The sequence below is a fragment of the Lathyrus oleraceus genome, chromosome 2 (assembly GCF_024323335.1).
Source record: "Lathyrus oleraceus cultivar Zhongwan6 chromosome 2, CAAS_Psat_ZW6_1.0, whole genome shotgun sequence".
In the NCBI taxonomy this organism is placed as follows: Eukaryota; Viridiplantae; Streptophyta; class Magnoliopsida; order Fabales; family Fabaceae; genus Lathyrus; species Lathyrus oleraceus.
The window spans coordinates 72576145-72648233 of record NC_066580.1 but is presented as its reverse complement, the minus strand read 5'-3'; the positions used below and the strand labels follow the sequence as shown (position 1 = coordinate 72648233).

The 72089-nt window shown below is 36.8% G+C and overlaps 1 protein-coding gene and 1 long non-coding RNA gene across 2 annotated transcripts; both read left to right on the top strand.

The window, feature by feature from the left end:
• Window positions 1-9536: 9536 nt before the first annotated feature.
• LOC127118170 (probable LRR receptor-like serine/threonine-protein kinase At3g47570) lies at window positions 9537-12978 on the top strand. The gene is made up of 2 exons (XM_051048326.1): window positions 9537-12239; window positions 12338-12978. Exons 1-2 carry the CDS (start codon window positions 9590-9592, stop codon window positions 12691-12693), a joined length of 3006 nt encoding a protein of 1001 aa, XP_050904283.1. The 5' UTR covers window positions 9537-9589; the 3' UTR covers window positions 12694-12978.
• Window positions 12979-22587: 9609 nt separating this feature from the next.
• LOC127118169 (uncharacterized) lies at window positions 22588-36273 on the top strand. Its single transcript, XR_007802112.1, has 2 exons — window positions 22588-23883; window positions 36208-36273. It is a non-coding gene; the product is annotated as an uncharacterized LOC127118169 (long non-coding RNA).
• Window positions 36274-72089: the final 35816 nt, after the last annotated feature.

The following is a 72089-nucleotide window of genomic DNA, read 5'->3' as shown; positions in this document are numbered from 1 at the left end:
ATGTTCTTGGCCTTTGATAACAAACCCTTCAGGTTGTTTCATATACACCTCTTCATCCAATTTTCCATTTAGGAAAGCAGTTTTAACATCCATTTGATGAATGACAAATTTATAGATGGAAGCGAGTGCCATAAGCACTCTAATTGATGCAATTCTTGCAACAGGTGCATAAGTATCAAAATAATCAATTCCTTCTTTTTGTGTAAATCCTTTAGCGACAAGTCTAGCTTTGAATTTTTCAATGGTACCATCAACTTTCATTTTCCTTTTAAAGATCCATTTACAACCTATGGGTTTTGACCCTGGTGGGAGATCTACTAATTTCCAGGTTTTATTACCCATAATCGAGTCCATTTCCTCTTGGATGGCTTCTTTCCAAAAGGATGAATCTTGAGATTTTATTGCCTCTTCAAATGTTTCTGGATCATTCTCTAGGTTATAGCAAATTGATCCATAACGATTTATAGAATCATTATTTCCTTCTACAAGGAACATGAAGAAGTCTGATCCATAATTTTTTACTTTTCGGATTCTTTTACTTTTTCTAGGTTCTGAACATCCCAACATATCATTATTTGATACATTATTTTCTAGACTTTGAACATCATAATGAACATTGTCTTTGCAATTTTAAATTGAGGTAAATCTACTTTCTTAAAAAATTGCATCTCGTGACTCAATCACGGTATTAATAGGATATGAGTCATTGGATTCAATAACCATGAATCTATATGCTTTGCTGTTTTCAGCATAGCCCAGAAATACACATTCAATTCCTCTTTCTCCCAATTTCTTTCCTTTTGGTTCAGGCACCTTAACAATTGCTCTACAACCCCAAACTTTTAAATATTTAAGATTTGGTTTTCTTTTCTTCCAGAGTTCATATGGGGTTATCTTGTTCCTTTTATTAGGAACTCTATTCAGTATATAACATGCAGTTAGCATGGCTTCACCCCAATATCCTTTGGATAAACCAGAATATGATAACATGGCATTCACCATTTCTTCCAACACCCTATTTTTCCTTTCTGCTATCCCATTTTATTGTGGGGAATAGGGTGCAGTTATTTGATGTATAATACCAGTGGACTCAAAATAATTAGGATGATAGAATTCTCCCCCTCTATCACTCCTAAAACATTTAATAAAAGTTTCATGTTGGAGTTCTACTTGAGCTTTAAAATTTTTGAATTTTTCTAAAACTTCATCTTTAGAGTGCATTAAATAAACATAACAAAATCTAGTGCAATCATCAATGAAAGTGACAAAATATTTTTTACCACCAATAGTAGGCCAACCATGTAAATCACATACATCAGAATGAATTAAATCTAATACTTTAGAATTTCTTTCAACTCTCTTAAAAGGTTGTCTTGTAATTTTAGTTAACATGCATGTGGTACAAGAATTTAAGTTTATATCAAAATTAGGAATTAAACTTGATTTCATCATGTCTTTTAATTTACTAAAATTAACATGTCCTAGTCGCATATGCCATAAATCACAAGACTCAACAGTATAAGCAGAAATCACATTATTATTATTATTAACAATATTACACATGAACATATTCTCACAAAGAAAACCTTTCCCCACAAACATTCCCCCTTTGGAGAGAATAAATTTATCTCCCTCAAATACAGATTTGAAACCATACTTATTAAGTAAAGGTACAGAAATCAAGTTTTTCCTAACTTCAGGAACATATAATACATCTTTAAGAGTGAGTATTTTTCCAGATGTGAATTCAATCTCTACCGATCCTTTTCCTTTGACTTGGACAGTAGAAGCATTTCCCATGTACAAAACACTACCATCTTCTTCATTAATGGTCTTGAATAGTTCTTTATTTTTGCACACATGACGGGTAGCACCAGAGTCTATCCACCAAGAATTAACATCTTCTATCATGTTGATTTCAGAAATAACAGCAACAAGATTTTCTTTTATTGCACTTGAATTCTTATCTTTGTTCTTTTTCTTTAAGAACCTGCACTCATGTTTAAAGTGTCTTGGATTTCCACAATGATAACAATTTCCTTTCTTTTTCTTTAGGTTGTTATAACCTTTGTGGTTTTCATGAGAATTTTTGAAATCTCGTTTTCTTTTATTGGAATGTTTGCTTGAATTTCCTTCCTCCATCACATGGACCTTCTCTTGAGTAAATTGACTTTTAGTATCATCTTGTTTTCGATACTCTTCTTCTAAAAGAAGGTGATTACCCAATTGTTCAAGAGAAATATCCTCCTTCTTATGCTTCATGGTTCTTTTAAAACCTTTCCAAGAAGGAGGAAGTTTATCTATTATGGAGGATACAATTATAGTTTCATCCATGTGCATATTATGTTGTTTGTAATTATTGAGAATACGTTCAATTTCATGCATTTGTTCCATAACAGACCTACCATCTATCATTTTATAATTATTAAATTGAGAAACAAGAAACTTCTTACTTGTAGCATCCTCTTGCATGTATCTTGATTCCAATTTCTCCCATAACTCTTTTGCGGAGTTACTGCTCTGATAAATGTCGAACAACGAATCGCACATACCGTTGAGGATGTGTCCCATGCATATATAATCATCATTGTCCCACTTTTGTCTCTCTCTAGTTTCAGCCATTGTTTCATCTTTTTTTTCTTCCGGTTTTGGAATGTTAAGGACATACACCACCTTCAGTGTTGTGAGAACACTACGCCAAATAAGGGAAAAGAGGGCGCTTATTTTGGCCTATAACAGCGCTTTTAAGCGCCCTCTAAAGTGGCGCTGGCATAGGTAAAGACAACGCTTTGTTTTCCTGGAGAAAGCGCTGTCTAAAGTGGCCACATTATAGTGCGCTTTCAGAAAAAAGCGCCCTCTGGAGTGGTCCATAAAGGGACACCTTAGAGGGCGCTTTCTGGAAAAAGCGCCCTCTAAAGTTGTCAATGTAAAGTGTTTAGAGGGCGCTTTCAGGAAAAAGCACCCTCTAAAGTTGTCAATGTAAAGTGTTTAGAGGGCGCTTTCAGGAAAAAACGCCCTCTAAAGTTGTCAATGTAAAGTGTTTAGAGGGCGCTTTCTGGACAAAGCGCCCTCTAAAGTGTTAGTTATTTTAAAAAAATTTGTTTGAAAAACAGTGGATATTTAATTGGTAACCTGTTCGCATGCTGCAAAAGTGTAAAATTCATATTGATTTCATCCTTTAATCCAATGTTATACACCATTAATCCATTGATATATACAACATGAATCCATTTATATACAACATTAATCCTCCATATATACAACATTAATATATGATTCTTTGATCAACAATATACAACAACATATTCATGATTTAGTAAAAGTACAACAACAATATACAACATATATACAACAACAGCATACAACAACAACATTCCATACATATATGTACAACAATATACAACCTAGCTATATGATTCTTTGATCAACAATGAATTGACACAATTCATCCTTCATTTCATCCAAATGAGCTCTTGAGTAAGATTTGTATTCCTCAAAGTACTACAATTAAGAGAATAAAACATATTCATGATTTAGTAACAAATTAGATGAAATATCCGATAATATTAAAATAAACCCTAAGTTATTATTCCATACCATTTTTGGGATGTCTATACGATTCAACGCAATGATATCTCTCATAAATCTCAATACAAAAAATCCGCAATCGACCGAATTATTTTGCTGAGGACACTACACAGAAAAACAAACAATATATATATAGTTAATTTCTTACAAACACTATTATAAGCAAAAAAACAAACACTATTATAAGCAAAAATAAGATACTTAATATATACCTGAACTCTGACCCAGGTAATGTCCTTCCTATTACGATAATTCTTTTTCGATCTAAATTTTATTATTGCCCTAACAAAATAAAAACGTATATTGAGATCAATCTGACAGACATAATTAAATATACAAATACACACGAATATTTAGGGGAATTTCACTTACGCGTCAACCGTCTTCTTCATATTCGGATATTTACTCCAATCACCCGATAACGAATCGAGATAATACACTATTAGTCTCGAAAGATCCATAGCAACCAACACCCAGTGACCATTGTAAAATAAAACAAAAATTTAGATGAATGAAAATTTTCTACGTAAAAGATATACATAGATTAGAATGAAATTATTAGAAAGAAAATCTAACCCGTTGCCAGAATTAAACGGTAAAAAATACAAACTGGGTGTAGTATTATCGTCGGCCGCCATGAATCTATCGACTAGATCATTCTTTACGGATGTTGGATTTTTCGTTATTAACGTTGCGTTGATACGGGAAGCAGCAATAAAATTGAAACGGTTACACAATTCAGTTCCCCGCATCAATGTTACATACATATACCTTAAATAGAAACATAATAAACATTAGACTACTCATTGAAATGTGTAAATAAATTGTTCAACTAAGTAAATTATAGATTGATCGGAGTACCATATGTATGTATGAATGACAGCGATGCCCAATTCGTCGTGTTCAAAAAGTTGTTGCATGTCCTCCTTTGCAATTATTTCGAAATGAGCAGCTCCGAAAACACCTTCATCAAAATCTATACTACGAATGGCCCCGTGCATAATATCGGACTCATCCACCATTTTCTCAAGACGCATCATAATTTGAGATTTTGTCCCGGACGTCGTTGGAATATCCTTAGCAGCGCTTTTCAACTTTCGACCGGGAACCTAAAAATTCATATAAAATAAATCATGACTTTTTGTGATGCAACAGAATCGTTGCGTATATAATTCAATGGGTATACATATTTGTACCTCTTTTTGAGATGCAACCGACTCGATGCGTCTTGAAATCCCTTTACCAACTTTATGTGTGGGTCTTGTAGGAGTCTAACATTACCATGTAATAAGGATTGATTAAATATCATAATTGTAGCTGAATTGAAATTTGAATACTAAATATTCATAATCATTTAGAACATATATACCTCGGCATCTGGGAAAATTAGATCTGACGGCCATCCAACAAAGGATCCGACTGCTTCTCGCATCAACGTTGTCTCTGAAACAACGTCAGGTAATGGTAGAAGCGCGTCGGTATCTAATACAAGGTCAACCGAAACTTTCATATATCCCACCGGGAGGGGATTATGGTGAAGTAATTCACCCGAAGTGTTGTGCACTTTTCCCTTGCCAACCATGCGATAAGTTGGTGACGATAGATACAGCTGACAAGGTGAAATGCCCTAAACCAATAATAAATGTTATTGTTAACGTGTATATGTGTCAAGTAAAAAAGTGCTATTTTAATTTCATAATAACATATATAATTACCTCGGGAAATTTCGGTTGACAATTGATACTAGCTCGGTCACTAGTATCTTTTGCCTCGGAGGCGCACCTTTCCTCTCTATACCTTGCATTCTCGTTTTGCAGTTGGAGTACTTGTGCCCTTAACTCCGCCAAGGTCTCCATCACCTCTTTGTTGGTAGGATTTTTTGTTTTTGGTTTTTTATAAAATGACGACGGAGTCACACCAAAACCCTTACCCCTCACACGACCGGAATACTCAGGAACATTTAGTACTCGACTAAGTACGCTCCTGCAATCCTGGACCTCGGTTGAAGGTAAGGTTTGGGATAAAGTCTCCTGAAATATTATTAGAGGAGATTAAAAATGAATTATATGTCTAACAAAATTTTCGATATAATTAAAGAAATAATGTTACATATACTTACACATTCTTCATAAACATTTTGGACCGCTTCAACGACAGCCCCATCCTTCCCAACCCGAGCAGCCTTCCATAATACGTGCTCCGGAAGAGATGTTGCGTCACTTTTCTCCTCGGCTAGCTACACATTGAATTAGATTATAAGATCATCAATTATAACATATTGTGACAATGTATAAGCTCATAGCATTTGAATATACTCACAATTCTTTGTTGTAACCGTGCATATCCCGTACGCCCTTTTTTGTACGGATACGCGGGTTTTGATGCCCTTTTCCGATTTTTGTCGCTTACTTCCTGGATAAAAAAGTTTAAGGCATATTAGAACCAAGTAACTTAACAATTGTATAATACCATAATTAATAGACATTACATGGAATTTTTCGTTTCTTCGTTTGGCGACAAAGTTATCCCATTCATCGGCTGAAATAATCTCGGCATACTTCATTGGCCGTTCTGCTTCAACAAATTTTCCTTCCTCATCCTTGAGAAATTTGTTGGACAAAAAGGATCGAAATCCTCGGAGTCTTTTTTCGGCCAATTGAATACAATATTTTTGCCGGCTTTCATCGATGTGAAAGGATCTCTAAAAAACATACACATGGAGTGTGTTATTATAAAGTAATATTATAACAATATATGGTCAACAAATAGTCAACAAAAAAAACATATAACAATATATGGTAAGTACCTGTATCTCCGACCATATTTTTTCTTTGCCAACCTTCAAGTCCGGACTTCTCCAATTATCACATGTAATCGGAATATGTTGTCGAACAAGGAAACCAATGTAACTTGCCAACATTGAACCGTTAGGCTCAATTAGTTGGTCTTCAGCACTCCAATGTACTTCAAATTTTACACCCTTGTCTCTTGCACGAATGATTGACTTCATAACAGTCAATCCTCGTTTGATTTCTTTTTCAACATTGTTACGTGATCCATTCGCGTCATGGGTATCGTCTTGGTTAGCCATTTTATCTGTAATATAGAAATGATTCAATAAGACCCAAGTAAGACAATGATTCAATACGTGAACACATTCATATACCTTCCATTTCTCTCATGTTACAACAATCTAAACTCTTTTTTTTTATCATTATTGAATACAAACTCACACACACCTACTGCATGCAAAAGACCAATGCAAACTTATGGTGTTTGGAACATGAACAAACTTGCATCCATAATCATCAAACTTCCAAGCACAAGCTCAAACACACTTCAAATGATATCAGTTTTCAATCAGAAATAAAAAACTCAGTTTGCCCTAAACAACATTAATCAACATAATGCACAAAATGTAAAACTAAGTTTAGAAAATGCCCTAATCAAACACATGAAGAAAGTGAACGGTAACGATGGAGAAGAGAAATACCTTCAAGGTGACGGTAACGATGGAGAAGAAAGTGAACAGTGACGGTGGATGCAGATAACTCAGTGAACGTGAACGCAGCAGCAGAAAAAGGCGACGGCGACGATGACGGTGAGGGAGGGAGAACGAACGGAGGACGAGAGTAATCGCAGTAGAGAGTAATCGCAGTAGAGAGAAAACCCAGTTACGTAAACGAAATAGCTTATAGAGAGGGAAAATAAAGAGACATGCAGTATATGTTACAATTTTAATGTTTACTAAAGGGGACCTTAGAGGGCGCTTTTGTAAAAAAAGCGCCCTCTAAAGGGGGCCTAAGAGGGCGCTTCTGAAAGCGCTCTCTAAGGCTTTCCAAAAGCGCCTTCTAAACTGGAAATGTACATGGACTTAGAGAGCGCTTTTTTAAAAGCGCCCTCTAAGGGTAACCTTAGAGGGCGCTTTCACTAAAGCGCCCTCTATTGTTGTCCCTCCATTTCCTCATTATTTTTTTTTGGCTTCACTTTAGAGGGCGCTTTGTTACAAAAGCGCCCTCTAAAGGGGGCCTAAGAGGGCGCTTCTAAAAGCGCTCTCTAAGGCTTTCCAAAAGCGCCTTATAAACTGGAAATGTACATGGACATAGAGAGCGCTTTTTAAAAAGCGCCCTCTAAGGTTACCCTTAGAGGGCGCTTTCAATAAAGCGTCCTCTATTGGTGTCCCTCCATTTCCTCATTATTTTTTCGCTTCACTTTAGAGTGCGCTTTGTTACAAAAGCGCCCTCTAAAGTGCGCTGTCTATTCCAATAGTATGCTCCTTATTTTTTCTCTTCACTTTAGAGTGCGCTTTTGTAATAAAGCGCCCTCTAAGGGGCGCTGTCTATTCCAGTTTTTGGCGTAGTGGAAGAAATTTCATTTTTTTCTGCCAACGAATAAAATTCCCTCCATCGAATTTCTCTAATTTCACAAAGTCAGAAGTCATCTCTTTTAGTGAAGCAGCAGCCATTGGATAGGAAGGGTTGTTCCTTAAGATTGTTATCGCCTTTGAATTTTTGGTGTTGCTGCAAAACTAAAAACAAATGGAGTTGAAACAGAGAAATTAATTTGCACGATAAACTTCCAAAGCGTGTAGTTTTACACTAAGCTTAAGGAACAATTCACCCCACCAATCTTTCTATGTTGGATGCAAAAGGAGTTACCGGCGAATTTCCTGCAGGATACTTTGGAATCCTTAAAGAGAATTGCACAATCTCTCTAAGCGTATCTGTTGATAATATTTTACAGAAGAATGTTTCTTTCAATTGCTCTCATGCATTAGAGAAGAGAAAGATGATTTAGAATGAGAAATTAATTGAGATTGGTTTTTTTGTGTGTTTTCCCACCGTGACCATAACCTGTAATTTATATTGAAAATCACGTCTGTTATGAAACAGTAGCAGCTCTTAGAAAAGGCATGACACTATTCCAATTGCAACTTAGTAACAACGTTTCGCATAAGAATAGCAAATATTTGTTTATACGTTGCAACTACTCCTAAAAGAAAGGAAACCAATTAAATGACACTTTAGACCAATAATAATTACTATAGACCATACAATTAAAATATGAAAACTTTGAATATAATATTTATATTTATATTATTAATTCAAATAATAATCATACAATTAATTATTATTTTGGAAATTTTCTCACAGTTTCGCCACTGATTAGAATATCATTTCACTATCTACCATTTTTCTTACCTTTCTCTTCCTATTGACTTGACTTCTTCTTATTAACTTGACTAACTAAAGAGTATATACACTTCCAATAAAGTTAATTCCACTCATTAAAGTTATGGAAAATCAATCCAACAATAAAGATCAATTATCTTCAACACACTGTTCTTATCATCACAGTAGTATGTTTTCTATCCCTTTATCTCACAAATAAATAAATGTGATGACTCACGTAAGAATTTGTTACTTTTTAGTTAGTAATAGTATGTTGATACAATATGATTGTTTTGGTATAAATTTAAGACATTGATCAATCATGTATCTCATTTCAAAAAAAAAATAATTAGTGTATGGTTGATTGAAAATTTGGACACTGCAATGAATTGATTGAATAAACATTTAATTAGGATCACATATTTCACTATAGGATAGGACTCATAGACTAAGATTTTCACGTGATTTCATTTGTCAAAGGAGTTGTCGATGTGCAGTCAAGTCTTTGTTTTCCTTCTTTTTGATTCAACACGTCTTTTTCAACAGAACAGAAGCTTTGTTGTTACTATTACTGTATGCTCTCTGCATTGGTTGATTGAAAGTCTCTATACACATGCTTATGAGTGTGTGAAATCTGGTTTTTAGTAGGCACTTTTAGAATAAAATATCATTAAGTAATAATTACCGGCGTGTTTTGTCAAAATATACTTTGAAATTTATTTACACTAAAAAATAGTATTTACTCTTTTAAGACAAGTAAAGCAGAATAGTATGACATGGTTTTCTCTTTATATACTAATCATATCTCAAACAGATTCTCAAGTAGCAAAATGAGGACATGTATGATGTTGGTTTATAGCATGACATTAGTATCGATTGCTGTTTCTTTGAGTTCAAACACTGATAAGTTAGCTTTACTTTCTTTGAAGGAAAAACTTACAAATGGCGTGCCTAATTCTCTACCATCATGGAATCATTCTTTGCATTTCTGTGAATGGGAGGGAGTCACATGTGGTCGTCGTCACAAGAGAGTCTCTGTCTTGCATTTGGAGAACCAAACATGGGGTGGCACTCTTGGTCCATCCTTAGGAAATCTAACCTTTCTTAGATTTCTCATACTTTTCAACATTGATTTGCATGGTGAAATTCCAAAACAAGTTGGTCGATTGACAAGGTTGCAAGGTCTTGACTTAAGCAACAACAATCTGCGGGGAGAGATTCCGATGGAGCTCACTAACTGCACTAATATCAAGGTAATTGTTTTGCAGTATAATAAACTCACAGGAAGAATTCCGACACGGTTTGGGTCAATCATTCAACTTAATGAATTGAGTCTCCAATCAAATAAACTAATCGGTACTATTCCATCTTCTCTAGGAAATATTTCCTCGCTCGTAGAAATATCTCTTATAGATAATTACTTGGAAGGAAGTATCCCTTATTCTTTGGGTAAATTGTCAAGTTTGAAAATGCTTTATCTAGCTTTAAATAATTTGTCAGGTGAAATTCCTCCTTCACTCTACAACCTATCAAATATTGAATTTTTCAGTCTTGGAGGAAACAAGTTATTGGGTAGTCTTCCATCAAATATAGATATTGTTTTTCCCAATATTAAAGATTTCTTAGTAGGAGGGAACCAAATTAGCGGAACTTTACCAGCTTCAATATCCAACCTCACTGAATTGCGACATTTTGAAATATCATGGAATCTTTTAAATGGGCCAATACCTCTTACTTTAGGTAGATTGAACAAACTTGAGAAGTTTCGCATTAGTGCTAATAATTTTGGGAGTGGAGGAGCTCATGATTTGGACTTCCTTGCTTCCTTAACCAATTGTACTAAATTGTCAAAGTTTGAAATTTTCAAAAACAGATTTGGTGGCAAATTGTCGGATCATATAGGAAACTTATCCATCCATCTGATTAGGTTTGATGCGAGGTATAACCAAATTAATGGAGTGATACCTGAGAGAATAGGACAACTAATCGGTTTAACTTACTTAAGCATCGGAAACAATTTCCTTGAGGGAACAATTCCAAATTCAGTTGGAAAACTTAAGAATCTTGTAATATTAGACTTGGAAAACAATAAAATATCTGGTAATATCTTTACTAGTATTGGCAATCTTACTATGTTGTCTGGATTATATTTGTCTAGCAATAAACTGAAAGGAAGAATTCCAGTTACCCTCAAACATTGCACCCAGTTGGAGACATTAAGTATTTCAGATAACAAATTGAGTGGTGATATACCAAATCAAACATTTGTCTATCTAACAAATTTAGTAAACCTTGACTTGTCTAACAACTCCCTCACCGGTCTCATTCCTTTAGAATTTGGTAAGTTGAAGCATATTTCTATTTTGTATTTATATCAAAACAACTTGTCTGGTGAAATCCCCAATCAACTTGGTGCTTGTGTTACTTTAACAGAGCTTAGTTTGTCGGAAAACTTTTTTCATGGAGATGTGACTTCCTTTTTGAGATCTTTAAGTTCTTTAAAATTCCTAGATATGTCTAATAACAATTTCTCAAGCACAATTCCCTTTGAACTAGAAAATTTCACACTTCTAAATACTTTGAATCTATCTTTCAATAACTTCTATGGCGAGGTTCCCATAGGTGGTGTCTTTAGCAATGTCACAGCAATTTCATTAATTGGAAACAAGAACCTTTGTGGAGGGATACCTCAATTGAAGCTTCCAAAATGCATTAAGGCTTCCTCCAAGAAACCTAAGATGTCTCTCAAAAAGAAACTTATCATCATCAGTGTAATTGGGGGTGTTTTGATCTCTTTCCTAGCTTTTATAACTGTCCATTTTCTAACGAGAAAGCCCAAAAAATTACCTTCTTCACCATCTCTACAAAATAGGTTATTTAGCGTGACTTATGGAGATCTACATGAAGCAACCAATGGATTTTCTTCATCCAATTTGGTAGGACAGGGAAGCTTTGGTTCGGTTTACCGAGGATCGCTTCTTAACTTTGAAGGACCTATTGCTGTAAAAGTGTTGAACCTTGAAACGCGTGGTGCAGCAAAGAGTTTTGTGGCAGAATGCAATGCTTTAGGAAAGATAAAACACCGGAATCTTGTTAAGATCTTAACTTGTTGTTCAAGTGTTGATTACAAGGGTGTAGATTTCAAGGCTATTGTTTTTGAGTTCATGCCTGAAGGGAGTCTTGAAAATGTGTTGCATAATAATGAAGGGTCTGAAAATGAAAAGCATAGTCTCATCCTCTCAAAAAGGGTAGACATTGCTCTTGATGTAGCTCATGCTTTGGATTATCTTCACCATGATGAAGACCAAGTTGTAGTTCACTGTGATATTAAACCAAGCAATGTTCTTCTTGATGAAGATATGGTAGCTCACTTAGGAGACTTTGGCTTAGCTAGGCTCATTCATGGATCAACAAGACATTCAAGTAAAGATCAAGTTGACTCCTCAACAATTAAAGGAACAATAGGATATCTTCCTCCTGGTAAAGTTCTCTTGTCCTTTGCTTGTTACTATATATCATTCGTATATTTGTTATATAAAATATATTTTTTTCTAAAGTTTTTGTTGTGGTTTGAAAAGAGTATGGAGCTGGTAGTCCGGTAACATCAGAGGGAGATATCTACAGCTATGGGATTCTGTTGTTGGAAATGCTTACCGGAAAGAGACCAACAGATAATATGTTTTATGAGAATCTTAGTCTACACAAATTGTGTAAGATGAAAAATCATGAAGAAATTCTTGACATTGTAGATTCAAGTATGGTTATGCCAACTGTTGAAGATCAGACATGGATTGTAGAAAATAACATAAAAGAGTGTCTAGTGATGTTTGCTACAATAGGAGTTGCATGTTCTGAAGAATTTCCTGCTCAGAGAATGCTCATAAAACATGTCATACTGAAGTTGCTTGAAATTAAACAGAAGTTGTCCCGCTAGACATTGTTACTACTATGATAAAATGAAATAATGGTGTTCAGCTGGATCAAGATTACCAAGTCTTGGATATCTCTAAGAATTTGTGTGTGTAGTTTATATATTTCTTTTTACTAAATCTGTGTTACAGAAAAGTTTAATACTTCAGCATCTCATCTACATGTTTTATTTGGTAGTTCCTCGTGCACTACTCAAATGATAATGTAACTTACAACACATTTCAAGACATTTGTATTGAGATATGCTACTGCTATGTTGTGAACCTAGTCTGTCGGTTCATTCTTTCCATTTGGATGTGTGTATTCTTTGATCATTGCTATTTGTTTGTCTATTTTTTTAACATGCTTTGGGAGTTTTGTGCTATAAACCATTTTATGAAGCTTAATTAGGTTGTAAATGGTTGGATAGAATGTTAATGGTTGAATAAGCTGACAAGGAAACTCTAAAATTCCAGAAGAAGCCAAAGAAGAAATAACTAAACTTGCTGATACAGTTGATTATATTTGTATAGATTTAAGTGTATGTGAACTATTTTTGCAACCGTTAATATCTTTGATTTAGTCTTTTTAATATTTTTAATTATGTCGCTCTCACAACGAGAGAATTCTATGCTTGGTGTATGGAAATTGGTTAGTCAAATTAAGAAGGTTCTCTCTTTTATGTTTGTTGTGATATAGTAAATAGGACTAGAATTTACATGTACAAAAGTACTTTGAAGAAACAAACTTAACATTAACAAAATTTACTAACCTATTTGTTAACAACTCTCGAACTATGTGTCTTAGATATGCTTGTGCTATATTGAATCTCCTTAATGAGATCATATTTTAGAGAGACTATATTGAGTCTCCTTAATGAGATCATATATGTTGAATCTCTCGGGAGAGACTATATTAAATCTTTCTGACGAGACAATGTAGAATCCCTTTAACGAGACAGTGTTGGGTCCCTCTAACGAGACTATGTTAATGACCACATACAAGACTATATTGAGTCCCTCAAGAGAGGCTATATTGAGTCTTCCGGACAAGACAATGTTGAGTCCCTCTGACGAGCCTATATTGAGTCCCTCGGGAGAGTCTATGTTGAGTCTCTCAGACATGACTATATTGAGTCTTCCCGACGAGACAATGTGGAATAACTCTAACGAGACTATGTTGAGTTCCTCAATCGAAACTATGTTGAGTCCCTCAGGTGAGACTGTATTGAATCTTCATGACGAGACAATGTTGAGTCCATCTGAAGGTACTATGTTGGGTTCAATTTCCTATGTGTATTCATGAGGTGGTTCTAATTTTGTTTTTTAAAGAGTTATGTTCCTTCTGGGAATCCTAAACTTCCCTCTTTTAAGAACATTTTGCTATGTGTTACGCCTCGACGATTCGTATATATCAGTTTGAGCGTCGAGGATCTTTCTGAGAGAGCTTAGCAGCATGGTTACCCGTAGGACATAATGGATTTTCTCGTGAAAGTACAACAATAAGATTATCCCCTAGGACAAAAAGGATCTTCCTGTGGAAGTCCAATATGATTACCTCGTAGGGCGGCAAGGATTTTCATGTGGAAGCCAGCAATATAATCACCTCGTAGGTAGGCATGTCAACGAGGCAGGTCAGGGACAATTTTTACATCCCCTAAACCCAAACCCGAATCCCCATACAATCCTCGTTCCCCGCCCCAAACCCAAACGGGGATGGAGAATCAAAATCTAATCCCCGACCCAAACGGGTTCAGGTTGGGTTCGGGTATCCCCGCCCCGCCACCATTCATTTAGAAATCAATTTTTTAATAGAAAATATTTATTTTTTCCAAAATAAAACTACATTACAAATAATAAAATAAAACAATCTAAAAAAATTCCATACATACATTTCAAATATTTTAAATAATAAATTAAAATTAAAATATCAAAACATTGACCATATATTTAATATTCTTAATTATCAAAAATAAATAATAATGTACATAATGAAATAAATAGTACGGGTTCGGGGTGAGTACTAGTGTCCCCATTACCCGACCCGTCCCCATATTTTATAATCGGGGAAAACCCAAACCCGAACCCAAACCCAGTCAAAGTGGGTTTTCTCCGTCAACTTCGGGGCGGATTCAGGTGGGTACCCGCGAATACGGGTTATGTTGTCATGCGTACTCGTAGGAAATCAAGGATATTCCTTTGGAATCCCAATAATATGATCACCCCATAGGGTGACAAGGATCTTCTTGTGGAAGTCTAACAATATTATTACCACGTAGGACGACAAGGATCTTCGTGTGGAAATCTAACAATATAAATACCCCATAGGGTAGCAAGGATCTTTATGTGGAAGTCCAGCAATATGATTCCTCATAGGGCAGCAAAGATTTTCCTATTGAAGTCCATCAATATGATCTAGTAAGGTAAATATAATAACTTTTTGCAAATACCATCATCCATTATAAGAACTTTCTTACATGAGTGGTTCGTCTTTTGCCAATTAACTATAATATTACCTTAGGTTAGTTTAATTCCCTGTTTTTAGAATGAGTCATCCATCCAACTCACCAAGCTTAGAAGCCCCTTAGGCATCTTCTAATAGGCAAGATATAACCCCTCCTAGTTAGGCTATAACTTTCCCTATTGGACGGATACCACGACATGTCATAGTACTAAATTGCATTTCGAAATTTCTCTTCGTATTATCCTGGAATTATATCTTCTATTCGTCATTTGTTTAGTGGTGAATTCTCGGATGTGGATGGTATCCCTCGTTTCACCCACTAGGTCGGTGTTGCGTCTGAGCCCCTCATCATTACCCTTATTACTGATGTGAGAATATCGCCATGTTGGTGTGTCGATATCGAATGGTATCATGGCATCCTCCTTGTATACTAATGTGAAATGAGCTTCTTGTGTGGAAGGCTCCTTACAACCAGATAACTCTATATTTTTTCTACCTTCCTATCACAAAGGTTAGCTCTAGGGTGTTTGGGTAACAGGTGTCATACTCTAATTTTTTCCATAACTCGATAAATTAATTAATTCATAGGACAATTGAATCATATGCATATCAGGACATGCATTTCTTTAGGCATAATTCCTTAAAAGTCAACAAGAATAAAATTTTGGTTTTGAAGACAGACCGGTTGAAGCAATCTTCAATCGCACGTAAAATTAGCAGACGAAAAATTTCAAGATCGAGCCTGCAACTGCCTGTTTTATTGATCTACATTTTGTTTATGTCAGTTTGGCGTGCTCATTTAATTTTTCGCATCTACGTATTCTCCCATTTTAATTAGTGTGAGTCTTTTCATCAGAGTATTTTTAACTGTAAAACTTGATTCGCGACTGTCTGTTTTAATAAACTTTATTTCGTGTAGATTATTTTAGTGCATTCATTTTATTTTTCCACACACTTATACATTCAATTTTTATTCGTTTTATTTAATTTTTATTTCATTTTTTTACGAAAATAATCAAGGAAAGTAAATAGAGATAAATAAAAAACCAATTTGATTTTTATTAAAAATTATGTGAATTTTATTTCATTAATTTTGAAACTCATTTTGATCACCTAATAAATATCTAAAGACATTGTTGGCATTTAATTAAACTTTGCAACCTAAAAAATGATATATAAGCTAACTATTTGGCATTAGCAAAAGGACATATGCAATTGTCCCACACTTTCTTTTGATCTTCGATTCAACAAAATAAAAAATAAAAAAGAGGAAAAAGATAGAGGTAAAAACGAGACCTCTTCCTCTCAAAAATCTCACTGGATCCTTATGCTCCCTCTACTATTCATCACACACATGAAACTCTCTTTATCTCTCTCTCTCTCTCATTTAAAAATAAAAAAAAGGAACAAAAATGCATAGGGAAAACGCGGAAAGAGGACCCCCTCCCTCTTTATTTAAACATTATCTCTCTCTCTATCAATTTCATTACACCCTATACTTTATTTTTCTCACTTCAACCAGACACGTATTATCCTCCAAATGCAGCCACACCATCCAACACATATTCCCTATCCAAAACTCCAACCTCCAGCGAGCATACATAAACCTCTCCCTCTCATTTTTTTGGCCAACCACCTTCTTCTTTGCCACATACACAACAATATTCTTACTCTGGCCATTAAACTCACCACCAATCATGCCGAAAACTACAACAATATCGTCTCTCATTCTCATTTCAGCAAAGCACAACAACAACAACAACTCGCATTCAGCCACCGTGTAACCTTCAAATAATCTTATCTCCCCTTCCACACTCAAGCATCGGCGACACCTCCGTCAACTACCTCATTTTGGTGACATTCACTTTGTCACACCACGAAAATCACCATCCACGTGTGCTGCAACAGAACCACCACTACAACTCGGCTTCGTCACCACCACACGCTTCAATAGCCACCAACACACCATCTTTCTACAGTTGGTAACGATTCAGATCTAAAGTTATTTATGTTATCTGTTTGTTTATTGTGCGCTTTGATTCGAACCTCGAATGCATTCGTATATTTTGATGTAACTCTATGTTGAAATTTTGGTTTGTTTTGACTTTGTAACATTGTTGTAGTATTGTAAATAATATTGAGATTGTTCTGCACTGCTTTATTTCTCGTTGTTTCCATGTCGAAATTAGTCTGAACTTTGAAACTCTGTTTGATTGTTGGTTTTGTGCTTGCGTAGTTAATACGTTTGCATAGAAGTTGGCTGTTTGGTATTGTTTAAATTGAACTCGGTTTGTCAATAGCTTTACGTTATGACGTGTGATATATCGGTTGTATTTTAATTCAATCATGATATGTGTATTTGATATAAGTGGTAGGTTGGATTTTCGATTTCAGTTACAATGTTTTTTATGTTGTAATATTTGTTTCGTGTTGCTGCTGCTCTTGTTCTCGTTATGCCAAAATCAATTCCGAAAATATTGCACACGTTAGCATTAGTTTCGATTTGATTTCAATTATGATGAGCACGTTTTGCGTTAGCAATTTTCCAGCTGACTTTCTTTTATTTACATGTGACATTTCAATTCTATTATCGTCACGTTTAACTTGGATTTATATTGGTAGTTTTGCATATCTTCAATGAAGGAGAATAGCGATCCAAAACATAGCGGAATTTAAAATTTGTCCTTTAGTGATCATTACGAATGGGCATGATCAGTGATAGAATCGTTACCTCTTGTGGCGATTGAAACCTTTGATGCAGATCTAAGGAGTGATCATGAACGTTGAATGGTGACAACACCTCTACTCAGTCCATACGAACGCATTCCTTCAACCTCAGTGCTAGCTGCTACGAATGAAGGCTTTGAGTGAGAGATAGAGAGAGAGAAACAAAATTTCAACTGAACAAATGCTTCTGCATAAGGGTTCTATTTATAGAACCACTTGTGTGGGTTGCAAGCTACAAAACCCACTTAAATGTATGTGGCCCATATCTTATGATATGCCAAAATCACTTAAGCGCGTGGTACCTTACCATATTTCGTATTCTACTTAAGTACACCGTACCTTACGATGTTCTACAATTCACTTAAGTACACAGTACCTTACGGTGTTCCTTATTTACTCTATCTCTCATTAATCTATCCTTTGTGTGTGACCCTGTAGGTTTTCGCAACATTAGCAATTATATTAAATCACGTATTTAACATAATAAATAGTGAGTGGTATGTAGCAACACATCACTACTACGCAAGACACGAAAATGTCATGTTATCTGACAAATCCTTTTGTGATAATACTTATGTGTATAATTACCATTTTGCCCCTATGTCTATATTGAACACAAGGCATAGACCGTGTTATCCTTGTCCAGTTCAATATTGGGGCCATAGATATTTATCTTGTTACGAAGGATGGGAAAATTCCACCTAGGTCACTCATGTCCCTCAGCATGCTTCGTGGAGTACCCATCAACTATCTTTATGGTCATCCAGTTACGGATAACGTTTGATCAGCAACAAAGCACTTGACTCTACATCTAGGGTCCATAGTGGTTTCAGGTCGAAGGGTGGCATACACCACTATCACCATGAGAATAACTTATGACAATTTGCATAACATTCTATATGGTATTCTCATAGCGGGTCAATCCAGTATAAATATTACTCCTAATATTCATACCTATGTTTAAGACTTGATAACTCCTTATCCATGATCCATGAGATGTGATCATCAGTCTATATACATAATAGTCTTAATGCTTTAATGTTATCCCACTTCACAACAAAGATCGACTACGAATACTTTAAGAATAATGTCCTTATGTTTAATGGATCTCATGATTAAGTCACACTTGATACATTAAACGGACTATCTATTTTAGAGACTTTATTAAACAAACATAATAAAGAAAAATCATTTTATTATTAATAAATAATTCGATACAAGTACCAAATGTGTTGGCCTCTAGGGATTACACCAACAATCTTCCACTAACACTAGAGCCAATCAGGCATACCCCTAATGCTCATAGATCTAGTATGGCCATCATGCTTCTACTGTGCAAGAGGCTTTGTCAATGGGTCAGCAATATTGTCAAGTGTAGGTACTCTGCATATTTTCACATCTCCTCTGTCTATTATCTCTCGAATGAGGTGATAACGCTTAAGTATGTGTTTGGATTGTTGGTGAGATCTAGGCTCCTTAGCTTGTGCGATAGCACCATTGTTATCACAATAGAGACCAATGGGATTCATAATGCTAGGAACTATGCCAAGTTCACTAATGAACTTTTTGATCCAAGCAGCTTCCTTTGCTGGACTTGAGGCAGGAATATACTCGGCCTCAGTTGTAGAATCAGCAATTGTATCTTGCTTTGAACTTTTCCAGCTCACAGCGCCACCATTTAAGCAAATCACACAACAAGATTGTGACCTAAAGTCATCCTTATCTATCTAGAAGCTAGCATCGGTGTATCCAATTACAGCAAGCTCTTCCTGACCTCTATATATCAAGAATGAGTCCTTAGTTCTTCTCAAATACTTAAGGATATTCTTGACAGTTACCGAATGAGCATCATCGGGATCAGATTGGTACCTACTCGTTGTACTTAAAGCATAGGAGACATCTGGTCGAGTACATAACATGACATACATGATAAATTCTATTGCAGGTGCATATGGAATCTTATTCACGCGATCCCTTTCTTCCTTAGTTGAAGGGGATTGTGTTTTTTATAGACACAGGCCATGCCGCATAGGTATGAATCCTTTCTTGGAATCATGCATATTAAAGCGTCTCAACACTTTATCTATGTATGTACTCTGACTTAGACCAGACAGTTTTTGTGATCTATCTCTATAGATCCTGATTCCTAATATATAGGTTGCTTCACCCATGTCCTTAATAGAAAAGCATTTCCCCAACCAAGACTTTACTTGTTGTAGGGTAGTGACATCATTTCCAATGAGTAATATGTCATCTACATATAATACCAGGAAGACGATCATGCTCCCACTAACCATCTTGTAGACACAACGCTCATCTTCATTCTTGATGGATCCATATTATTTTACTGTTTCATCAAAATGAAGATTTCAGCTTCTAGAAGCTTGCTTCAATCCATAGATTGATCTTTGTAACTTACATATCTTTTGGGCTTCTTCTGGTATGTCAAATCCTTCAGGCTGTGTCATGTACACATCCTCAAGAAGATTCCCATTAAGGAAAGAAGTTTTGGCATCCATCTGCCATATTTCATAATCATGATATGCAGCGATAACAAGTAAAATCCTAACAGATTTAAGCATTGCAACTGGTGAAAAGGTTTCATCACAGTCAACCCCATGAATTTTTTTATATCCTTTTGCAACCAGTATTGCCTTATAGGTATGTACCTTACCATCCATGTCAGTCTTCTTTTTGAAGACCCACTTGCATCCTATAGGGTTAACTCCTACAGGAGGCTCTACCAAGGTCCAAACCTGGTTTGTGTACATGGAATCCATTTCAGATTTCATGGCTTCTAGCCACTTCTCAGACTCGGGACCAGTTATGGCCTCTTGGTAGGTCACAGGCTCATCTTGATCCATGAGTAATACATCACCTTGATTAGTTATGAGATATCCATATCTCTCAGGTAGGTGATGTATCCTACTTGACCTACGTTGATCTTGTTCTACTTGAGCAGGTTGCTCTTCCACAACTACTTGTGTTTCCTGCTCTAATTCCTCCATAGGTGTATCAGTGCTTTGTGATTCTTGAATTTGTTCAAGCTCTACTTTCCTCCCATTGATGCCTTTGGAAATAAAATCCTTTTCTAGGAAAACTCCAGTTCGAGTGACAAACACTTTTCCCTCACAAGGATTGTAGAAGTAATACCCTCTTGTTTCTTTAGAATATCCCACAAATAAGCATTTGTCAGATTTGGGCTCAAGCTTAGTTGAAATTTGTCATTTCACATAAACTTCGCAACCCCAAATCTTCATGTAAGACATATGTGGTTTCTTACCACTCCATGTCTCATATGGTGTCTTCTTAACCTTTTTAGATGGAACACGGTTAAGTGTGTAAGTTGCTGTCAACAGTGCATGTCCCCAAAGGAGTTTGGAAGATCGACGTGACTCATCATGGATCGGACCATGTCTAACAAGGTTCGATTTCTTCTATCAGATACACCATTCCAGGAGGAGTAAGTTGGGATAGGATCCCACACTCTTTCATATGATCATCAAACTCTAGGCTTAAATACTCACCACCTCGATCTGATAGAAGAGTTTTAATATTCTTACTTAGTTGGTTTTGTACTTCATTATTGAATTCCTTGAACTTTTCAAAGGACTCTGATTTATGTTTCATTAAATACACATAACCATATCTGTTGAAATCATCAGTAAATATGATGAAGTACTGAAAATCTCCTCTTCCTGGTATGTTCAGTGGTCCACATACATGAGTATGTATGAGGGCCAACAGATCATTAGCTCTTTCACCTTTTCCTGTGAATGGAGACTTTGTCATCTTTCTAATTAAACAAGATATGCATGTCTCATATGATTCATAATCAAAAGAGCCAAGAGTCCATCTTTATGGAGTTCGGAAATGAGTTTCTCATTTATATGGCCTAATCGACAATGCCAAAGGTAAGTTGGATTTAACTTATTAGGTTTCATCCTTTTAGTATTAATGTTATAAATAGGCATTTCAAGATCAAGGACATATAGTCCATTGTTCATTTGCGCAGTAGCATAGAATATATCATTCAAATAAATGGAGCAACAATTGTTCTTTATTATAAATGAAAAACCAAACTTGTCCAAACAAGAAACAGAAATAATATTCCTGCTAATTGCAGGTACATAATAACAGTCCTCTAACTGAATTGTTAAACCACTAGGTAAAGTAAATACATAAGTTTCTACGGCTAAAGCAACAACCTTTGCTCCATTGCCAACTCGTAGGTCAACTTCATCTTTTGCCAAATCTCTACTCCTTTTTAGCCCCTGCACATTGGTACAAATGTGAGAATCGCATCCAGTATCTAATGCCCATGATGCAAAAGTACATAAATTAATTTCAATAACAAAAATACCTGAAGTTGAAGTCTCTACTCCATTCTTCTTATCTTCTAGGTACTTTAGGCAGTTTCTCTTCTAGTGTCCGGTTTTACCGCAATGGAAGCAGGTGCCTTCCTTTGCTATGCCTCCACTAGGCTTCAAAGCAGGGGAAGTGGGTTTGGGTTTGGCAACTTCCTTTCCTTTCCCTTTATCACCCTGCTTGGTGGGTCTTTTGTTTTGTCTCTTTCCATTTCCGATCATCAGAATGGACTTCCCTTTTGACTTCAGATTCTGCTTAGTAGTTCTTAACATGGCTAGCAGTTCAGGAAGAGATTTGTCCATATAATTCATATTGAAATTAAGTACAAATTTACTAAATCTATCTGGTAATGATTGCGAGATCAAATCAGTCGCAAGTTCCTTTCCGAGGGGAAAACCCAACCTCTCAAGGTTCTCCACATACCCAAACATCTTGAGCACATGGGGACCTACAGGGGCTCTCTCAGCTAACTTGCCCTGAAAAAGGGCTTTTGAAACTTCAAACCTTTCATGCCTTGCCGACTCTTGATAGCGCATCTTCAGGTGTTCGATCATATCGAACGCTGCCATGTTCTCATGTTGCTTTTGCCGAATCTTGGTACTCACACTTCCCACTCTGTCTTTTTTCTCTCACCTCACGTTTCCCTCACTCTACACGCCACCTACCTACACTCTAAAACGTCTCTCTCAACCCACTGTGCAAGGAAAAGAGGAGAGAAAAAACTTTTCTGACTCTCCCACTCACTAAAGTTTTTCTGCATAAAAATGGAATGGACAACATCAAAAATTGGATTCACCTCCTTTAATTTCTCAGCCACGCCTCAAACTTTTCATTCTTCTTCCTTTACTCTCTCCTTCAATCCTCCGAACATCACCTAGCCAACATCCAAACCACAAATGCGCTTCCTCGACTCACCTTTAAAACTTCTTCGACACAGTCCACCATTCCGGCGGTGAAAACACACCGGATCTGCAACTTCCATCCGCCGACCACTACACAACACATCACCTCTTCCGATTTTCTTCAACTTCGCTCTCCTTCCAACCGCGCCTCCGCCGCCGCCGTCAACAAACCCTTCACCTTTCACCACTGCGAAAGTCGCCGCGTCTGCCGCTCCTCCGACGATTCGACATTTCCGGACACCCTTCCGAACACTCGCTCACCTCACAACCAAACACACAACAACGAAATCGTAACAACCATCATCGCGACGCCACCACACTACGACAACGCCTTCCGTTCTCCGTCGCTTCAATCACCGGCAAACTCACCTCGATTCGCATATAAGCTATCACCAACAACGAAACTCCATCATTGAAACGGCCATTAAACTTCAAGCCGAGATTTCGAAGCTTCACCGCACAGGATCTTGGTGTCTATTTGGTGTTTTCGTTAAATCTTGTTCTTTTTCATCTTGTGTTGTTGATTTTTCAGGATTCGACCCTCGATTCTATGATTCAGACAAAGTAGTTTCGGCATGTCATTATGGTGATGTTTAGTGTTGCTGCTCCAAATGAGTTTGAGTTGTTGTCTACGACACTAGTTGTTTTTTGGATCAGTGATGACATATCCATTGTTACGGTACAAATCAATTTAAATTTGTGGCATAACTTTGAATCTTTCATTTTCATAACAGTACTGGACATATTTGGGATAGGTTGTGTTTGGGGTAATTTTTCGGTTCCATCTTAGATATGTATTCATTTTTCTTTGAACTCTGCATTGCTTATGTTAGTTATCCTTCTGTAGCAGGACGTACCAGTAATTTTTTTCTTTTCTTGAAGTGCCTTTACTTGGTTTTTTTTCGGTTGCAATTACTACTCATTTTCAATTCAAATTATTCAGTGATTGGTATTATGTTTGTATGTTGGAATTCTAGTAATCCTGTAAATAATCATAACTTGTTCTATTTTTCCTTTGCACTATATAATATCTATTTCGGTTTCAATTTGATTACTTTGTGTATCGGCTACATTATGCGTTTCGATCACGAATGCTTGTATGTCGAAGTTTTGTTTTGAATTATATGTTGGATTTTTAATGACATGGTAATGATCCTGTAATTATGATAATTACACGTTCTATTTTGCACTGTATTGTGAGCTTTGATTACATATGTGTTTCGATTTCGTATCCATTTCGGTTATAGTTTTTGTAAATCACTAATAATTCTCTTTGGTTGATTCTGTTAAACTCTATTTTTACAAGATGATTAAATGATTGTTGTTCCCACTTGTTTAACTGAGATGCTGAACTAAGTGTATAACTTACAGGATATTTTTATACTTGTAATGTTATCCATAATCTTGACAATGTTGAAATTTGGTGCTTTAGGAATTTAAGTTCTTTTCATTAAAAGCCAACACTTTTGTTTTGTTGCATATTTTAATGATAGGGCTGCTATAAAGTTTCATTAGCTATGACTTTTGGGCGGTTGTCGTCGTTTGCGGTAAAGGTTCATTGCATGGTGTAAACCGTGACAGTTTAGATTTCCCTTTAAAATAGTAGCATGAAATGTGCATTGCAAATAATTAATCTTTTAGTTATAAATATCATGTAAATATTACACTGAGTAGTTTTGGTGTAAGCTCATTGCATTTTATTTATTTATTTATTACTTACTTGCATTAGTTAATTGATTAATTAAATTATTAGTTAATTAGATTAATATATTATTGTTAAAATATATTTATTTATTTTGATTACTCTGATTTTATAGTACTTAGTAGATCAATGTCTACCCTTGTCCATGCATGCAAGTAATCGTTTTTATTTTCACCATCAACTTTTTTTAAACAACTTTAAACCAAATCAAATTATTTTTCACTAATGTGACGAATACCAATTCAACTCTCGATCCAATGTCGGTTATGTTATTTAAAATTAATTAAAAAGTATCTAATCACAATTAAATACCATTTCATAATTTGGAAATAAAAAAGGGATGGTTTTGAGTTTTCAACTCCTCTCCTCGATTATTCGAATACGAGTTCTCTTACTCGGTTAGTCGAGTAATCGTCATTTCTAAACCCACTTAAGCATGATTAAATCAAAATATTCTTACAATAAATAAAAATGTGAAAAGGGGGATGGTTTTGAGTTTTCAACTCCTCTCCTCGATTATTTGAATACGAGTTCTCTTACTTGGTTAGTCAAATAATTGTCATTTTTCTCCGCTTAAACATAAACACAATCAAAACGGATTATTTTCATAATAAGAAATGAAATGTGTGATGACTTTGAGTCTTCAATTTCTCTCCTCAATTGTTTGAATACGAGTTCTCTTACTCGGACAGTCAAATAATTGTCAATTCTTTACAAACTTCTAAACCCAAATTAAAACGATTTATTTTCATAATCAGAAATGAAAAAGGAGACGACTTTGAGTTTTCAACTTCCCTCCTCGACTGTTTGAATACGAGTTCTCTTACTCGGTTAGTCAAATAATTGTCATTTCTCTTAACAAATTTCTAAACCCCGATTAAATCAAATTATTTTCATAATAAGAAATGAAAAGGGAGATGACTTTGAGTTTTCAACTTTTCTCCTCAATTGTTTGAATACGAGTTCTCTTACTCGGTCAGTCGAACAATTGTCATTTTTTCGCAAATTAATAAATCAATCAAAACTATACGAAAATGAGATGGTCTTGAGTCTTTGATTCCTCTCCTCAAATGCTTGGATATGAGTCGTCTTACTCAGCCATTCAAGTACTTGTCGTTTATTCTAAAAACGCTAATCATACAGAAACCTATTTTCATAATCACTCAGATGAAACAGAAACTGGTCTAGAGTCTTCTATTCCCTTTTTCGAGTATTAGGATACGAGTTGTCTTACTCGACAATCAGAGTATTTGTCATCCATTCAAAAACACATTAACTATTATCAAATCATTTTCATAATTAAGGATGAAAAATAAAGCGGTCTAGAGTCTTCTATTCCCTTTCCCGATTATTAGGATACGAGTTGTCTTACTCGATTATCCGAGTATTCGTCATCCGTTCAAAACACCTTAACTATTATCAAATCCTTTCTATAATTAAGGGTGAAAAAGAAAGTGGTCTAGAGTCTTCTATTCCCTTTCCCGGCTGGCAGGATACGAGTTGTCTTACTCGACTATCCTAGTAATCGTCATCCAACCAAAAACATCTCAACCAATCAAAATATCTAACATATTAATCCAACTTGTCACCCTCGTGTGATCAAAACTCTTTTCAGAAAGAACACTATTTAATCCTTTATAATGCGCATAACAAACCAATGCTTAAGCCTCCGCCGAGAGTAGACAAGCCAACGTTTAGCCTTTAGAACGTGACCTAAAATAGCTGTTCGGTAAAAGACACCAACCAACCGTAGTTCCCCGAACTACGAATGCTCTGATTTCCTTATTTAAGGATACGTAGGCAGGAGATTGCTGTATCTTCGTGAGCACACTAATAAAAAAACCTCCCCTTTCCCTTTTTGAGGTTCCCATCCATTTCAATTTCAAATATTTTATAACTCAAAGATAACAAACAAACATAAATTAACACTCAAAACGCAAATTAGAACTAAAAGGTTCCCGTTGAGTACAACGGACGTTAGGGGTGCTAATACCTTCCCCTTGCGTAATCAATTCCTGAACCCGAATATGGTTGCGACGACCATTATTCCATTTCCTATAGTTTTTATCGATATTTTCCTATCCCTTTGTTGGGATAAATAAAGTTCGGTGGCGACGCTGTTCGAACGTAAATTTTTCCGCGACCATCGCGAGGAATCGTATTTTTCGAGATGCGACAGATGGCGACTCTGCTGGGGAATAGCTCCAAGCACAAGAGAGTGAAGCCTAATTTAGTTCAGTTTCTGTATTGTGTGTTAATCGTGTTTGTTTGTCTGTTATTTTTCTATTCTGCTATTATTATTCTGTCATAATTATTATATTGTGATTTATTGACTATGTCTTATTTGGGGGCCTCTGGTTGGTGATACTTTGTGAGATAGGCTCTCCACTCGAGTCTGAGAAAAACCATAAGATTAAGTTGGTGGTTGCGTAGTGGGCACCCGCAAGGAGTCTCCCTTGTTGGGAAGAAACGAAGACCCCGCCTAGAGGAGATTCTCTTGAGATATTGTTGCCCGACGAGTCTTCGTCACGACGATAGTATTCTCAAGTTGGATCAATGACTATAGGGACCTTTTAACCCACTACATCTGGCGGTTATGTAGTATTAACCTACGAAGTTTCAGACTTGTTGGGTTAATACGAAAGCCCCAATCAGATGAGATCCCTTGGACGTATTGCTATCTTACAGTAATATTTCTAACCTCGATCTATGACTCTGAGAACCTTGTTAGAACCCTGGACTCGAGAGTCGTGTAGTAGAATCCCCATGGAGCCTTCCTTGTTGGGACAATACGAAGATCTCACCTAGATGAGATCTTCTTAAGGATATTATTGTCCAACGAGTCTTCATCACGGCAGTGACGGTCTCAAGAAATATCCGTGACTCTAGGAACCTACCAACTGTAGAGCCTACCCATGGGGTTCCATTAATCAGAGATACCTGTAGTTTACCCGTTATGTTGATCCATCTGAGAACACTTTGAACCTGTCATCCTAAACATGTCACTACCTTCATACATATATCATTGCATTTGCATTCATTATCATACATTTCATATCATTTTCCACACAAAAATAAATACAAAAAAACTCATCCATCCTTCGTTCATAACCCGCAGTTGAATTCCCGACACTCATATCAGACTTGAAGTAGCTCTTGAAAGATTATGGATTCATTGGAGCAAAGTCACATTGCATTAAGAGGAGATGTTGACTCGATGAAAAACCAGCTAGACCAACTTGTGGAAGCTATGATAGTTTTAGCAAATAAGGAAGACAACATTCAGCAGATTGCAGTTGTTAAGAATGTTATACTAGCTACAATAAATGGTCTTACCCAACCTCAGCTTGTGCAAACCCCAGTTGATAACTCTACTGTACAAGAACGTCATGTTGTTCAAGATTCCTCACGTCATGATGCTGTTGAGTATCACAGTTTTGCATTCTCCGTGCCAGATTCCCATGGAACAAGCCTAGTGGTTAATGTTGAACGACCACAAGATGATGAGATTGCTAAAAGATGCTGCGTGTTAGAGAAAAGACTCAAGGCCATAGAAGGACAAGATACAGTTGAACAGAGTGCCTTAGACATGTGTTTGGTACCTGGCCTGGTTATACCCCCAAAATTCAAAGTACCAGAATTTGAGAAGTACAAAAGGGATAGCTGTCCAAAGCACCATTTGGTGATGTTTTATCGAAAAATGACCTCTCATGCCCGTGATGATAAGCTAATGATTCACTGTTTTCATGATAGTTTGACTTGGGCATCATTGAGTTGGTACATGAAGTTAGAAAGGAGTTGTATTCAATCATGGCTGGACCTAGCTAACACCTTCTTGAAGCAATACAAATATAATTTGAACATAGCTCCCGACCGCATGCAGCTAAGAGCCTTATCTCAGGAAGACAATGAATCCTTCAAAGGGTATGCCCAAAGATGGAGAGAGTTAGCGGCTTGCGTTGAGCCACCACTCTTAGACAAAGAATTGATGGAATTATTCAGGGACACCCTGTAAAGTCCATACTTCGAAAGGATGATTAGCAGCGCAGCATCAGACTTCGCTCACTTAGTGACAATTGGAGAACGCGTCGAGAGTGCCCTAAAAAGTGGAAGAATCCAAGGTGCCTCGAGTAACCAAGCTAGTGAGACAGAATCCCTCAGCGATTCCCAAAAGGAAGAGGATGATTAAATAAATGCAGTCATGGCAGATGTGGGGTATTCTCATGATGCACCAACCAGACCTTATGGTTCTTCACCTTCTCAGCAATCACCATTTCGATCACCATGTTATCCTTATAGGCAACCGGCAAGGCCTAGAGCACCATTCAAGAAACCATGGACTGTTCCTCATACAAATCAAAGATCTCGTATCAGAATCAGCATCTGAACCAGCATAGGCCTCGAAACAATCTGGAAAGAAGGAACGCTACTCTCGATCCAATCCTTATGTCATACAGCCAACTTCTGCCATATCTGATTCAAAGCTCGCTGGTGGAGCCCAAGTCTCTCAGGCCATTGTCAGAACCATACCCACCTGAATATGATCCTGATGTGCAATGTGGATATCATGCCGGAATAATAGGGCATTCAACTGAAGACTGCAATTCTTTCAAGGCTAAAGTGCAATAATTGATCGACAAAAGGTACATATCATTTTCCGAAGGAAGCCTGTTGGTGCACGTTAACCTCTCGTCAGAATGAGTTCAAAGATTTCATAGAGTATCTTCTAATGCTAGTAGTTCAGACAGGAAGACATCCTCAACACTGGCAATCGTTGGACTAATTTGTTTCTATTTTTGCATTTGTAGTTTCTTTGTTGTTAAAAGTTGCTTGTGTTTAAACATTGTTGTTTTTAATGGTAATATTGATGAAGTAATGATGCATGTTTTGAATTAATTATCTCGCATTCGCTCATTTTTCTTCTCTTATATCAAAAACAAAAATACATCAGTGTTTCTCCCATTCACTTTTCTTTATCATAACCTTTGTTTTAGCAAAGATTTGAGGGAGGATGACGAAAACAAGTTACCCATAATTGCTGACTATATGCTTTCGGATAAAATTCTGCTGATGATGTACAGGCATTGTTTCAAATTCCCAAACATTGGAGAGATAAGGAGTTAATCCCTAGTCAACCACTTCGAGCCTGAAGTAGGAGTTTCTTTCGGATCTAAAAAAACCTTACATTAAACCTGGGGCAGGGTAGTGTTCAGTTAATCTGACTATGCATTCAAATCACAAGATGAAATATCCAGTATGTGGATCAACTACATGACATTCTTCGCACACATCCTAAAGTGTCGAAGGAACCTTGAAAAATCAAAATGTTATGACGATTGTTCTTCAATGACCAATGACTTGGCAGTCACATTCTAAAAAAGGGAATCAATAAAAAGCCCACTAAGTCGATACCCCAAAAGGAGACTTAGGCAAAAACCGGGGCAATCCCGATGGACTAAAGCTTCAAAAAGCGGTTCATGCAAAAGTTAGGGATCAAAACAAAAATCAAAGGAGGTCACGAAAACCCTAAACAAAATAAAAACAAGATTTAGTGACCACCATATCAAGAGTCAAAGGGTCACCAATATCCATGAAGAGCAAAATAAACTGTCTGTCATTTCAAGAGATCTTACACCTGCAAACTCTCTTAAAAGTTGAATGTGTATGGCGAATTAACTGAGCATAGGACTGGAGTTTATCAAGAAGAAGGGTGGGTACAGAAACAATTTTGAGCCTCATATCCTTTGTTTCGATAACCGTGAACCAAGCCACGTTACAACCCGTAAAAGACCTAATTTAGGGTTTATTCCGAAAGCATACTACATCAAGGTTGCGTAAACTAACTCCTAAAAATTTGCTAATCTTTTACTTTGGTACAATCTTCTTGTTGTATCCTTCGCATTGTTAAATCATCATTACGTTTGGATTAAAATGGTCCACTCATCACACATTATCACATCATTCAAATAATTTCTTTTCAAAACTTACATGAGTATCGCATTAAAATTATCATTTCTGAGCAAACAATTTTAACTACAAGTCAGTACTTGACGTCAGGGAAATTCCAACAATAAGGAACAATCAGAGGAACTTGGACATTCGTCGGTGCTAACCCGAATCAAGACTACGTCACAACCTATGAATCTGAGGCATGCCACCTAAACGTTAGTTGGTCATAGGAAGATTACTCCAAGAATTGGTCAGCTTGAAACAGTCCCCTAACATCTGTTAATAAATGTGCAAATCATTTCAAGAATCAGTTGATCCAGAGCAAATCATCTCAGGACTCTATTAACTAGGGGCAGATCACCTAGAGGTTCTGTGGGCCAGGGGCAGACCCCTTCAATGTTCAGTTAAGGTGAGTTAAATCGCTTCAACGCTCATACCGGGGCAAGCTACCTCAAGAACACAAAAAAGTCAACCGGTCCAAGAGTCGGTTAACCAAGGAAAAATCCTGTCATGGATCAAAATTATGGGGCAATCCATCTCCAAATTATGGTACAATTGCTTTCAAAATCCTTTCGAGGTAAACATTTTGCATATACCCATCACATTGGGGCAAGATGATCCACACAAGAGCGAGTCCTCTCCATGTTTTCAAGTTGGTCAATCAAAAAGCTTTTTCGCAAGACAGCAAATGCAGAGTTCAAGATGAGTGTCGGGGAATCATGCTACCACCCCATAAAATAACCATCTGGTAGACAGAAGCCTTTCTGCAAAGAACCTTCTCTTCCAATACCCACGCAGGGGCATTTTGAAAACCTGTAAATCATTGCATAAAGCATCCTCATGCATTAGTCATGTCGCTTTGCTCTAACATAAAACCATGCATATCATGAAATTCATCGGGTCTAACCCCATAACATGAACCTGTCATCAAAAAGCCTTGGAACACAAAATCTGACACCAAAGCCCAACATCACTTGGCCGTTTCAAAAACCAGTTCCCGTCTGGCTATTTATTTCAAAGCCCAGTTTCCGTCTGGCAACTTATTCCAAAGTCCAGTTCTCGTTTGGCAAACTATATCAAAAATCAGTTCTTGTACGACAAATCATTTGCCAAATACCAGTTCTCGTTTGGTAAATTATCTCTTAATACCAGTTCTCGTCTGGTAAATTATCTCTTAATACCAGTTCTCGTCTGGTAAATTATCTCTTAGTACTCGTTCTCGTATGGTAGTCAATTATTTTCACCAGTTCTCGTCTGGTAGCCTACTTTAAAAATCAGTTCATGTTTGACAAACAAAAACAAATTCAGTCTCGTCTGACATTTCAATTATTTTCACCAGTTCGCGTCTGGTAACATACCCTTCGAGTGTTGTCCTCAGCTGGCAGTTCAATCTCCTTCACCAGTTCTCATCTGGCAGTTCCCATTTAAAGTCCAACCTCATTGGCAATCAAGAATTAAACCCTACAAAAATATCCAATTACCCAGTTGCATTCCCACATGCATCACATGAATCATCCATACATGGTTTCCTACCAAACAGAAAATTCAAAAAAACACAGTCATATCAATCATCAGCATACTCATGCATAACACTCCCATAAAATGAGAATTTCAACAAAATAAAAATCATTCGCATTCCTACATAAACATCCTAAATATCCCCCAACAAATTGCATACTTGCATGCATCTCATGCATCATCCCATGCATGGTATTCCCACCTAAAGTGGAACATCATACGAGAATCAAACATAAAATATCAAGATCCAAGGTCATTCATGTATATCTTGGACATTTCTCATTTCCAAATAAAGTTATTTCCCTACATGTGCTCGTAGAATTATTTCTCAGCAAATCAATGTTCAACTTTATGATTAAAAATGATATTTCCAGCATTTTTCTTTACAATCATTGCTACCCAAGCAGAGGTTACCCTAAAAAGTCTCTTATGAGCTTTTCCCCTGGAGAGCATTTCTAGTAAATCTCCCTCGAAAGGAGTCTTTTCTTAAAATTCCCCCCAACAGACGAATATTTGAGATACTGCTTCATTTATCTGAAGAATCTCATTTCTCTGTTTGAGATACTGCTTCATCAATTTGAAGAATCTCATTTGATTTTTTAGAGATACTGCTCTAAGTATCTTCGGAGAGTCTTAGATTCAATTAAGGTATCACTCCCTTGTTCGGAATATCTTAATTCTATCATATAAGATGATGCTTCGACTCGATACAGAGAATCTCATTTTTACTGTTTGAGATACTGCTTCATCAATATGAAGAGTCTCATTTTAGATTTTTTAGAGATACTGCTCTAAGTATCCCCGAAGAGTCTTAGATTCAATTAAGGTATCATTCCCTTGTTCGGAATATCTTAATTCTATCATATAAGATGTTGCTTCGACTCGATATAGAGAATCTCATTTTTACTGTTTGAGATATTGCTTCATCAATATGAAGAGTCTCATTTCAGATTTTTCTAGAGATACTGCTCTAAGTATCCTCGGAGAGTCTTAGATTCAATTAAGGTATCACTCCCTTGTTCGGAATATCTTAATTCTATCATATAAGATGTTGCTTCGACTCGATACAGAGAATCTCATTTTTACTGTTTGAGATACTGCTTCATCAATATGAAGAGTCTCATTTCATATTTTTTAGAGATACTGCTCTAAGTACCCTCGGAGAGTCTTAGATTCAATTAAGGTATCATTCCCTTGTTCGGAATATCTTAATTCTATCATATAAGATGCTGCTTCGACTCGATACAGAGAATCTCATTTTTACTGCTTAAGATACTGCTTCATCAATATGAAGAGTCTCATTTCATATTTTTCTAGAGATACTGCTCTAAGTATCCTCGGAGAATCTTATATTCAATTAAGATATCTTTCCCTTGTTGGAATATCTTAATTCTATCAGATAAGATGCTGCTTCGACTCGATACAAAGAATCTCATTTTTACTGTTTGAGATACTGCTTCATCAATATGAAGAGTCTCATTTTAGATTTTTTAGAGATACTGCTCTAAGTATCCTCGGAGAGTCTTAGATTCAATTAAGATATCTTTCCCTTGTTTGAATATCTTAATTCTATCATATAAGATGCTGCTTCGACTCGATACAGAGAATCTCATTTTTACTGTTTGAGATACTGCTTCATCAATATGAAGAGTCTCATTTCATATTTCTTTAGAGATACTGCTATAATATCCTCAGAGAGTCTTAGATTCAATTAAGGTATCTTTCCCTTGCTGGAACATCTTAATTCTATCATATAAGATGCTGCTTCGACTCGATACAGAGAATCTCATTTTTACTGTTGAGATGCTGCTTCATCAATATGAAGAGTCTCATGCCATACTTTTTAGAGATACTGCTCTAAGTATCCTCGGAGGGTCTTAGATTCAATTAAGGTATTTTTCCCTTGCTGGAACATCTTAATTCTATCATATAAGATGCTGCTTCGACCCGATACAGAGAATCTCACTTTTACTGTTTGAGATGCTGCTTCATCAATATGAAGAGTCTCATTTCAGAATTTTTTTAGAGACACTGCTCTAATATCCTGGAAAGCCTTGAGGTTTAGATAGGAATGTCACTCCTTATGCCTCGACTGAGATGTCTGAGATACTGTTCTGATGACTCACAGAAAGTCTTGACTGTTCCATTTTACTGTGGGATAATGTCTTTTGCCATTTCTCACCACATTTTTTATATATACATTTTTCTTCCTTGCATTTCCTAAGACAAAATTTGGGTCTTCTTGTATTTAATTATCTCTCACCGCGAATGAACGAAGACTGTCGTCATTCTTACTTTCCGGTTTGAGGTAATTAAATAGGGGCAGCTGTCATACGCCAATTTTGTCCGGGCATATTTAAATTTTTGTAAAATCGATTTCATCTTTAATTTGCATCATATGCATAGCATGACATGCATTCTATCATGAATAATAACTAAAATATCAGTCAGAATAAATTTATTAAAAATACAGACAAATCGGTTGAATCATTTCTCTACAACGTGCACAAATCAGCAGCAGCTGTTTCGGTTGCGTTTGGACCCGCCTGAGCCTTTTAACCGGTGCAATTTTATTTCAAAATTTAACGAAACGCTGTATTTTTTCAATAAGTATATTTTATGCTGATCATTTTGGTGTGTCCGATTTAATTTTTCGAGCAAATTTATATCTGATTTATATTTATAATCGATCACTATTTTTGTTAGGTTTATTATTCAACTAAAATAATTAGAATTTATTTAAATCAAAATATTTATTAGAAATTTTTAATAGGAAATTTTAAATAATAGCAATTGTTTTCAAAAAATAGTAAAATGAAATTAGCATTGGATTCTTTTTTTTACTGGTACTCACACTTCCCACTCTATCTTTTCTCTCTCACCTCACGTTTCCCTCACTCTACACGCCACCTACCTACACTTTAAAACGTCTCTCTCAACCCACTCTCTGCGCAAGGAAAAGAGGAGAGAAAAAACTTTTCTGACTCTCCCACTCACTAAAGTTTTTCTGCATAAAAATGGAACGGACAACATCAAAAATTGGATTCACCTCCTTTAATTTCTCAGCCACGCCTCAAACTTTTCATTCTTCTTCCTTTACTCTCTCCTTCAATCCTCCGAACATCACCTAGCCAACATCCAAACCACAAACGCGCTTCCTCGACTCACCTTTAAAACTTCTTCGACACAGTCCACCATTCCGGCGGTGAAAACACACCGGATCTGCAACTTCCATCCGCCGACCACTACACAACACATCACCTCTTCCAATTTTTTTCAACTTCGCTCTCCTTCCAACCGCGTCTCCGCCGCCGCCGTCAACAAACCCTTCACCTTTCACCACTACGAAAGCCGCCGCGTCTACCGCTCCTCCGACGATTCGACATTTCCGGACACCCTTCCGAACACTCGCTCACCTCACAACCAAACACACAACAACGAAACCGTAACAACCATCATCGCGACGCCACCACACTATGACAACGCCTTCCGTTCTCCGTCGCTTCAATCACCGGCGAACTCACCTCGATTCGCATATAAGCTATCACCAACAACAAAACTCCATCATTGAAACGGCCATTAAACTTCAAGCCGAGATTTCAAAGCTTCACCGCACAGGATCTTGGTGTCTATTTGGTGTTTTCGTTAAATCTTGTTCTTTATCATCTTGTGTTGTTGATTTTTCAGGATTCGACCCTCGATTCTATGATTCAGACAAAGTAGTTTCGGCATGTCATTATGGTGATGTTTAGTGTTGCTGCTCCAAATGAGTTTGAGTTGTCGTCTACGACACTAGTTGTTTTTTGGATCAGTGATGACATATCCATTGTTACGGTACAAATCAACTTAAATTTGTGGCATAACTTTGAATCTTTCATTTTCATAACAGTACTGAACATATTTGGGATAGGTTGTGTTTGGGGTAATTTTTCGGTTCCATCTTAGATATGTATTCATTTTGCTTTGAACTCTGCAATGCTTATGTTAGTTATCCTTTTGCTTTGAACTCTGCAATGCTTATGTTAGTTATCCTTCTGTAGCAGGATGTACCAGTAATTTTTTTCTTTTCTTGAAGTGGCTTTACTTGGTTTTTTTCCGGTTGCAATTACTACTCATTTTCAATTCAAATTATTCAGTGATTGGTATTATGTTTGTATGTTGGAATTCTAGTAATCTTGTAAATAATCATAAGTTGTTCTATTTTTCCTTTGCACTATATAATATCTATTTCGGTTTCAATTTGATTACTTTGCGTATTGGCTACATTATGCGTTTCGATCACGAATGCTTGTATGTCGAAGTTTTGTTTTGAGTTATATGTTGGATTTTTAACGACATGGTAATGATCCTGTAATTATGATAATTTAACGTTCTATTTTGCACTGTATTGTGAGCTTTGATTACATATGTGTTTCGATTGCGTATCCATTTCGGTTATAGTTTTTGTAAATCACTAATAATTCTCTTTGGTTGATTCTGTTAAACTCTATTTTTACAAGATGATTAAATGATTGTTGTTCCCACTTGTTTAACTGAGATGCTGAACTAAGTGTATAGCTTATAGGAAATTTTTATACTTGTAATGTTATCCATAATCTTGACAATGTTGAAATTTGGTGCTTTAGGAATTTAAGTTCTTTTCATTAAAAGCCAACGCTTTTGTTTTGCTGCATATTTTAATGATAGGGCTGCTATAAAGTTTCATTAGCTATGACTTTTGGACGGTTGTCGTCGTTTGTGGTAAAGGTTCATTGCATGGTGTAAACCGTGACAGTTTAGATTTCCCTTTAAAATAGTAGCATGATATGCACATTGCAAATAATTAATCTTTTAGTTATAAATATCATGTAAATATTACATTGAGTAGTTTTGGTGTAAGCTCATTGCATTTTATTTATTTATTTATTACTTACTTGCATTAGTTAATTGATTAATTAAATTATTAGTTAATTAGATTAATAAATTATTGTTAAAATATATTTTTTTTATTACTCTGATTTTATAGTACTTAGTAGATCAATGTCTACCTATGTCCATGCATGCAAGTAATCGTTTTTATTTTCACCATCAACTTTTTTTAAACAACTTTAAACCAAATCAAATTATTTTTCACTAATGTGACGAATACCAATTCAACTCTCGATCCAATGTCGGTTATGTTATTTAAAATTAATTAAAAAGTATCTAATCACAATTAAATACCATTTCATAATTTGGAAATAAAAAAAGGGATGGTTTTGAGTTTTCAACTCCTCTCCTCGATTATTCGAATACGAGTTCTCTTACTCGGTTAGTCGAATAATCGTCATTTCTAAACCCACTTAAGCATGATTAAATCAAAACATTCTTACAATAAATAAAAATGTGAAAAGGGGGATGATTTTGAGTTTTCAACTCCTCTCCTCGATTATTTGAATACGAGTTCTCTTACTTGGTTAGTCAAATAATTGTCATTTTTATCCGCTTAAACATAAACACAATCAAAACGGATTATTTTCATAATAAGAAATGAAATGGGTGATGACTTTGAGTCTTCAATTTCTCTCCTCAATTGTTTGAATACGAGTTCTCTTACTCGGACAGTCAAATAATTGTCATTTCTTTACAAACTTCTAAACCCAAATTAAAACGATTTATTTTCACAATCAGAAATGAAAAAGGAGACGACTTTGAGTTTTCAACTTCCCTCCTCGACTGTTTGAATACGAGTTCTCTTACTCGGTTAGTCAAATAATTGTCATTTCTCTTAACAAATTTCTAAACCCCGATTAAATCAAATTATTTTCATAATAAGAAATGAAAAGGGAGATGACTTTGAGTTTTCAACTTTTCTCCTCAATTGTTTGAATACGAGTTCTCTTACTCGGTCAGTCGAACAATTGTCATTTTTTCGCAAATTAATAAATCAATCAAAACTATACGAAAATGAGATGGTCTTGAGCCTTCGATTCCTCTCCTCAAATGCTTGGATATGAGTCGTCTTACTCAGCCATTCAAGTACTTGTCGTTTATTCTAAAAACGCTAATCATACAGAAACCTATTTTCATAATCACTCAGATGAAACAGAAAGTGGTCTAGAGTTTTCTATTCCCTTTTCCGAGTATTAGGATACGAGTTGTCTTACTCGACAGTCAGAGTGTTCGTCATCCATTCAAAAACACATTAACTATTATCAAATCATTTTCATAATTAAGGATGAAAAATAAAGCAGTCTAGAGTCTTCTATTCCCTTTCCCGATTATTAGGATACGGGTTGTCTTACTCGATTATCCGAGTATTCGTCATCCGTTCAAAACACCTTAACTATTATCAAATCCTTTCTATAATTAAGGGTGAAAAAGAAAGTGGTCTAGAGTCTTCTATTCCCTTTCCCGACTGGCAGGATACGAGTTGTCTTACTCGACTATCTGAGTAATCGTCATCCAACCCAAAACATCTCAACCAATCAAAATATCTAACATATTAATCCAACTTGTCACCCTCGTGTGATCAAAACTCTTTTAAAAAAGAACACTATTTAATCCTTTCTAATGCGCATAACAAACCAATGCTTAAGCCTCCTCCGAGAGTAGACAAGCCAACCTTTAGCCTTTAGAACGCGACCTAAAATAGCTGTTCGGTAAAAGACACCAACCAACCGTAGTTCCCCGAACTACGAATGCTCTGATTTCCTTATTTAAGGATACGTAGGCAGGAGATTGCTGTATCTTCGCGAGCACACTAATAAAAATACCTCCCCTTTCCCTTTCTGAGGTTCCCATCCATTTCAATTTCAAATATTTTATAACTCAAAGATAACAAACAAACATAAATTAACACTCAAAACGCAAATTAGAACTAAAAGGTTCCCGTTGAGTACAACGGACGTGAGATGTGCTAATACCTTCCCCTTGCGTAATCAACTCCTGAACCCGAATATGGTTGCGACAACCATTATTCCATTTCCTAAAGGTTTTATCGATATTTTCCTATCCCATTGTTGGGATAAATAAAGTTCGGTGGCGACTCTGTTCGAACGTAAATTTTTCCGCGACCATCGCGAGGAATCGTATTTTTCGAGATGCGACACACCGTACCTTACGATGTTTTACAATTCACTTAAGTGCACAGTACCTTACGGTGTTCCTGATTTACTCTATCTCTTATCAATCCTTCCTTTTGTGTGTGACCATGTAGGTTTTCGTGACATTAGCAATTATATTAAATCACGTATTTAACATAATAAACAGTGAGCGGTATGTAGCAACATATCACTGCTACCCAAGACACAAAAATGTCGTGTGATCTGACAAATCCTTTTGTGATAATACTTATTGTTGGTGTAAGCCCTAGAGGCCAATACTTTTGGTACTTGTATCGAATTATTTACTAATTAATAAAAAGGCTTTTTCTTTATTATGGTTGATTAATAAAGTCCCTGGAATAGATAGTCCGTTTAATGTATTAAGTGTGACTTAATCATGAGAGCACATTAAACATAAGGACACTATTCCTAAAGTATCCTTAGTCGAGCTTTAGTGTGAAGTGGGATAACATTAAAGCATTGAGACTATTATGTTTGTAGACTGATGATCACATCTCATGGATCATGGATAAAGAGTTATCAAGTCTTAAACATAGGTATGAATATTAAGAGTAATATTTATACCGGATTGACCCGCTATGAGAATACTATATAGAAAGTTATGCAAAGTGTCATAAGTCATTCTCATGGTGATAATGGTGTATACCACTCTTCGACCTGAAACCACTATGGACCCTAGATGTAGAGTCGAGTGCTTTATTGCTGATCCAACGTTGTCCGTAACTGGATAACCATAAAGACAGTTGATGGGTACTCCACAAAGCATGTTGAGGGACATGAGTGTCTTAGATGGAATTTGCCCATCCTGCGTAACAGGATAAATGTCTATGGGCCCAATATTGAACTGGACAAGGATGACACGGTCTATACCTTGTGTTCAATATAGACATAAGGGCAAAGGGGTAATTATACACATAATCATTATCATAGGAGGTTTTGTCAGATCACATGACATTTTCGTGTCTTGGGTAGCAGTGATGTGTTGCTAGATACCGCTCATTGTTTATTATGTTAAATGCGTGATTTAATATAATTGCCAACGTCGCGAAAACCTACAGGGTCACACACAAAGGACAGATTGATGAGAGATAGAGTAATTAAGGAATACCGTAATGTATGGTGCCCTTAAGTAGAATACGAAATATGGTAAGGTACCAAATACTTAAGTGATTTTGGCATATTATGAGATATGGGCAAAATGCACTTAAGTGGGCTTTTTGGCTCGAAGCCCACACAAGTGGTTCTATAAATAGAACTCTTGTGCAGAAGCATTGTATGGGAATACAACACAACTAAAGAGTTGGAATTTCGTATCTCTCTTTCTCTCACTCAAAGCCTTCATTCATAACAGCTAGCACTGCGATTGAAGGAATCCGTTCGTGTGGACTGAGTAGAGACGTTGTCATCGTTCAACGTTCGTGATCGCCACAAGAGGTAACGATTCTATCACTGATCATGCCCATTCGTAAGGATCACTAAATGGAGAAATTTTTTAAATTCTGCTGCGCCTTGGATGGCAATTCTCCTTCACTTATGTGTATAATTACCCTTTTTCCCCTATGTTTATATTGAACACAAGGCATAGACCGTGTCATCCTTGTCCAGTTCAATATTGGGCCCGTAGATATTTATCCTGTTACGCAGGATGGGAAAATTCCACCTAGGTCACTCATGTCCCTCAACATGCTTCGTGGAGTACCCATCAACTGTATTTATGGTCATCCAGTTATGGATAATGTTTGATCATCAATAAAGCACTCAACTCTACATCTAGGGTCCATAGTGGTTTCAGGTCGAATGGGGGTATACACCACTATCACCATGAGAATAACCTATGACACTTTGCATAACATTCTATATAGTATTCTCATAGAGGGTCAATCCAGTATAAATATTACTCCTAATATTCATACCTATGTTTAAGACTTGATAACTCCTTATCCATGATCCATGAGATGTGATCATCAGTCTATATACATAATAGCCTTAATGCTTTAATGTTATCCCACTTCACAACAAAGCTCGACTACGAATACTTTAAGAATAGTGTCCTTATGTTTAATGGGATCTCATGATTAAGTCACACTTGATACATTAAATGGACTATCTATTCTAGGGACTTTATTAAACAAACATAATAAAGAAAAAGCCTTTTACTATTAATAAATAATTCGATATAAGTACCAAAAGTATTGGCCTCTAGGGCTTACAGTCAATTCGAGTTTGCATTTGCTACTTCGTGTTTCGTCACATGACTTTACTTTAATTGTTATACGGTTTATTATTTTCGATTTGATTGCGATGACCGCGCTTCGTGATAGCAACTTGTTGTTTAAGTCATGTTGGCATACAACATTTCAACTTCGTTACATTTTAATAGAATTTAATTTTTTCCTTAGCAACTTTGCATTGCACTTTCTCGTATTACGTGAAACTCAATTCATGTCCCCGTGTTATGTCGATTTGACATGTGCATGCTATGTATTTGTTTACTTTTTGATTCAATTCTAATGAACGTGTGCTTGATGTATTTACATTGTATGTGTATCGTTTATCTTGGTCTTTCTTTTGCGTTCTTATATGTGGTATTGTGATTCGAACGGTTTGTTGCGTTAAGTTACACCATCGTGTTAGAGTTCGCGACATCACACTAGAATTCGCACACTCACGATGCAACTCGCGACCTTGTGTTACAACTCACGCCTTTCATTTATTTTTCTACCATTTTCACCATTGATTCAAAACAATTTTCAAAACCAAATCAAGTCACTTCATAAGCCATTTTCAAATTACCGCAATCAAAATAGTTGATCAACATCAGGTTTCTTTTCCGCTTACTGAGGTATGTGATTCTATGGAATGAAGGTTTATACCTTCCTGCTCCTCAAATAATTGAATGGTTGGCGCATACCATATTGCTCGATTTCTCGTCTTCCGGGTAAACTACTTTAATCAAACTTGATTGAAAAAGGAATTAGGGATTTACACTTTCCTGTTCCTCAAATAATTGAATGGTTGGCGCACGCCATATTGCTTGAGTATTCATTTTCCTCTATTAAATTTTCACAAATAAACTTGAACGAAAAGGTAATGGGGGTTTTACACCTTCCTGCTCCTCGAATAAGCGAATGGTTGGCGCACGCTGTAACACCCTGAATCCCTCATACAATTAATAAGGAATTTAATTAAACAAAATGCAACCATTCAGGGTGTCACGCACAATCAAACATATCTTACTCTGTAACATGGGTTATAACATAGAACCTGTCATCACAAGCTCACCTTCACTTAGGGTATCATCGCACCAAAATCATTATTAAATTAAATAAACATAATGGTACATATTGAGTCTTCTAGACAAGACAATGTTGAGTCCCTCTGACGAGGCTATATTGAGTCCCTCAGGAGATTCTATGTTGAGTCCCTCATACAAGACTATATTGAGTCTTCCTGATGAGGCAATGTGGAGTAACTCTAACTAGACTATTTTGAGTTCCTCAAGCAAAACTATGTTGAGTCCCTCATGTGATACTGTATTGAGTCTTCATGACAAGATAATGTTGAGTCCCTTTGACAATACTATGTTGGGTTCGATTTTCCCATGTGTATTCATGAGGTGGGTCTAATTTTTGTTTTTTGAAAGTGTTATGTTCCTTGTGGGAATCCTAAACTTCCCTCTTTTAAGAACCTTTTGCTATATGTTATGCCCCACAATTCATATGTGTCATTTTGAGTGTCGAGGATCTTTCTGAGAGAGCCTAGCAACATGGTTACCCGTAGGACATAATGGATTTTCTTGTGAAAGTACAACAATAAGATTATCCCCTAGGGCAGAAAGGATCTTCCCGTGGAAGTCCGTTAATATGATTACCCTGTAGGGCGGCAAGGATCTTCCTGTGGAAGCCAACAATATGATCACCCTGTAGGGAATCAAGGATCTTCCTTTGGAAGTCCAACAATATGATCACCTCATAGGGTGACAAGGATCATCCTGTGGAAGTCCAACAATATTATTACCACGAAGGATGACAAGGATCTTAGTGGGGAAGTCTAATAATATAAATACCTCATAGGGTAGCAAGGATCTTCATGTGGAAGTTCAGCAATATGATTACCTCGTAGGGCGACAAGGATTTTCCTACTGAAGTCTAGCAATACGATCTAGTAAAGGAAATATAATAAATTTTTGCAAATACCATCATCCATTACAAGAGCTTTCTTACATGAATGGTTTGTCTTTTACCAATAAACTATAATAGTACCTTAGGTTAGTTTAATTTCATATACTTTGAATGAGTCATCCATCCAACTCACCAAGCTTAGAAGCCCCGTTAGGAAGCTTCTAATAGGCAAGATATAACCCCTCATAGTTAAGCTATAATTTTCCCTACTGAACGGATACCATGACCTGTCGTAGTACTAAATCGCATTTCAACATTTCTCTTCGTATTACCCTGGAGTTATATGTTTTATTCGCCATCTGTTTAGTGGTGAATTCTCAGATGTGGGTGATATCCCTTGTTTCACCCACTAGGTCGGTGTTGCATCTGAACCCCTCATCATTACCCTTATTAATTATGTGAGAATATCTCCATGTTGGTGTGTCGGTCTCAACTGATAGCATGGCGTTCTCCTTGTATATTAATGTGAAAGGAGCTTATCATGTAGAAGGCTCCTTACAACCGAATAACTCTAAGTTTTGTCTACCTTTGCCTCACAAAGGTTAGCTCTAGGGTGTTTGGGTAGCAGGTGTCGTACCCTTATTTTTCCCATAGCTCGATAAACTAATTCATTCGTAGGACATTTGCATTATCTGCATATCATGACATGCATTTCTTTAGGCCTAATTCTTTAAAAGTCAACCAGAATAAAATTTTGGTTTTGAAGACATATCGGTTGAAGCAATTTTCAATCGCGCGTAAAATTATCGAACGAAAAATTTCAAGATCGAGCCTGCAAATGCCTGATTTATTCATCTACATTTTATGTAAGTCAGTTTGGCGTGCTCATTTAATTTTTCGCATCCGCGTGCGTTCTCATTTTAATCAGCGTGAGCCTTTGCATCAGAGTATTTTTAACTACAAAATTTGATTTGCGACTGTCTATTTTAATAAACTTTATTTTTGTAGATTATTTTAGTGCATTTATTTTATTTTCCCATTCAATTTTTATCCATTTTATTTAATTTTTGTTCTTTTTTTACAAAAATAATCACGAAAAGTAAATAGAGATAAATAAAGAATCAGTTTGATTTTTATTTGTTTTATTAAAAATTATGTGAATTTTATTTTATTAATTTTGAAACTTATTTTGATCACCTAATAAATATCTAAAGGCATTGTTGGCATTTAATTAAATTTTGCAACCCTAAAAATGATATATAAGTTAACTATTTGGCATTGGCAAAAGCACATATGCAATTGTTCCACACTTTCCTCTAATCTTTGATTAAAAAATAAAAACTAAAAAATAAAAAAGATAAAAAAGAGAGAGGTAAAAACGAGACTTATTCCTCTCAAAAATTGCACTGGATCCTTATACTCCCTCTAATATTCATCACACACATGAATCTCTCTCTCTCATTTAAAAATAAAAAAGGAACAAAAATGGATAGGGAACACACGGAAAGAGGACCCCTCCCTCTTTATTTCAACGTCATGTCTCTCTATCAATTTTGTTACACCCTATCCTCTATTTTTCTCACTTCAACCAGCCATTTATTATCCTATTCCCTCTTATCTTAGACCATATATCTCTTTTTTCATTCGTAAATAAAAAAATGAAAATAACAAAAACTGAAGAAAAAATTTATTCTTCCTACCTGTGATTTGTCGGTTGCATTTTGATTCAACCATGATATGTGTATTTGATATAAGTGGCTTGTTGCATTTCCGATTTCAGTTACAATGTTTTTTATGTTGTAATAATTGTTTCGTGTTGTTGCTCTCTGTGTATAGTATTAATTTTGATTTATTTCAATTGCGATGAGCACGTTTTACATTATCAATTTGCTGGCCGATTGTCTTTTGTAAACGTGCGGCATTTCAATTATATTGTCATCACGTTTAACTCGGGTCCATATTGATAGTTTTGCATAACGTCAATTCGAGTTTGCATTCGCTACTTCGTGTTTCATCATATGACTTTACTTTAATTGTTATACGATTTATCGTGTTCGATTTGATTGCGATGGCCGCGCTTCGCGATAACAACTTGTTGTTTAATTCGTGTTGGCATACAACGTTTCAAGTTCGTTACATTTAAATAGAATTTAAATTCTGCATTGGCAGCTTTGCATTGCACTTTCTCGCATTATGTGAAACTTAATTCACGTCCTCGTGTTATGTTGATTTGCAATGTGCATGCTATGTGTTTTTTACTTTTCGATTCAATTCTGATGAATGTGTGCTTGTTGTAATTATATTGTATGTGCATCGTTTATCTTGGTCTTTCTTTTGTGTTCTTATATGCGGTATTGTGATTTGAACGGTTTGTGGCGTTAAGTTACGCTACCGCGTTAGAGTTCGTGACATCACGCTAGAACTTACACACTCACGATGCAACTCGCGACCTTGTATTACAACTCACGCCTTTCTCTTTTTTTTCATACCATTTTCACCAAGGATTCAAAACAATTTCATAAGCCATTTTAAAATTAATGCAATTAAAACACTTAGTCAACATCAAGTTTCTTTTTTGTTTATTGAGGTCTGTGACTCTAGAGAGTGAGGGTTTACACCTTCCTGCTCCTCGAATAATCGAATGGTTGGCGTATGTTATATTGCTCGGTTTTTCGTCTTCCGAGTAAAATACTTTAATCAAACTTGGTTGAAAAAGGAATTAGGGATTTACACTTTTCTGCTCCTCTAATAACTAAATTGTTGGTGCACGCTATATTGTTTGAGTAATCGACTTCCTCTAATAATTTTCACAAATAAACTTGCACGAAAAAAGGTAATTAGGGGGTTTTACACCTTCCTTCTCCTCGAATAAGCGAATGGTTGGCACATGTTGTAACACCCTAAACCCCGCATATAATTTAGTAAGGAATTTAATTAAACAAAATGCAACCATTCAGGGTGTCACGCATAATCATACATAGTTTGCTCCGTAACACGGGTTATAACATAACAATTTATAACTTGTGATCGTATGCTTACCTTCACTTAGGGTATCATCGTAGCGGAATCATTATTAAATTAAATTAACACAACATTACAACCCATGGAATTTAGTCTCATGAACTTCAACTTTCATAACGCAACGAAAAGGAGTTGTTTTGTTCAACTCATACTTGATCCCCACCATAGGCTTAAGGCTCTCCAAAACTGAACCAAAATCCATCACCATGATGCATGACTCTCATCAACATGCATTATCGAAAAAATAATCACAAGAAGATTCACCTTACATATCTCACCATTATGCACCACATCATTCATCATAAGCAACAATTAAATAATGTTACAATAGCAAAAGATAACAACAAATAGTAGCAACTCAACAATTGTAACTTCATATGCATTTGTTCATGTTACTTCACTAACACAACAACACATCATCATATAAACGTAACAATTCGCTAACGGATCATACAAGTTAGCATAAACATCTCTATGATAGGCAAATGACTACCTCTCAACTATCTCACCAAGCATTAAAATGATGCAGCTCTAAGCGTTAGCTTTCTAAGGCTTCAAACGACGCGTCATTTAAACCTACGGGTCAAAAGTTATGGCGTAAATCGTCAAATAATTACACATGTAATTTTCGTCAATTATTCAGGTCACCCCCTCACATCCAGCCTCTGAAAATATTATCATTTTATAATATTTCGCGTTATCTTTCCAACGGTTCGAACAGGGTCTCATTTGAACTTACAAAACAAAGGTTTACTGCCTTTTTAGTTTTACCTTAAAACAATTTCCCTAACATTATATGGTAATCGATTACCGATCCAGAAAGTCCCCAAAAAATAAATAAAAAAATAAAGCTGGTAATCAGTTACCACATAACCCATGAAGAAAATACTCAACTTTGGGCATCTAAATCCCTTCCAAAACCTCATCCAAACATGCCCTAACATATCCAAACAGCTTATTTCGAATTTCTAATATTATATATCAAATTCCTACTGTAATCTCATCATACTTTCATCAATTAGCATCTAATTTCATCAATTAAACACTACCAATAATGCATCAATTAAATCATATATTTCATAATCTTATCAATTCCATAAACCTTCAAAACTCTCAACAATGATGAATTTATGTTAACTCATCAAAATAGAATTTATGCACATATAATAGCAACAAAATTCACACCAAATTCATCATACAACAATAATTATAATAACAAATTCAGAATCAAGCATTAGAACACCCTATCCTATTAAAGGTCAAGGACTCCTCCTTCTACCCCTCATGTTTAAATTCCCATTAAAGAAACATTTTTCCCTCTTACCTTAATTTCTAGCAGCACTTTGGTAAAATTCAGGTTTTATTGATCCTTCTTCCTCAACTCCTAGCCTTCTCTCTATTCTCCCTTGCCTCTTACCATATTCTCTTCTTTTTTTTTTTAATTTTCTTCGTACTGATCCAAAAAGATCTTAAACTTAGGTTAAGCTCTTAACTTATATCATTAGGACAATCTTTCTAGAATTAAAATTCTGACCCAACTTTTATCCCTCTTACTCCTTCCTCCCTTCCACTTCTCATAATTTCCCTTTTTACCCAAAGTCTCTATTTTCTTATTATAACTAAATAAATCAAATGAATTACTATTATTTAAATATTAAAATACTAATATTTTAGATTTAATTTTGTTTTCTCATTACACTCCATAATGTTAATCGTACACTCTCCAATACTTATTTATTTAGTTAAACCATAATAACTAAACAAATTACGCACAATTATAATTAAACAAAACACCAAAAATCATCATAAATCACAAATAATTTTAAATAAAACAATTAATAAAATTGGAGTGTTACAACTCTCCCCCACTTAAAGAATTTTCATCCATGAAAATTACATGAGGAAAACAGAGTCAGATGCGACTCTCTCATCTTCTCCTCACACTCCCAAGTCGTGCTCCCACTAGCTGGTCCTCCCTAAACTACTTTTACCAAGCTAATCTTTTTACCCCGCAACTGCTTCACCTCTTGATCCTCTACCCGTATGGGTGATGCCTCCACAGTCAGGTTATAACTCCTCCTTACCCCGCAACTCCTCATATCCTTCCCAAGATCTGGTATGGACCAACAAAACGCGGCGTGAGCTTTCGAGACTTCAAAGCTTGACCAACATCTGTTACTGGTTACTCAAGTGATTCCCTCTTCTTATCATGGTAACTTTTTTGACGACTCTGCGACACTTTCATCTTCTCTTTGATCATCTTGATCTTCTCGGTCGTCTGCTGAACAATCTCAAGTCCGAGCGCAACACTCTTTCCTGAATCATACCAACACAAAGGAGTTATACACCTCCTACCATACAACGACTCATACGGTGTCATTCCGATACTAGAATGGGAATTTTTGTTGTAGGTAAACTCAATCAACAACAAGTAGTTATCCCAAGCACCCCACTATTTTAGCGCACAAGCCCTCAACAAATCTTTTAAAGACTGAATAATCCTTTCTGTTTGACAGTATGTCTACGGATGATAAGCAGAACTCAACCTCAACTTAGTACCCAAGGCTTTCTGCAAACTCTCCCAGAACGTTGATGTAAATCTTGGATCTCTATCAGAAACAATGTCTGAAGGAATACCATGCAAACTGACAATCTTCTCCATATACAACTCAACTATCTTCTGCAAGGAATAATTGATCCTTATCGGTATAAAATGAGTCGATTTAATCAATTTATCAATAATCACCCAAATTGAATCACATCCCTTCGAAGCCTTCGGCAAATCTTTTACAAAATCCATGGAAATATTATACCATTTCCATTAAGGAATATTCAACGGCTGCATCAAACCCAACAACTTTTGATGTTCAATCTTTGACTTCTGAAAAGTCAAACAAGCATAGACAAACTTAAGTAATTCCTTTTTCATTCCTGGCCACCAAAATAATTTCTTTTAGTCTTGGTACATTTTAGTGGCACCTGGATGAATACTCAACCCACTTCTGTGGCCTTCCTCAAGAATACTCTTCTTAAGCTCGGGTGCATATGGTATACAAACCCTACCTCTGAACCTCATCACACCATTCTCATCAATTCTGAGGCCACCATATTCACCTTGATTGATTAACACTTACTGATAAATCAATCCCAAGTCGACCTTCTGTCCTTCCATGATCTCATCAAGAATACCACTGGTCAGTTTCAACATACCCAACTTCACACTGATAGGAGTCTCATATCTCTGAATTGCTCAATCAATTCCAACTCTCTAACCATAAGCATCGACATGTGCAATGATCAACTTCTTACTCGACGCATCAGCTACAACATTAGCCTTACTATGATGGTAACTTAAGCCAAAATCATAGTCCTTCAGAAGTTCAAGCCATCTTCTCTGCCTCATGTTCAATTATTTCTGATCGAATAGGTACCTCAAGCTCTTGTGATCACTAAACACCTCAAATCTGGAACCAAAAAGATAATGTCTCAAAATTTTCAACACAAAAACTACAGCTGCTAACTCAAGATCATTTGTAAGATGATTTCTTACATTAACTCTCAATTGTCGAGAAGCGTAAGCCACAACCTGACCATTCTGCATCAACACCCCGCCTAGACCTATCTTCGAAGCATCACAATATACAACAAAGAACTCACTTGGATTCAGAAAAATCAAAATTGGAGCAAATGTCAACTTCTTGAGTTCTAGGAAACTTTTTTCACAATGCATATCCCAAATATACGCTTGACCCCTTCAAGTCAATTAAGTCAAAGGTAACACTAACTTCGAAAAAACTTCAATGAACTTTCTAGAGTAACCATCCAACCCAAGAAAACTTATAATTTTAGCAACTGACTTCGGAGTCTCCCATTGCAACACCGTTGTAGCGGTAAATTCATGATCATCAAGCTACGGATAAGCTAGAGATCAAATAACAAGAGTCGCCACTACACTCTTATTGTTTCCAAGGGAAAAGGGAAAAAGTACGAACAAAACCCAAAAAGTAAGAAGTTTTCAAATTAAAACTAATAAAAAGTCAGAGATTACAGGTAAGGGGGTTGGTTACACAGAGGGAAGGTATTAGCACCCAAAGTGTCCTAGGTACTCCTAGGGAGCCCTTTTTGTGTGCATATGTACTTGGTATAAAGTGACGTTTACAAGCAAATAGAATGGGGGGATGAGAAAAGAATTCATTAATTATATTTTTATGTTTGACAAGGCCTTCGGTCTTGTGCCTACGTACCAACGTAAAAATGAGGGATCAAAACCTCGTAGTTTGTGATACAAATTTCAAAGTGGATGCATTCCTTTTAACAAAAATTAAGTTTGAAAGGCACAAAGGCCTAAAAATGGTTTGAATGAGTTAGTTCCTTTTTTGGCTTTTTGAAAGTTTAAGTCAAGTATAATTACATTGTTTCACAAGTTTGATTTAAGAAAAGAAGTTTGAAAAATGCAATGGCATAAGGCCAAAGTTTCTATCTTTTTGCAAAGTGGTCAAAGTTTAGAAAAAAAATAAGTTCAATCAAAGAAGGTTTTGAAAAAGAGAGGGAGATATTTTGAAATTAAAGAAAGTAGGGAGAAGATGAAGAGACTATCCTTTGTATAAAATTAAAAGTTTAGAGTTGAAAAGATCTGATCAAATGGGTAGCAGTCCAATAGACAGGAATGTCAATAGAAACCCAGAATTCCCTTGGACTTTTAGAATCAAGCAACACACAAATGCACAATTATATTATCTTGAAGAGAAAGGCATCAAATAAAGATGGCCACATCCAAGCTTATCCATTCCATGATCTTCCTCAAAGTAGCCCATGTAACAGATGAATTTCACAAGTCACAGGTTCAAAATAACAGCTTCACAATGATCATGTTGCAGATGAACTCAGAAGGATCTTGAATGATATATCAAATGAAGTTTCAAATTGCAAGCACTTGGTTTCTCAATAAGTTGGCATTGGCCAAGTCCTTTAGCATATGAAGGTTGCCTAGATTTTAAGTCCATTTGTCCAAGATCAAGCCAACAGTCCACACAAAAGTTTTTTAGGGTTTTTGTTGTTATTATGTACATTAATGGTCAAAGACCACACAAAAAAACAAAGTATACACAAACAAAATATATCACACAATATGGTCCAAGTGGACAAAGTGAAAATTGTATTAACATAAACAATTAGAATGATATGAATAATGACAAAATGTATAAAAGCTAGAATTAAATGACATTAAAGTAAAAGGCTTGAAATTAAAAGTTAGTAGTTAATAGGTTAGAAGTTAGTATTGTTTTGCTTTTGCTTTTCATTTTAAGATATTCTTTGGAGAACACTTAACCCACTTATCACAAGCATAAATCCTTGAGCCAAAACATCTTCCAAAGGAAGGAAAAAAGGCCAAGTTTCCACACAATACCATGAAAGAGGGGAGACTTACAATATCACTAACTAGAATGCTTATGCCTTTTATGTCACAAATTTAGCGTTGTGTTAAGTGTCGCACCTAGAAAAATGGGGATACGACTTTAAGCGAAGCGCAATCGCATGCTCGCAATGATGGACTGAACAGAGTCGCCACCGAACTTTATTTATTCCTAAAAAGGAAAGGGGAAATATCGATAAAACCCAAGACAAAACGACAATGATTATGGTCGTCGCAACCAATGTCAGGGTTCGGGAGTCGGTTACGCAAGGGGAAGGTATTAGCACCCCTCACGTCCGTTGTATTCAACGGGAACCGTTTAGTTAGTTTCGTGTTTTGAATGTTAGCTTTCGTTAGTCTTCTCAAGTTATAATGAGGGAGAGAAAGAATAAAGGAGAGAAGAAATGTTTTTGGATTTTTGACGAAGGACTAAACCTAAGTTTTTTATTAATGGGCCTGACAAGATTTACAAATCCTGCTCCTACGTATCTCAATAGAGAAGTCAAGGCTTACGTAGTTCTGGGTAGAAAACTGTTTGTTTGTTGGTCGATTTTAGCGAAAGTTATACTGTATTAATCGATGAAAACATTGTTTTACCCAAAACAGATGAGGAGTGGACGCATACCACACATCGAACGGGTTTATAAATCTACATTCGGAAAAGCGTCACTTATCTCGATTTAACAATCGTGGCTGAAACATTGTTTTGCATCACCTTAAGACAATATATCTTTCATTTATGAAAAAGGTTCTTTGATTAGTCGCACGGCGGCGAAAAAGAGTTTGATTGGTTGGATGTATTTTGAGTAATGGCGAGAACTTGGATGAGCGAGATATCCATCTCGAATCCTAGTCTCAGAAGTGCATGCTATACACCATGTTCCATTTCCATCTTTATTGAAAAAGTGTTAAGGTAGGAATTAAGTATTTTTTGAGTTTGGAAGACGAATATTTGATGAGAACGAGACATGAGCCTCGGGATCAATCACTCGGGGTTCCATTGGAATGCTAGATTCCAATGGTTCTTTTTCATTCGAATTATTTTAAGAAAATTATTTAATGGACAACAAACACTTGATGAGAATCAAATGTTCAAAGGGTTACGCCAGAATGCTTGATCCCAACGGTCCTTTTCTTGTCCAAGTTGATTATTAAGTGTTTTAAGAACGAAAGGAAAGAATGAACGGTTAATCCAAAACGCGTGGCTCAGGACTGATTATTCGAAGGTTCCCACCGGAATGCAAGATTCGAATGGTCCTCTTCTTTCGTGCTTAAAAAAAGGAATTTAATCGGGTGTTAAAGATAGTTTAAAAATAAAATAAAATTATAGGGATAAAATTAATTTTACAATTTTATATGTATATCGAATTAATTTTATATATATAATGGAGTTCCCACCAGAATGCTAGATTCTAATGGGAGGAAATAAAATTTAATGTTGAAACTATGGAAAGTTAGTGAAATTTAAATCGAAAAAATTAGTGAATTTGAATATGATTATTTACATGTGTAAAAGTATGAACATGGATACCAATAACTTAATTAAATTAACTAACACACAAAAATCGACTAATCGAATAGAACCCAATATCGGAAAGTCAACCATTAATTAAATCTAAAAGGTAAACATTTAAAAATATAAACAACTAAATAAAAATATAAAAGTAAAATAAATAGTAGAAGTTATAAAAAAATTTAAATGAAATAGTAAGCATAACAAATAGAAATATGAAGATATGTTATTCCCAAGTATCGAACCCCTCCCACTAAAGAGAGTGAAATTGGTCTCTCTCCACTAGGCCACTTATGGTCATTTGCTACTTTAATAACAACTTGAATATTTGAACAGGAATAGTTGAAGATAGTTTAGAATAAAAACTAATTAAAAGAGGTGGACTATTGTTAATGGACAACTAATTAAAACGGTGGAGGAATCCAAAACGTAACCCTAGCCGCCTGGCTGTTGGGTTGGAATAACAACATATTAATAACAGCAGACAAAAGTTAATGAAAGGTTGCCTGGAAAACCAACGGTCATTAACTCTTAAACAGGTCTTAATTGCTTTTTAAAATAAAATGAAAGAGGAAGAGTTGGGAACGTGAAACAAAGCTTCACCCAGAAACGCGTTCATCTTCTTCAAGAATAACGATCCCCTTCTCTCAGCCTTACCCAATCTCTCAAACTCTCGCACCGTTCAATCTCTCAATCTCATTCTATTCCTCAACCTCTCGCACCTCTCTCTCTAAATGCCAACAAACCCCATTACTTCAAAGAAATTAACAACAACAAAAAAAAAGTTCACCTTCGGCGGTGGATCGACGGCGAAAAAGAGCACTGTCAGATCGTCTTCTTCAAAAGCCTTCCCTCGTTTCGTATTCTCCTCGCCGTCTCTGAAAATACCGTTCTTAGGGTTTTTTCGTAGCCGCCAAGATTTAGTTTTTTTCGTTTGGAAAAATTTAGGGTTTTTTCGCCGTGGTTTTTTTACCTCCCCCTACAGTATTCGCTTCGCTCCTTTTTATATCAACAACTTAGGGTTTCAGATGGCTTATGGAGATCCAGAAGGGTATCTCTGCGAAATCCCTTTAGGGTGCTCAAATTTTGGTTGCCCTATTTGATGTTTGGTCTGGAACGGTAATGCAAATCTACACTTTCTTCTTCTTACTTTGTCTTAATTCTCTTTTGGGATATTTTGAAATTTTACTACCTTTGCTAATTACTTTGTTTTTACTGCAGTGAAGATTGGTGAAAATTCATGGGTAGTTTGATGCTTTCTAGGATTTTGAGTTCAGATTTTCATCATCGTGCGTTACGCTTCCGTGTTCACTGCCGTGTATTCGTCGCGTTGTGAAGAGTTCGTGATGAAGATTGAAGGATGTGGAGTTTGGAGAGAATGAATTTTATGCAATTGATATTGTAACCGGCACCGAAGCGAAGGAACCTGCCATCACCCAACCGAGTAAGGCAAACTGAACTACAAAGTGCTGCAGGGACTAACATAACACTTCACACGGCCAACGACAAATTACCAGCCTAAAATGACGGTATGTCCCAAATTCCGGTTGATGATCTCATCCTGTTCGCCCTTCATAAGCCTTGTACTGCCACTCTTATGGATCTGATGTGTTATTTGCTTTTATCGTATTCCATATCTTCACTTTATTATGTATGCCATGAATTTGAGATGCAACCTTGTGATCATGACTTGCTGCTAAGTTGTATAGGGAACTGAGTTTATGGAATCGTTATAGAATATTTGAATGGTTTACGGAATTGATTGCTAATCTTTTGGATTAATGGACTGTTATGGATTGGATTATGCAGGTCTTGGAAGTACTGCATTTGAGTAGGATTCTCTTTGAAATGGTTTTGAGAACCAATCATGAAAGGCTTTCTTATTATCAAAAACCTCAGAGAGAAGTAAATTTAGAAGTGACCAGAGTTCCTTCAAATCATTCTGCAACGGTGTGCCTGTCAAAAGCAGACGTCTTTGACAACGATACCTATCAAGGTCACGTGCTAACACTGAATCTCTATCCTTCATTCTTTGTGCTTTATCAATCACAATATACTTCCAATCAATTTTGAAAGTTTTTCCCGGTCATACATGATGAACTCATAAGTAGTCACCAAGACATTAAACTTCAGAGCAGAAACTTGATGAAATAATTTCGATCGATAATCTTTCCCTCCAGCATAAAAAATGCATGTCACAGATGGTAACCACTTGTATAACTCACTCTTCCAGTTAACCATAACAGCACTTGGGACTATTATAAGATGTGGACCATAGTTTCCTTTGAATTCCATCAAGTATGCAATCAATGTCATAACCTGTACTCTCTGCAGCATCACCCGGAATGCTAGTCTGCTGCTTGTTTTTTTTGTGTATTGTTTTTCTGTTATGATGTTTAACAGTTGCTGGCCTGCTATGCAATGCTGACTCGTGGTTTGAATTGGCAGGTTGACTCGGCGATGCGGTATGTGAGTTAGCTCGGGTCCAAGGGCCGTTTTGGAACTGTTTTGAAGTTTTGGTGCTCATGTGTTGGACCTTCAATTGGAATTCCAATGAAGCTGCCTTGGAGTTTGAATTCAAAGAAATTGGTTCATGGCATTGGACTGGTGTAGGATTAGATTATGAGTTTAGAATGACTATTGTAATCTTTTTAGTTTTGGATTTAAATTGAACGATTGAACAAAAAGTGCTTAGAAATTTAATGTAATTAAGCTTGATATTGGGTGTATTAAATTGGGCTCGAAATGGTTTGTGTATGGTTGAGTATTAGCCGCATTACATGTCGGTTGTACGCATAGCAGGGTGATTTATGTGAGTTGTGGTTTATAATTGGATGTAATTAGAATAGAAATGTGAATGTATTATGGTTGAATTGGAAATTTGATGGTTACAGGTTAATAAAATGGAAAAGTGAATGTATGACTTATGTTGTAATTTGAACTAATGGTTTAATACAACATTGTATGGTTTGAAAAGAAATTGAGTGGTCGATTACACATATTGAAATTGAATGGGTTTATGTATGGTATAGGATAAAAATGGTTCAGAAGGTGAAAGAAGAATAAGGTCTAAAATGAAAATGAACAAAATAAAGAAATGGACTTTATAATGAGCATGGTTAAAAGTGAACATGAACATGAGTTAGGACTTGGAACATGAGTTAGGACTTGAAAACGAAATTGTAGTTTTTTCTTCATGTATTGATACATTTGAATGCAATAATGGACTAAGGTTCAATGGATCTTAGATGCAAATGAAATTTAGGCCAAGTGTCAAATGAAAGAATGAAAAAATTTCAGGACCAAAATCGGGGTATGACATTAAGCAATTGTAATTGAACTTATATAGAAGTCACAACTTTTTGAGGCCAGGAAATAGAATTTTGGTGTTAATGCATGTTAGAGACATAATATTATGAACTATGCTCATGAAACATACCACACACAAAAAGAATATGCAAAAGGTGTGGCCTAATCTCATCCATACTCATGTTAATTTTTCAATCAACTAGCATTAGGACTTTGAGATATCATAGGCCAAATGGAATGAATGAATGAAGAAGGGGAATAAGATGAAGAGGGAAGGGAATGGATGAAATCACAAATTGATCAAAGGAGGACTTTTACCAAATTAATATCATTTATTCATTTTGGAAGATGGAATGTACATTCCATCAATCCCCTAAATCCAATGATATTAACTCAACAAAGTCAAATCAACCTTGACCAAGGCCCAACAACAATAGTCAAACACCAACAAGTCATCATAATTGGTCAACAAAATTATTTGGCATTTAATCAAATTAAAAATACTAAAATAAGACATTTAAATTAAATATGGTTTGTCCAATTCGTAAAAGCTCATCAAAACACCAAAGAAATGGGCATGAGATTTATCATAGGTCAAACAAGGTCAAAGGACCTTGGAGAAAATTTTTCATAATTTTTGGACATTTAAAAGTATTTTTTAAACAATTAAAAACAAATTCAAAATCAATTAAATCATGAAAAATATTAATAATGATCAACAAAATAATTTTAATTCAGAATATGAAAGAGGAAATTATTTGAAATTTTTTGGTGAAACTCCCATATTTTTTGGTTCAATATTAAAATTAATATGAATTAATGAAAATAAAAGGATTAAAATTAAAATTAAATAATTAGAAAAAATGTGGACCACTTGATCTCCCTCATTAATTGAGGTGACAGATGAAGTAGTCACAAGCGCTCAATCCATGATACGTCTGAGTCAGCGCGCCACAAGAAAGGTAATTCAAACCAACGCACGAGATTATTTCATTTCAAAAGGATCATATGGCTCTGAACACGCCAACTCACCACCGGAGCTACATCTCCGGTCTCCTTCTCAAGCGAGCCTCGCCAGACTGGTTCAGTCATAACCATCACCAAAATTAAAAAGAAGAACATGATTTCAAAGTAAAAATGGCACTGAGCACGAATCTGGCCTCAATTTAACCTAACTCCAAGTATATTGAGAGGTACATGGAGTTGAAATTTTAGGTACATGAACTGAGTTTCTTCGATTTGGCCTCAAAGCAACTCAATCTTCTAGCCTACATTGGTAGGACTTCAGACAACCAAAGAATCAAGAGAATTGAGCAAGATTGAGAGAGAGTCGAAGAGATTAAAATTTCTGGAAAATACCTTCAATGTAGGTCTGGATTCAGTTGTTCTTGCCTTGGATCATGCTTGATCTCACTCCAAATGCTTGCAGAAGAAGAATTGAATGCTCAAAAGGTCTTGGATCCCTGAAGTTTTGAATCTCAAAACAGTGAGAATTCAAACTCAATTTCAAGTGAAATTCTCAGGATTATCCTTTGGAATGAGAGGGTTAGAGGTTTGGGATCAAAGCTAGCGCGAATGTGTGTGAAATTCTGATGCAAGAGGGCTCTATTTATAGCCAATTCAATTGATATTTGCACACTTGAAGTGAACTTCCAAAATTAGCAATGTGTGATGCATGAGTGCATGGGTGTGTGCAGGCCCATGAAATCACTCCATCTGATCCATAATTGAGTGTAAGAAAGGCTGAAGTCATGTTGGAATGTTAGGCAATTGTGCATGGATGTTTGAAGTTCAATCTTGCCAAATGATGATACCATGTTCAAGTTTGCACAACCTATTCATTTCTTGTCCAAAATGGATGAATTTGGGTTTTTTTTGGAAAGGTTAGATCAAGAGGAACAACTTTCATGTTCAACACTTTTCCATTTGGAGCTTGGAACTTGATGAATTTTGTGGTGGAAGTTTGTAAATTCTAACATATTGAAATTTTTTCTAAGTGTCAAGCCATATGTCTCAATATTCCACCTTGCTTAACTTTTTTTGTGAGCTTCAAATGAGAAAGGTGTCTTCATAAAAGTTGTATCTCTTTTAAATACCTTCAAAATGGTCCCAAGTTTCATGTAATTTGGATTTGAAATGATAGAGTTATGCATTTTTGAAGTTTGGAAAAATCACTTGTTCAATGGTATAGGTAAAAAGTGACCTATAATGTAACCTCATATCACATGCTCATAAAAGTTGAATTAGCTCTCACTCCAAACATCAAAGTTGAAGTAGACCTCTTGAATTTTATTGTTCATCTTGGAAATATTTCATCTCATAAAAATTGAGCAAGTTATAGACTTGGGAAGTTGACTTTCAAATTAGGGTTTAGACAAAATGACTTATAATGTTTCAACATAGAAAATGATTTTCCAAGCAAAACTAGCTCTAGGTATCAACACGAAAGTTGCTTGGAATGTTATTTAGAGTAAGTTTTCTCTTGGAATCATTTTCATATGGTGAAAAGTTTAGGAGATAGGGTCTAGGGAGACCCAGTTTTGATCAGATGAATTCATCTGGCCAACCACCATCAACCAACTTGCTAATATTCAATTATGTTGACTTTATAGGCTCATGGTAGATCATATATGCATAAGATGATGAACCAACTTGATCAATATAACATGTAGTAATCAATGGAACTCATATATGATGCTCATAACCACTCTTGGATCAATTCATGGTTGTGATCTTTGTCATGAGGGTCTCAAACCCTGGATGTGAACTTGATATATCAATGGTTATCATGCCCTACCTACAAAAGAGTTAGGCCAATGCAAATACATATTTTTGGTATTTTGGTTAGTAAAATGATAATATACAAGTATGATACAATCACATAGTTCTTGGTGATCTCTCCCAAAACAAACCCAATGAATGAGGGGTAAGGAGGATGCCAAGGTATGATCCTAATGCTAATGTTTATGATGAAATTGCTTGAGGGATCTTAGGGTCAAAATTGGGGTCTTACAACTGCCCCTATTTAAGGACATTCTAACTGAGGAGATGAAGGTTAAAATCTTCATGTCGACTCAGTAGAATGGGCTTAAATAACAACACATAGAAACAAATTTTGGTCCCTAAGAGACCTCATGATGCATATGATATGAATGCAAAAGTTAATGTTCTATGGGAAAATATGGCCATAAAGGAAAAGAAATCAGAGAGACCGAAAGTCCGCAGGAGCATAATGCATTTCATAAGGAAAACTCACTGGGGAGACAGAGACTCTGGGGGATAAAGGAGTTATGCGTAGGCCAGGCTACGACTTAAAACTACTGGGGGACTCGAGGAATTCCACACAAACATGGAAAAGACTCAGCCGGGGAACAACAACATTTGCAGGGGATACGAATAAGTCTGGATAAAGCTGAAATACTTGAATCATGCAGGAAAAGCGATTTCACTAAGGAAATGCACACTCAACTCGACTGAGGAAGAAATAAACTTCAATGCAGGAGGAGCAGAAATCTATTATCTACTACCTATTACTGGGTAAGGAGATAATAAAGATCTGACAGAGAGAACATCTGTCATCGGTTAGGATGAACATATCAAGGATGACTCGCTGGGAACCAACAGAAGGGAGTATTCATTACCGGTTACCGGGTAAGAATAACCTTGTTGGGGAAAACTGTAGAAAATAGGATTTACCACTACCAGTTATTGGGCAGAAGACCAAAGGTGAGAGTATCTGTCATCGGTTAGGATGAACATATCAAGGATAAACTCAACAGGGAAGAAAATTCGTCATCGATTAGGATGAACATATCAAGGATAGACTTGCATGGGATTGTCAAGGAGGATACCCGTCATCGGTTAAGATGAACATATCAAGGATAAACCAACTGAACAATGAGTAGGAATTACATCTATCGAATGCTGGATAGAATACCGTCAAAGAGAAAATCAGTCACCGGTTAAGATGAACATATCAAGGATAGACTTTGTGAGGAGGTAAAATAGGAATTATATCTATCAGTTACTGGATAGAATACCAAGAGAGAGAATATGTCACTGGTTAAAGTGAACATATCAAGGATAGACTCTGCGAAGGGAACAAAAAGCAGGATTTACAACTATCGGTTACTGGGTAGAAGACCGCAAAGAGAAGGAAACCCGTCATCGGTTAGGATGAACATGTCAAGGATTAACTCTCTGGGAAACAAGAATAGGGATTACAACTACCTTTTTACTGGGTAGAATACCAAGAAGAGAATACCCGTCATCGATTAGGATGAACATATCAAGGATAGACTCAAGCGGGGGAGGGAAAGATATTTGTCACCGGTTATGATAAACATATCAAGGATATACTTCCTAGGGGATTAAATCCACTGGGGACTCTACTAATGGGAAAAACAGGGGTACTTTTGCCGAGTATTGGGCAAGAAGTAACAAACTGCAAACTAAGAAGAATATTACCAATTACTGGGCAATAGACTCTTAGGGGACTCAAAGTATCTATCTAGGTAAGAACTAGAAAGAAACGGTCAATCAAGACTCAACCCAATGAGGATATAACCCAAGGGGAGTGATTCCCTCCAGATAATTAACCGGGGAGGAAACTGAAGTAATAATCATCCACGAGGAAACAAACTCAGTGGGGAAGAGGAGAAAGGTTAAAGTCTTTTTGCCTAAGGGGATGACACTCTACACTTGAAGAAGGACAGACACCGAAATTTGTATGGGGATAAAGTACCACCATACAGGAAATGAGAATCTCAAACCAACAATTTAATCAGATATGCGAATATCCGAAATTATGAAATTATATTATATATATATATATAATGATTATGCTGACAGGGATGATCACAAAGGATACGAAGGTGTCGCAAAGAAATTTAATCATCGGTACAATCCTCGGTCAATCCATAAAATATGGAGACAACTACTGGAGAACAGAGAGATCAACAATCCCAAAAGGTTCAACCCTAACCAGGGAAGGAGGGGATCTGCTGAGGAAAGAGGCGCACCACCGAACCTGGGGGAAATTTTAGGTCAACACCATAAAAATGGGAGACAACCCTACAGGGAAAATAAACTACTCAGAAACCAGGAGGAAACTCTGACTGGGGAGCAAGTCGACTAACGATTAGCGGGGAAACCAATGCTATCTACTGGGGAGATCAAACATCTCATCTGACGAAGAACAAAACAAACATCGATCCTGTTGAGGAATACACAAATTCTGCAGGGGAAGGCAGAAACTCTGTCGAGGGAAACAAGTCGCAGGGTACCTGAATCAACCAACTCAGCTAGGGAAAAGGAACGAGGCTCTGCCGGGGAGAACAGATACTCCGCCGAGGAATTGAATCAACACAAACGCCCAGGGATACCCAAAGAGTTAACTGCTTGGGGAACCTCTAATGTTTTGCACTTAAGGACTTGCTATTCATTAAAATGCTGTTGATATTCCTTTTAATTGCTTTGAAAAAAATCTTGCTTTTATATATTTATGAAAAACTGTTTTTGATTAAAAAATTAATTTTCAAAATGATCATAATAAAATTTAAAACTATTGGCTGAAGTAAATAAGAGTAGAAATAATTGGAGAAAAGCTCAACTTTATTTGATAGGATGATAGTCTGTAAATGACAAGACTCCATAGATTTTTACAAAGTTGAAAATGGTAATTTACAATGGAAAAGGGTTACATTGAATACAAATTATCCTTAATCCTTCTACCAACTCTTGATATCCACTATGCTCTCGACCGCCACCGGGGTGATGAATTGATGTCAACCCTTGTGCTCAATCAAATCTTCAAAACCTTGAAGGTCAGCAGACTGCAGTTACTTACCATAATCCTTAATTTTTGCATAAGTTGCCCCAAAGTTGGGTACTCAAATTATCTGGGAAATTTTTTTCTGTTTTTTTTAATGTCTCTAATTTTTGCATGGACTTCCCTTTCGGGTTTTCAATCCACCGAGACGCTCATTTTTGCCTGAGCCGCCCTTTCGGGTTTTCAACTTAGCGAGCTGTTTTTTTTCTTTTTTAGGCGAAGTATTTCTTGACTGCATCTGCATTCACAGGACGAGTGAACTCTTCACCATCCATAGTTGTAAGTATCAATGCACCGCCTGAAAAGGCTCCCTTAACAACATATGAGCCTTCATAATTAGGAGTCCATTTTCCTCTTGAATCTGGCTTGAACGATAAAATCTTCTTGAGCACAAGGTCACCTTCTCTGAACACACGAAGTTTGACCTTCTTATCAAAAGCCTTCTTCATCCTTTGTTGATACAACTAACCATGACACATGGCAATTAATCTCTTCTCTTCAATCAAATTCAACTGATCAAACCTAGTCTGACACCATTCAGCCTCCGTCAACTTGGCTTCCATAAGCACACGCAATGAAGGGATCTTAACCTCTACGGGGAGCACCGCTTCCATACCATAAACAAGAGAGAAAGAGGTTGCCCCTGTTGAAGTGCGGATGGATGTACGATACCCATGCAAAGCAAATGGGAGCCTCTCATGCCAATCCTTGTACGTGACAACCATCTTCTAAATGATCTTCTTGATGTTCTTATTCGCAACTTCAACAACCCCATTCATCTTAGGTCTGTAAGGAGAAGAATTATGATGTCCAATCTTGAAGTCTTTACAAAGAACTTCCACCATATTATTATTTAAGTTCGATCCATTGTCAGTAATGATCTTGCTTAGCACACCATAATGGCATATAATCTGATTCTTGATAAACCTTACAACAACTTGCTTGGTTACATTTGCATACGATGCCGCTTCAACCTATTTTATGAAGTAGTCAATTGCCACCAAAATGAAACGATGTCCATTCGAAGTTTTGGGCTCAATCATCCCAATCATATCAATTCCCCACATGGATAAGGGCCATGGGGAAGAGATAACATTCAATAGTGTCGGAGGAACATGAATCTTATCAGCATAAATTTGACACTTGTGGCACTTCTTCACAAATTTGCAACATTCAGATTCCATTGTCAGCCAATAGTAACCTGCTCGCAACATCTTCTTTGCCATTGCATGTCCATTGGAATGAGTACCAAAGGAACCTTCATGCACTTTGGTCATCAACAAGTTTGCTTCATGTCTATCCACGTATCTGAGCAAAACCATGTCGAAGTTTCTCTTGTACAGTACATCACCATTCAAGTAAATATTACCGGCTAATCTTCTCAAAGTCTTCTTATCTTTCAAAGATGCCCTAGGCGGGTAAATCTAACTTTGGAGGAAACACTTGATATCATAATACCACGGCTTCTCGTCTCTGATCTCTTCAACAGCAAACACATGAGTTGGCCTATCAAGATGCATTACAGACAAATTAGGAACTTCATTCCAATACTTCACTACAATCATTGATGCCAACGTTGCAAGAGCATCTGCCATCCGGTTTTCATCTCGAGGGATATGATGAAATTCAACCTTTGTAAAGAAAGTTGAAATCATCCTCGCATAATCTCTATATGGTATTAAACCAGGTTGATTTGTCTCCCATTCTTATTTGATCTGATTCACAACCAAAGCCGAATCACCGAAGACATCCAGATACTTGATTTTGAGATTCATGGCCTCTTCAAGCCCCATAATGCAAGCTTCATATTCTGCCATGTTGTTTGTACACTTGAAAGTCAATCTAGTTGTAAATGGTAGATGCGTGCCTTAAGGAGTAATAATCACTGCCCCAATGCCATTTCCATATTGATTAACAGCTCCATCAAATACCATGCCCCAACGGGAACCAGGTTCTGGCCCTTCTTCAACCAATGGTTCATCACAATCTTTCATTTTCAAGTACAAAATCTCTTCATCAGGAAAATCATACTGCACTAACTGATAATCTTCAATTGGTTGGTGAGCCAAATGGTCAGCCAAGATACTACCTTTGATCGCTTTCTGAGATCGGTATTTGGTATCATACTTTGATAACAACATCTGCCAACGGGAAATTCTCCCAGTTAAAGCAGGCTTCTCAAATATATACTTGATTGGATCCATTTTGGATATTAACCAAGTGGTATGATTCAACATATACTGGCGCAGACGCTTAGCAACCCAAGCCAATGCGCAACAAGTCTTCTCAAGCATAGAATACCGAGTCTCACAGTCGGTGAATTTCTTACTGAGGTAGTAAATTGCAAATTCTTTCTTTCCAATCTCATCTTGCTGACCTAGAACACAACCCATACTATCTTCTAGCACAGTCAAATACATGATCAACATTCTTCCTTCAATAGGTAGAGACAGAATCAGAGGCTCAAGTAGATATTCCTTGATACTGTCAAAAGCTTTCTGGCAGTCTTCAGTCCAATCACAAGACTGGTCTTTCCAAAGAAGCTTGAATATAGGTGCATATGTGGCAGTCATGTGGGAAATAAATCTAGAAATATAATTCAAGCGGCCGAGAAAACCTCTGACTTGCTTCTCAGTTTTAAGCGCAGGCATCTCTTGTATTGCTTTGACCTTGGCAGGATCAACCTCAATACCTTTCTTGCTGACAATAAAGCCCAACAACTTACCAGAACAAACACCAAAAGTACATTTATTGGGATTCAAGCGGAGTTTATACTTCCTTAAATGCTGGAATAGCTTCAACAAATGCTCAACATGTTCCTCTTCATCAATTGATTTAGCAATCATGTCATCGACATAAACTTCAATCTCTTTATGCATTATATCATGAAAAAGAGTAGTCATTGCTCTTTGGTAAGTTGCACCAACATTCTTTAAACCGAAAGGCATCACTCTATAACAAAATGTTCCCCAGGGTGTAATGAATGTGGTCTTCTCCATATCTTCGGGTGCCATCTTGATCTGATTATATCCAGAAAATCCATCCATAAACGAAAAGATTTTGAATTTAGCAGTATTGTCTACCAACATATCAATGTGTGGCAGAGGGAAATCATCTTTCGGACTGGCTTTATTCAAATCTCTATAGTCAACGGACATGCGGACTTTTCCATCTTTCTCCGGCACTGGCACAATATTGGCCACCCATTACGGATACTCAGCCGTTACAAGGAAACTGGCATCAATCTGCTTCTGCACTTCTTCTTTGATCTTCACAGCCATATTAGGATGCGTTCTTCTCAACTTCTGCTTGACTGGCGGGCATTCTGGCTTCAACGGTAATCTATGCTCAGCAATCTCAGAATCCAACCCAGGCATGTATTAATAGGACCAAGCAAACACATATGAATACTCTCGGAGAAGATCAATCAAACCGTTCTTAACATCTAGACATAGTCGAGACCCAATCTTGACTTCCTTCACATCATCCTCGGAACCCAAGTTGACTAGCTCAATCTGCTCTTCGAACGGCTGAATGGTCTTTTCATCTTGCTCAAGAAGACGAGATAATTCATCACTCACTTCTACATCACTTTCCTCCTCGGCCTCAAACACATGGAATTCAAAATTTGGAGAAGGAGAAGGATCATTATATTCAATGGGGTTAGGAACCAACCTGCATAATGATTTGATATCTTGATTTTAGAGAAGTGAATTTGTGACCAAATATTATGAAGATGGACAATTATATTGTTTATTTATGTTTTTTATGATTACCATTTTCAGAATAAAGCAAAAAGTAAAAATAAACATCATAGATGTGGATGAATAGAATTAATTTTATTGATGATCAATTTGAAATGCCCAAACAATGTTCACTTCTCCCTTAGGCGTAGGAGAAGGATTTTAAAACATATAAAAGCAATTACTTATATCGATGCAAAATAACAGGAATATCAACAGCAGTCCAATTATTGCAAGCCTTTCCATGCGTCACAAAATTGGTGCAGTCTTCCTCTTCGTCATCCTCTAGCACGGCAGCTAAGTGTTGTTCATTGCCATGAATGAACCCTCCGCTACGGAAGCTGAGTTGCATATCTTCAGACCTTGCAGTTGATGAGCCTTTCTAGAACCCCAAACCGGTTATGCCTCTATTGTCGGAGACCTCTACCATGCGCCCCCACTGATCAACATTGCCTTCTTCCACAATCTTTTGAGCATCTTTCAACGAGGACATAGGTGCCCCAACTCTCTTCTTATCAGCAATAGATAAGACTTGGAACGGAGTTCCAACCTCATCCTCAGCTTCCACATAAGAGAAAGATGACAAATGGCTAACCAACAGCGCCTTCTCTCCTCCAACAATCACTAGCTTGCCATTCTTCACAAATTTGAGCTTCTGGTGCAAAGTTGAAGTAACGGCTCCTGCCTCATGGATCCATGGCCTTCCAACAAGAAACTATAAGCCGGGTGGATATCCATTACTTGAAAAGTAATCTGAAAATCACTCAGACCTATCTTAACTGGAAGGTCCACTTCACCAATAACCGTCTTGCGCGAACCATCAAAGGCTTTGACAATTACACCGCTATACCTCATGGGCGCTCCTTGGTAAGATAGCTTTGACAAAGTTGACTTCAGAAGCATATTCGGTGACGAACCAGTGTCAACAAGCACATTTGACAAAGCATCCTCTTTGCAATTCATCGAGATGTGCAAAGCCAAATTATGATTCCTGCCCTCCTCAGGGAGTTCTTCATCACAGAAGTTGAGATTGTTGCAAGAAGTGATGTTAGCCACAATGTGATCGAATTAATCCACGGTAACATCATGCTCTACAAACGCTTGCTCGAGAACTCTCTGTAGTGCTTCTCTGTGCGCTTCGGAATTCATCAGCAGAGACAACACTGAAATTTTTGAGGGGGTCTGGAGCAGTTGCTCCACCATATTGAACTCGCTTCTTTTAATCAAACGAAGTACCTCATCATCATCATTGGGTTTCAAGTTGTTGGATTCACCAGACTTATCTTTTGAACAACCAACTGGATCCACAACAGGCACTTCCACTTTCTTACCAACAATCAATTCTTCTTTATCTTTTGGGAACACCGGCCCAAACACTCAACCATTGCGGGTCACCTTTGTAACATCAACAATGCTCACCACTGAATTAGTCGTAGGCAACGGGACCTCTTGACCATCCTTCATCATTGTAGCATTACACTGATATGGCACAACTTTATCAGATGAATACGGGACTGGGCCCGCTAACCGTATTACCAACGGCGATACTGATCTTTGACTGTTGTTGTTACTGGAGTCATACTGGATTACCAATCGCTCTTGTTGCTTGAAAACGGGTACTATGACATTAACATCGTCATCTACATGACGGGATTGAACAATTTGGATCCTACCTTCATCCAGTTGGATGTCCCTTTTCACAACTTCGCAACCCCTTGGGTTAACACTACAAACAGCACAACCATCATGGTCGTGCTCACATTCACTCACCAAACAAACATCCTTATGCATCTGCACTAAGGACCTCCTGATAAAACGTACATCAAAAACTTTGAATTCTCCAGGACGACCGTCCACCATATTCACAGAAGAGTTCCCATGGGCGGGCAAAGGGTTTGCTTTCACATTTGGCGCACGGTCCTCGAAGGACACCATACCACTCTTCATTAATTTCTGAACCTCATACTTCAATGGATAACAATTTTCAATATCATGTCCGGGTGCTCCTTGGTGAAAAGCACAACGGAGTTCAGGTTTATACCACCAAGGAAGTGGTTCTGGAATCCGCGGTGGCTTCCTCGGTTGAATCAGGTTCTTAAGAACTAACGAGGGATACAGCTCTGCATATGACATAGGAATCGGGTCGAAAGAGACCTTCTTCCTCTCAAAGTTTTGTTGATGATGATTGTTGTTGGTATTGTTGTTGTTGTAGGTGTTTGTTCGTTGTTGCGGTTGTTGTTGTTGACGTTGTAGTTGTTGAACTGGTGTTGATTATTGATTAGAAAATACTGGAATTACCAAGGATGCTTGATGATGATGATGTTGACAGGATGTGGGATTTCTTCTGATCTGAGGCCTCCTCTGCCTCCCACTGATTACTGCATTCGTCTCACTGTCCTTCTTCTTACCGAAATTATTGCCATATCTCTTGCTTGTTGACGCCTCATCTCTTGATAAACGTCCCTCACAGACTCCTTCCTCAAGCCTCATTCCCATGTTTACCATTTCGGTAAAGTCATTGGGGGAACTAGCAATCATTCGTTCATAGTAAAATGAACTCAGAGTTTTTAAGAAGATCTTTGTCATTTATTTTTCCTCCAAAGGAGGAGTGATAGTGATATGGGCAGCCAACTCCCTCCATCGCTACGCATACTCTTTGAATGTCTCTTTGTCCTTCTGAGACATAGACCTCAGTTGGTCTCTATCTGGCGCCATGTCCACGTTATACTTATACTGCTTGACAAAAGCCTCCCTCAAATCATTGAAAGTGTGAATGTTGGCACTGTCCAATCCCATGTACCAACAGAGCGCAGCGCCGGTCAAACTATCTTGGAAGTAGTGAATAAGAAATTGATCATTGTCGATCTGAGTAGACATCTTGCGGGCGTACATCACAAGATGACTGAGTGGACAAGAGTTCCCCTTATACTTTTCAAAGTCAGGCACTTTGAACTTCACCGGGATCTTGACATTGGGCACCAAACACAACTCGGCAGCACTCTTTCCAAACAGGTCTTTACCTCTCAACGTCTTCAATTCCTTGCGCAGCTCAAGAAACTGATATTTCATTCCATCCATCTTCTCATAAACATCCGGACCCTCAGACGGCTCAGAATGATAGATGGTGTCCTCTACGCGAGGCAAAGTGTGCACAACGGGAGGTGGCACAGACATGACCGGGCTAGATGCCGGCATGGAAGCAAAGGTAGGCGCAAAGCCTTCTGGCACAAAGTTGAAAGGCATTCCCCACGGGAATCCGGCAGGCATAGTTGGTGCGAAGTTGGCGGCAGCAGCAAGCACGGTAGAGGTAGCCACCTCTGAAATAACAGTTCTCGCGGGAGGAGTTGCAGGCGTTGGAGAAGATTGACTTTGGGCAGCAAGAACTGACTCCATCATGGCAGTCAGGCGGGCGATCTCATCCTTCAGCTCTCTGTTCTCTTGCTCTAAGTGCTCCATGATTCTCAGATGATTGGCTCAGGTATTGTATCAGTGAGTCAGCTTGGCTAAAGCACAGAAGAAACACCAATCAGACATCTCGCGAAAACCTTCTTATGCAAATGATGCATGAAATGCAAGGCTTGATTATTATTTTTTTGTTTTCAAGGAACTTACTACATCATTTGCGAATATAAATATTTAAATGGCAATTGCAATAATTTGTTATGACCAAAAATCTCTTTTTATTGGTATAAATTTAAAGGATTACACTGAGTACAATTTCAGAAACCAAATGAAAAATACAAGAGAAAAGGAGACTAGTCATCCTAAGGATCCCTAACAACAATGTCAGAAGATCTGGTTGTAGGCGCGTACTTCCTTCGAATGCAACGGATCTCGGTCTCAAAATAAGTCTTCATCTGAGTCTTCTCGAGGACAAGCTGATCTACAATCTTCTTCCAAGCAACGGAAGGCTGAGGCATGCTAGAAGATGGAACCTCTGGCTCTCTCTGTCTCTTCGTCACTCGGTCTTCAAGTAGCTCAATAAGTGTATCTTTGTCCTTAGACTCTAATTACAACTCTTCATGCTTCTTGCTCAAAGCACGGAAACACTCTTCCCACATATCCTTCTCTTGCTTCATCTTGGAGAGCGCATCTTCCAACTCCTCTACATCTTGGTTAGGGAGAGTTAATGGCTCAACCACAACCATAGACATAGGTATTTCGCAAGGATAAGGCATCTTCAACTCCATAGCTCTCTTCTTCACCTAAAGAGTGTAAGCTTCCAAAGCTACACAGTTGCGTGGACCAAGCTCGGACCTTCCTTTCCTATGCACATTATGCCAAGCATGCACAATCTTCTGCTTCAAATGTTGGTGATCTTTACCCTCTTGATAGAAAAGACCTTCTAACAAAGTGTTATTAGGTTTGTCTCTCAAGGGGAACCCAAGTTGACGACGAGCCAAAGCAGGGTTGTAGTTAATTCCTCCTTGTGTACCAATGAGAGGCACATTAGAGAATTCCCCACAACTATCAATAATATCCAAACTGCTTAATGACGGATCATACCACACTATATCATCATTAGTGAGAGACATAAGTCTCTGATACCCCCGTAGACATTGTTTGTTCTCCACAAAAGCAGGCGTCTGAGGCAAGTGCAAAATAAACCACTTGTACAAAAGAGGAATACAACAGGCAATAGTTCTACCACTTTTAGAATTCCTTAGATGCAAAGAGAAAGACATATTACCCAACAGAGTAGGCACAAGATTCCCAATCAAGAAAAGTCTAATAGTGTTAACATCAACAAAATTGTCAATGTTAGGGAACAAAGCTAATCCATAGATGAGCAATACAAAGATAGCTTCAAAAGCGTCCACACTACCAGCTTGAGCAAAAGCAGTAGCTTCCTTGATGAGGAAATCAGATAGCAACCCAAATAATCCTCCTTTCTTCATCCAATGAGTCTCTATCTCAGACTTCTTCAAGTGAAGAGCTTCAGCAATAAGATTAGATCGGAGAATCTCCTCCAATCCACTAAAAGGCACTCTACTAGAAACAGATATCCCCAAAAGATGAGAATACTCCTCCAATGTAGGCACAAGCTGAAAATCTGGGAAAGTGAAACAACGGTAGAGAGGATCATAGAACTGCACCAATACACTCAAGAGTCCTTCAACCACATCAGCAGACAAGATGGACAAAAGCTTCCCATGACGTTGTTTGAAGTCCAAGGGATCTAATACAAAAGAAGCTAGCTCCCTTAACTCTTTCAAGTCGGGACATCTGAAACTGTACTTCTTAGTGTTCCTTCGTCCATAATCCACAGTCTGAAAATATTTGCAAATGATACCTCAGTGCCTTGAAATTTTTGTGTGATGAATGTTATGATACACATGAATGCATGAATGCAACAATCACAAATAAGGGATAACACACAAGGCAAACAAACAAAGGTCAAGGGATGAATCAAGTCATTGTCAAGATCAATCATCCATTTTGGTGGATTATGGTTTGCACCTTATCAACACCCAAGTTCCATTGATATTGACAAGACTTGATTGGATCAACCAAGAATCAAGGGTTTGTTGCAAGTCACGAGCATGGAGTCTGGGTAAGAACCATCCCAAAGGAGTGAACTAAGGATAAAAACCTGTAGATGATGTTCTAAAAAGTTCCCAGAGTCTTAATTCCATCTATCGGATATTACAGGTAAAGATGAATGACTCATCGACCCATAATATTCTCAAGAAAAACTCGTCTGAGTGCAGTATCGTGTAACAACTGTTATCAAGTCTACACTTGAACAGTCTCCGC

Excerpts from the sequence above, each read along its gene's own strand:
- LOC127118170 (XM_051048326.1), top strand. The coding sequence starts at position 9,590 with ATGAGGACATGTATGATGTTGGTTTATAGCATGACATTAGTATCGATT. Across the intron at positions 12,240-12,337 it reads AATAGGATATCTTCCTCCTG|AGTATGGAGCTGGTAGTCCG; the intron begins GTAAAGTTCTCT and ends TGGTTTGAAAAG.